This window comes from Protopterus annectens, chromosome 15.part0 (genome assembly GCF_019279795.1).
Source record: "Protopterus annectens isolate FY-2018-M chromosome 15.part0, PAN1.0, whole genome shotgun sequence".
Classification (NCBI taxonomy): Eukaryota; Metazoa; Chordata; order Ceratodontiformes; family Protopteridae; genus Protopterus; species Protopterus annectens.
In genome coordinates, this window is record NC_056749.1 from 311,007,488 (window position 1) to 311,079,576 (window position 72,089).

The window sequence follows — 72,089 nt, forward strand, 5'->3', positions numbered from 1 at the left end:
ACATGGTCAGTTGCTTATCAGGGGCTAGGATCTGCCACATTATGCAAACAATCAGGTCATTGGACAACAGGTAGCAGTATGACTTAGTCATAGTCAATGTGAGTGTAAATCACCTAAGCTGTACTTCACTAAACTATATAAAGAGTGAAATCATTGGGGTCTCAGAATGTGTGACCCAGGCTGGTATGAGCCTAACATTTTACCTCTGCAAGGATGATGCCACAATATGAAAAGAAGAGGACTGACTTGAATAATTGGCTTAATTCCTGGTGTCATTCTAAGTGGTTACAATATTTGTCAGCATGGAAGGAGATGGCCAATAGACCACTCTGCTTTGCCAGGGATGGTCTATACCTCTGCCCTCTACGTTTCTGAATATTAGCTAAAACAATGTCTTCCCCCATAGTGCCTTTTTTAGGCAATGCCAAACTGAAAGTACAGTAGACTTTCATTTAAACTGGACTGAAGCAACAAGCACAAAAAATCTAAGAAATACAGTACAATTTTCATGTGTTGCCCTTTCTGTTTCCCCACCCGCAGAAATATATCTTACATTATTAGAGTTTTAAAGTTTCAGAAAATAATACATTTCCTCTCTCCCCAACATGAGAACAAGTTAAACCAAACAAATAGTATAGTGTACAGTATTAGTTAGGCCGATTTTTAATAGTAAATCTCAAGCAACCAGAATCCCCATGGGTGCCGGTTAACTGAGAGTTTACTGTACTTCTGACATAGAAAATCAAAACCAAGAAAATCTCAAGGTATTTCTGCTTATTTCTAGGAGTCTAAACAAAACAACTTCACTCCCTAGATGCGCTCTTCACCCTAGAGAATGTTGATATCTATGCAGTCATTTAGACATGGTAAAAAGCAGCATAGAGCACAATAGTGCAAGGATATAATGCCATCCACATATTTAGTCCAGCTACTACACAGACAAAGACTAAAGGTGGAGGTGTCTTGATTTACATCAAAAATAAAAATACCACAAAGCTAGTCAAACAGGACAACATACTTGAGCTTCTCCATGTTCAAATCACCATGGGAGAAATCCAATACCACTTCCTGTAAGTTATAGTTCCCTCTCTGTGACCCAGGAAACCCATGCCATGTATTTAAACTTATTGGAAACACATCATCCAACCCAATACCATATTCACTTTAATTACCTATTAACTGTGAATCCTACACTACACCAAATGTACAGGCACAGAGATTCCTGGATTTTGTAAACACAAACTCCTTTAACCAGATTGCCAGTACTCCAACCAGGGATGCAACCATACTGGATCTGGCCCTAATTAATATGGTTGAGTGCAGCACATCCCCTAGTGTAATGTCTTCCCTGGTAAGGTCAAACCACAAAATGATTTACTTTGAAGTAAAAATAAAACCCTGGAATATTTAGAAACTACTCTAAGCCTAATTTCCTGCTGTTAAGTGAAACACTGGCAACATTTCAAGCCCCGCAAACACTGCTACATATAAAAAAAACTGTTCACAGAAACCCCCTATAAGTATGTTAATAGCTGCATAGAGACAGCTGTACACACAAGGAAGAAGTACAGAATTAACTCAAAAAAGAAGCCACTATGGTGGAATCACAACATCTGTAGGCTAACAGAAAGAACAAAATCATGAAAAAATTAGGAGGTGTAGCACCCACCAGGATAAAAACACTCTCATCAATCTAAACAAAACAACTCAGAATACAAATAAACTCTACCAAAGCCAAATCTGAGGTAAATTTAGCCTCCCAAGCCAAGGACATCCACAAAACATTCTTTAGGTATAGCCTCACCTTCAAAGGTAATACACAATTGTGTGCAGAGCTCATTGTAAATGGAGCTACCTATACTGATCCAGAAAATATAGCAAACCTACCAGCTGACAATTCCTGCTCCAACTTTATCCTTCTCCCCCTCCCTCAACCTTCTCTCAGGAAATACCATCAAATGTAACTCCCCTGCTATCACTAGGGAACAGGTCCTTAATGCTCTCGCTAAGGCCAGGAACATTGCATCAGTTGGCCCAGACAGTATCCCAGGATGCCTTCTAAATAGCATAAAACATGACCTATCAGGCTATTGCTATTTAACTGCAGCCTCCAAAAAGGCTTCATGCCTCATGAATGGAGAAAAGCAACAGTCATCCCTCTGCACAAAGGTGTGCCATCTACAGACCCTAGAAACTACCAAACCATAAGTCTCACTATTCTCATATGCAAATCCATGGAAAGAATTATCAAGGCATTGATCAATAAAGATATATTTAACCTCCAGACATGGGACCTAATGCAATTTGATTTCATCAAGGGCAGGTCATGCCTACTCAACATGGTGGACTTCTTTGAGCAAGTCACCAAAGTAGTGGATGAGGGCAAGATGGTTCCTTGACCTGGCCAAGGCATTTGACATAATACCCCACTCGGGCATTACTGACAAACTCAGCAGGTTAGGTACAAACCCTTATGTCACCTGGAAGATACCCAACTAGCTCACAGACAGGATCCTGGACGTCAGAACTGGGGACTCTGCCTCTACCAAGAGGCAGGTCATAAACGGAGTCCCACAGGCAACAGTCCTAGAACTGCATCTTTTTGGAATTTACTTCTCTGAAGTCATGGCCAATGTCAGTGTCCTTGGTTGACTAAATTTGCAGAAGATTGCAAATTAGGAGCAGTCATTGAATCCCACACCAGTATGAAATTTCTCCAGGAAGGGCTGACACAGATATACAACTGTTTTCAGAGCCGTGGACTAAAACTAAATGCCAAGAAATACACAACAGTATCCTTCAGGAAATCATCCACCCCTGGTAACTATCATGCTCTCAACACACCTATTAGAGTTGGCCCAGCAGTTAGGGACTTAGGGACACACACAGACAATAATTTAGCCCTTGACTATCAAGTGTCTACAGACGTCAGGAAATCATTCTATGTCATGCAACTTATAAGCAAAGATATGGCATCTAGGTCTAAGTAAGTTCCACTGTATTTGGCATTCATCAGACCTATCATTGAGTAGAATAACCCCTTTGGTATGTACATAACCAGGCATATCCAACAACTGGAACATCCACAGAGGTTCCTCACTAAAATAATACAGGGCGTAAGTAAAATGTCCTATGCAGACTGCTTTAAGGCCCTAGCCCCGTATTCTCTCTCTTACAAGCTGTTGAGGGGAGATCTTTGCCTGGCAAACAGGCATCTCTCAAACCCCACTCTGATGGACCTCCTTCATATCCACAATACAAAGAGTACCAGAATTACCCATTCTAAAGACTTAAACCTTGCCTGTGATACAAATAGCGCCTGCTGGAGAGACAGATATGTATCCCAGAGACTACCCCATCTCTGGAACAGGTTCCCTATCCATGTGAAGCAGAGATAATCCCCTAACTCAATTCAAGTATAACTGGACAATTGGATTAGAATCAGGAAATTCATCCCTGGTTTGGTACAGCTTGTAAATGGTTTATGTACCAGGTTTCTGCTTGTAAATGATTCATCTCCTAAGACACTGCTAACACTTATCAAGGGTACCAAAAGTTGCCAGAAATTTGTGATACGTTGCTCAACTTAAAACACACACACACACACACACACACACACACACACACACACACACATATATATAAACATATATGTTTATTTGTGTCTTTCGGCTTTTCCCGGTTAGGGGTCACCACAGCAGAACTCCGGTCCGCTAATGATTGGCAGTAGATTTTTACGTGCTGGCTTGCCAGGCCTAATACACAACCTTCAACAAAGGAATGCCCATTCATGCATGTCGCCACACAGAAGATGCTCTGAGAATCAAACGAGCAATGTCTAACTGTGAGGCGACACCGCTACAGCATATATATATATATATATATATATATATATATATATATATATATATATATATATATATATATATATATATATATATATATATATATATATATACACACACACACACGTGCTAAACTGTAAACTCCAAGCATTTGACAATAGCTCACTTCTTACTCCACCACCACTTGCAGTAATATTTGTACAATATCTACTGCACTTTATTTTAATTTTTCAAAGAAGCAAAGGGTATTTATGAATTCTTCCTCCAAACAGAAAAAAAGAAATGTTCCTTGCATTGCACGTATTTAATAACAACTGTTGAGGCCTCTACTGTCCACTGACAGGAGGGTAACATAAGAAATTTAATTTGCACTGAAAACAGATGATTAAGCTTCTAAGAACAGTTATATTTAATACTGTGCTGTTTGATTTCATTTTATATGCTGAGGGCTGCTTATCCTCCTATAAATTCCATTTTGCTTACTATCACGCACCTGCACCTTGTTTACCATTGAAATGAATGGGAGTTTGAGCAGCGTTCATTATGGTTGTCTGGTAAAATACAATGTAGCAACAAGGAAAGATAAATATACTAAGATTGGCAACATGTATGAATGAAATATCTAGTTAAAGCAGTGGACAGATTAATTTTCTGTACTTTTTGAATTATTGACATTATGAAGGAAAGCAGCATTTAATTTTCAATCAGTGAATCAGGTTATTAGCAAAACAGCTTAATAATATTGTGGGACTAAATGATCATTTATTGATTTTTGGAGGGACTGATGAGCAAACTCTTCTTTTGTTGTACTCAAGTAATGCAAGAAATGTAGAATTTAAGGATACATGAAATCTACAGTTATAAAAATACCTGCACAAACTTTTGCATTATTAATCTGTAATGTATTCATTAAGAGAAATAATGTATTTGGATGATTAAAAAGAGAACCTTAATAGCATTTATAATACCTTGCACAAGTGAGAATTGTCATTTGACGGACATAATGTACTACTTTCATTTTTAACAATTATTGCAGTTTGTCTCACTTCATATGCAAGAAGTTACTAGAAATGTCAGACAAGACAACCCCCACAATATATGAGTCATGCTTTATAGTTTGTAGTAATCATAGAAGTCTATCCTCAAAAGAGGTAACAAATTATTTTGGGTGCATTGAGGAAAATATATTTCTGCCAGTTGTTATTCATAATTTTTCTTAACTCACATTTTTTTTTCAAAATGCAATACTATTTCTGGATAATGGAAATGGAGTAACAAAATAAACATATCTAGAAGATGACCATCTCAAACTGAGTAATCATTTAACAAAAGAATGAAAGTAAACTGAACAGCAATAGGCATGTGTGTTTTTTTTTTTAAGAAAAACACGCAGCATTCAATGCAAAACATTACAACACCCAACATTTTACATACATATACTAACAGTGCCATGAATAACAGAGCTCTTCCAGAAATACCATGTGTGTGAATAAATAGCACAATAATACCAAGAAAAAAATCCCCCCAAATAGCATTTCTTTCATTTTATCTGGGTTATTTTTTTTAAGATTTCATTCACTAAGATGCTTATGTTTCAGTCAGGACCAGCTTTGCAGAAATGAACTAGATGTCTGTTTTTTAAAAATGTAATAATCTAGTTTATGCCATCTACTTCTCAGCAACTTATTTTAGCACAGATTTCAGTAATATCTCTACCAACCCATCGGTGTACAAATGGTACAAAATTATCTTCAACTGGCTCTGTTTTTTAACTTTAAAGCTGTGCCATAAACATAACACACTACCATTGCTACAAAGAGTATGTCTTGATCACTTTATATCTTTATACGGATGTCAGTTCTGGAAATTACCACCACCAGTTTTATCTTAGAAGTCTTAGCATTAGTTTTACATAATAGTACTGCTTCTAGAAATTTGGTGCAATAGCCTATTACTGTTACCTTTCTGTTACTTTAAATCCACTACCATTTAGGCTGATTTACTGTAACCAGGAACAACTGAATTGGCCATCTTACTGTCTCATCAATAACTTACTACCCTACACCTATTTCTTCCAATCCCATTTTTAACTACTTTGTTCTCTTATTCCTGCTCATCATCATTTTTTTGTGTCTCTTCCTTTTCTTCTAATCCTTCTCTTTCTTTCTTTCATAGTAAAAATGTTTTTTTATGTTTTGTTAGCACTGGAATGTAATCATCTCATAATATTCTTGTAATTAATGTTTTAATGTACTGTATCTGTTAGGTGCCTCTACTGAAAATGGACATATATCCAGCTAGACTAGCCCGGTCAACAAATGTAAAATAAAATAAATAAGGCTGCTTTCGGTTGGTGGTGGTGTTGAGGGGTGGGGTACTACATACTCCTTGGCAGCATTATGACACTGAAACAGTGACATTAATCTCTTCACCAGCTCCAAACCTGGATAGGTTGTTGTACTGGATTGCCTACTAGGCCATCACATCTTCAAACTTTTTAAACCTCACTCATTCCTATTGCTAGCTGCTAACAGTTATGCTAAACACACACGTATTAAAACCTTGGATGCTTCTCCCAAACACTCTGCATTACAGCCCCCGCAAGCCATACTACACTGCACCAGGCACTATTTTTCCATCCTTGCTCCTAAAACATAGTAATCCCTCTCCAACCATCTAAAGGAACTACAATTCCACTTTCTTCACTTTTAGAGCTGAACTTCTAAAAATCCTCCACACCAAATTAAATTGTACTTACTACAGCAGGCCATATCATAAAATAGTAGCTCAAACTCTAGAATTATTCTCTTCAACTACTAACACCTCTTAACTTCTCCGACCACCCACTGTCCTGACCCTCATCACTACATTTCCTCCATGATGCAAACCTGAAATATATTCACGTGAATTGTAACATTTGCATTAATCTCATAATTGTTAAATCTAGTAAATGCTAATTTACAGCTTTTTTTATATATTGTTACATTTCTTTTGTTTTTTATATGTATAGATTGTTTTTTTTTCTCTTTGTAAATTATGTCACCCGAGCAGTACATGCAAGTGGTCAGCTGTGATCAGAGTGCCACCTCAGTATTCAAATGTAAAACAATAAACGATTAAGCATTCTGAAAAAGTAACCAATTTCTTAGAATTCTTGGAATCACTATGAAATAGTAATTTCTTATTTTACTAGGCTAAGCTCTTAGAAATTGGTTTACTGCTAAGATTTGTAGCGTAATCAATTTACTTTTGCCATCAGCTTCAAGCACCATGTTGAAAACATGCTTCAAAAGGAATGCATCTGTGCACTTACCATTTTATACACATTAAAATGCCAGTTATAACACCTGCTGTATAAACCACAACACATTTCTACCATTCCTGAACATTTTTTTGAGTCACTTTATTGTAGTGCAGGTAATTAGTTCCTTCCATGACCATGTATCTTTCAGTGTCTCTCCTTTCACCTGGAAAGGAAAGCTTTTTTGCTGAGCCTAGGCTTGATCCATGACACAGTTGGATAAAGCCTTGTCTGTTTACAGTTGACCTGTGTTTGACTATTTATTTTCATTAATGTATTTATTTACTGTTTGGTTATGGGGTAGATAGGCTGGTCTAAAGACCCTTTTCAGCCATGACCAGGCACAGGGACAACAATGACAAGATGTACAGTACAAATATTAAAGATATTTACAGTTTACAGAAGACATTTATGAATATATGCTTCTACAACTGGATAGTTAAATAGGGTTCCACTTTCATAATAATGTAACCAATTTAAAGTACAAAAGTCAGTGAGATACATGCATACATTAGATGCAATGATTACACACAAAGGTATGTAAAATATAAGCAGAGACTACAAGAGAGTATAAGATTTGTGTCACAAGACTGGGAGATGCTTCCTTGCACTTCTGAAGGGAGGGAGGCTGTCTAGTCTAGTGAGCTATAGCAGCAGCATCAGCATAAAAATCCTGGTGATCCTTGCACTACAGGCAGTATACTGCATGGTTGGGCTGGTGAACTTGCACTAAAAATGAACGCACCTCTTGAAGTTACCCAGTGCAGTACTTACAAGGCTGCTGTAGTGTGATGCGAGTTAGGGCACTCTCTAGCAGCAGTATGATGCTGAACCAGCATTCTTGAGATGTAGGTTTGGTTGAGCCTAGTGGAAGAAAAGGCAGGTCCAGTAGACCTGATGAATGAGGAATCTATGGACAAGAAAATGGGCTGCATGCCACTCAAATGTTCCCAACATGTACCAAGGACTACTGCCTCACCAACTAGTGAAAAATGAGCTCAACTAGTGGTCTTTTAAGCTGCAGGAATTATAAGTCAGGATCCTTTCTATCATGGAAAAATTGTGTCCAATATACCCACTGCACCCAGCAACAGAGTATCAAATAAATCAGCAGAGACAACTGCTTCAGAAAACACTGAGATTTTATTAAAATGAAGAAATAATAATAAATAATGCAGACTCTTCTTCAGCAAAGGAAAACAAATACAGTCTCTCATAGTTCTGTGATAGCTCGAAGGTCATTTCAGAGTGCTTTCTTGCATCTGGATTCTAAGTACATCTCCCAGTTCAGTCAGGTTCTTTCAGCTTTGTTATGACATAGCCTAGGAATTACTGTTATAGGCACAAACTCCACCTGCACTAAGTTACATACATTTCTGACTACAAGGACCATAGTCACTTCTTGCAGTACCTTACTCATATATACTAACTGTAACCCTTTCCCTGCCCCTAACTACACTGTTTGTAAAGCTTTTTATAGCTAGTTTCAATGTGTGAAAGGTATTAATGGGAAATTTTCTGTACTTGTTAACCACCTATTTGTTATGATTTCCTGCCAAGGAGTGCATCATATAACTGATTTGTTTGCAGTTAAAAGCATTCTGTAGAGTCTCCTTACTCCTTTATCTGTTTAAAACTCATGTTCTGGATCACTACTGTTCTTCTGCTGTGATAAACATTTCTGTAATGTTTACTGTCTAAAGGAGTGCAGGCTAGTAGCTTTAGTATTGTTCTCCACCCTCCTTTCCTGTTGGTGTCTGGCTGTTACAATTGGTGGATGTGCAGTTGCCCGCCCCTAATGTAAAACTGATCTGGGGCACAACTCCCAGTCTAGTGTCATTAGCTCATTCTACCTAATACAGAGAGAACATTTGAGAAGGCCAACCCACTTAGTTTCCCAACCTTGAATTATCTTCTGCTTCTCCTCTCTCCCTTTCCTTTGCAAAAAACAAAAAAAAACTTTTCTAGAATCTCCCTGTGTTCTGCTTAACTGTAACAAAGCAAATTACGCTTGTTTCCTGCCTTTCCTATAACTAGTCTAGTCCAGATACAGATTTGCTATATCCAGGACTGTTTGCAAGCTTCTGAGCCCCCCAAGCCTGTCTGTGGTAGAGAGAAGTCTGCTAGCTTATCAGTGGGAGTGTTAAGCACTATGCAAACTATCTACCACATAAGGAGTAGTTTATGGCCCAGAAATTGTAGTTATTGGCCTTTTGGGCAGTTTTTCCACCTCTCTCAACTTTTTGATTTAAAAGTCCGCATTTGCACTAGTTTCCCCCTTCCTGTCACTAGTCTAGTCCAGATACAGGTTTGCTGTATCCGGGACTGTTTGTAAGCTCCTGAGGCCCCAAGCCTTTCTGTGTTGGAGAGAAGCCTGCTAGCTTATTAATGGGAGTGGTAAGCACCAGATAACCAATCTACCACATAGGAAGTGGTTTCTGGCCCAGAAATTGTAGTTATGGCCTTTTGAGCAATTTTTCCATCTCTTTCAACTTTCTTATTTAAATGCCCGCATTTGCACTTGTTTCTTTCCTGTAACTAGTCTAGTTCAGATACAGATTCTTAGTTTTAGCACTTGAATTTGTTTATTCGTGCTCAGCACTTGTTCAGAACTTGTTGTAAGCACTAAAGCTACAAAACACTACAGCACTTAACGTTCATCATTACCTAGAGGAAAACAGTTTTTGCACTTACTTTCCTCACTTGCTTAGAGAAAAACAGCTCTTGTACTCACTTTCCTCACTTGTCTAGAGGAAAATAGTTTTTATTCAGGCATGTCCAAGAGTCTGATGAATCTGGGCATCTTGGGGCAATGTAGTAATTGCCTCATGTACATAGACAACCCTCTCCTCCTACCACCCAACACTACCACCTGTGAGAGATACACTTATCTAGACAAACTGGAGGTAAAGCTCTCTCCAACCAAGACTAAACTTGACAGTCAAGAGGAGAAGATAAACACTTGCTCCACAACACACTCATCACATAGTCCCACTAAACCTACACCACCAAAATCCATACACAGAAACACAAAAGCATTCACGGAGGCTCTCAATAATAATCTTCTCAAGCAACAGAGACCACCAAAGAAGAAATACAAGCAATTTCAATCCCCCAACACAACCCGAATGACACATAGCCCACAGATTCAGTGTGCCACTCAACCACAGCCTAAAAGGCAACACAATGTACCCAACACACTAGTCATAGGTGACTATACAAGTCAGCCACATTGATGTCCCACTCACCAGGCTAAACAAGGAGAAGGTTACTTTCAGCTGCCTGTCGGGTGCCAGGATCCACCACATAACTCATGCACTCAGGTCACTCCACAGCAAGTACATATATGACTCTGTCATTGTCCATGTTGGTGTGAATGACCTGAGATGTACCTCCCTAGACTACATGAAAAGAGACATGGAAGAGCTCTCCGATCTTATAGCCCAGGCAGGTATGACCCAAGCCCTGAGTAGCATCCTGCCATTGCCTAGAATGATACCACAGTACAAAGACAAAATGAATGACTTCAACAATTAGCTAAGCTCCTGGTGTCATTCTAAGGGGATCCAGCATCTACCTGGGATGACATGGTCGACAGACCACAATGCTTTGACAGAGATGCACCTGTCAACTGGGATTCCGGATACTGGCCAAGGCTCTTGCCGCACCTATTGTGCCTTTTTTAGGCAAGGTTCAAATGACAAATTCACCACCTTAACAGGAACAGGCAAGCAAAAACTGAGGGTAATGCTATTCAATGCTAGAAGTCTAAATCTCAAAATGCACTCTCTCGAGGTACTCCTTAAAATGGAGAACACTGATATCTGTGCAGTGACTGAGACCTGGTTCAAGGCTCCAGAGAGCACCCCTGCATTACCAGGCTATAACTCATACCACACTTTTCAGCCACCTAACCTGGACAGAAACACCAAAGGCCGAGGTGTGTCCATATTCATTAAGGATATCCACACCTCCAGGCTAGTTGCTCAGCATAATGCATCCGAGGTTATCCAAGTGCAACTCTGGGCAAAACTGCAATCCAAATTGCAGCTTGCTACAGATCCCCCACCATGCCCCAGGATTTCTGCTCCTATTTTCTTGATAAACTGGAAAATATTAGTGTTCAACCAAACACCCAAATAATGGGCAATTTCAACTACCCCACCATTAACTGGGAAAACTACTCTTGTACCATCTTCGCTCAATGCTTTCTGTAATTCAAACATTCCAATGCCCTGGATCAACTTATCCAACCCTCACCAGGGGCAACAATATCCTAGACCTAGTCAATACCAACATGAGTGAACGGTGTTCCACACCTAAAGTCAACTCCTTGTTGGTCAGATCCAACCATAAGCTAACCACCCTGGATATCCACATCCTGACCCCACCCCTCATTAAGGAAACCATGGTAAGAATTTTCTTCAAAGCCAACTTCATGCTTCTTAAGACAGAAGTGGTGAACTTCATGACACCTATGCAGATGGACAATACAGTTATGACTGCTGAATCCTACACAAATGCACTCGATAAGCACTTACACAAGTGCATGGATCGTGCTATCCCAAATAAAACAAAGATGCTATCCTCCAAAAAAAGGAAGCCAATCTGATAGTCCTTTGTCATAAACAAACTCTACAACAGAAGGAAGAAATTGATACAAAAAATAGTAAAATCCCGTGAGTGAAGGAGCTCCCTTGTCAGACTCAGTAAGAAGCTGAGATCCCTTATAAGATCCTCCAAAGCTAGCTATGAAAACAAAATTACCACTGATTCTAGGGACAAACACAAAGCATTCTATTGCAATGTCAAGAATCTCAATGGCAACACTTAGATCTGCTCTGAGTTACAGCACAAAGTCACTAGAATTACAGAACCAACTGATATTACCACCATCCTGGCAGATAGGTTCATTGCTAACTTTATCCCCCTCTCACCACCTAAAGAACCCATAGCTATACAGGAAGGATGCAGAGTCCCTGTAATGACAACTAGACAGGTAAAAGCTGCACTCTCTAAAGCCAAAAACACAGCATCCATGGGAATGGACAACATGAACTTCAGAATGAACTGGCTTCCCACCTAAGCACCATGTTCAATCATAGCCTCACATCAAGCTTTGTGCCCACTGAATGTCACACAGCAACAGTTATCCTACTCCACAAAGGGGGAGCCACCACTGTTCCTGGGGACTATTGCTCTATTAGCCTGATGAGCCTGGTCTGTAAGGCCATAGAACATATTATCATGGAACTCATAAACAAAGACATTGGTAACCTCCAAACTCTGAACCCCACCCAGTTTGGGTTTGGGAAAGGCAGATCATGCCTCCTGAACCTGATCAATGTCTTTGCAGCAGTCACCAAAGCCATAGACGATGGTAAGGTGGTTCACATAGCCTATTTTGACCTCACCTAGGCTTTTGGCACCATCCCCCATTCTGGAATTATAGCTAAACTCACTAAGCTAGGTATAAATCCCTACGTCACAAGATGGATTGCCAACTGGCTCACTGACAGAACCCACACTGTAAAAGTTGCAGATTCCAAATCTGACTTCAAACCAGTGACAAGTGGAGTACCACAGAGTTCAGTCTTGGGACCTCTCCTGTTTGGTATCTACTTCTTTGAAGTACAGGCTAACACAGAAGGCCTTTGGCTAACAAAGTTCACAGATGACTGCAAACTAGGAGCCCTAGTCGAGTCCCCAAATGATGTGGACATCCTACAGAAGGGCCTCACTGAGACAGATGCCTGGTGTCAGAGCCATGGCCTCAAGCTCAATGCCAAAAAGTGTATTACCATCCCTGTTGGTAAAAACTCTGTAACCATGAACTACCACATAGGCGGCAGTCTACTTAATGCTGAATGTGATATAACAGACCTGGGGACCCAGGTGGACAGCAGTCTCTCCTTTGATAATCAGATCGCCACAGTAGTCCGGACATCTTTCTACATGGCACACCTCATCACAAAAGGGTTCTCATCCAGGAACAAAGAGGTCATTGTTCCCCTCTACCCGACACTCATTAGACCCATTATAGAGTACAATGCCCCTTTTGGAATGTACCTCACAAGACATCTGCAGCAGCTGGAAAGGCCACAGAAGTACCTCACAAAGAGGATTACTGGCCCCAAATAGATGACCTACACTGGCCATCTCAAAAAACTCCAGCTTTACTCCATAGCATATTGCCTAGTCCGAGGTGATCTCTGCCTAACATATAAAGCTATGTCAAACCCAGAGCTATTGGACATGCTACACCTAAAGAAATCCCAATCCCTCCAAGCTACACTGTCTAGGGACATAAATCTTGCCACCACAATAATCAGGACATGCTGGAGGGATAGATTCCTGTCCTAGAGACTTCCCATACTCTGGAACAAGCTACTCATCTATGTCAAGCAAAGTTCCTCATTAGTACTCTTCAAGAAAAATCTTGATGAGTGGATGGGAAATAGGAAATACACCCCGGGGATCACTTCATTGGCGCTGCTCGACAGGGGCACAGGAAAATAACTTTCTTGGATGGCATCAGCCAGGGAACCTTGTTGGCTAGGCTTACTTAGGCCCTTGGGCCGGTTGCCTAGTTCCTAACTATGAACCTATAAATTACCTCATAAAAACTTTCCATAAAACTACCACTTCAGTAAACACCAAAACATACACCATAAGTAGAACATGCAGGACTAAACTGATCTTCTTACTTAGTGCCTGCTCAACCCCAGCCTCCAGAAACTTACATACACACTCCTCTCCTAAATGCCAAAACTTTTGGAATGTAAAAAAGTTTCATCATTAGCACACATGTGCAAACACAAAAAAAAGACATACTCATACACAAACATACACACTTACCATAAAACAAATCACATTTCCTAAGCAAATCTACCCTTCGGCATCATTTTATAAACTAAACTGCTATCACGCACACAAACACAATAGCACACATTTATAATGAACCATCACAGGTGAATTTGAAACACAAATCACAGAATAAACACATTGGGGATTACCAATAATCCCAACTAAAATCACGAAAATAGTAACTGCAAATGTAAACCAATAGGTTATATTTGTGGTTACAAAATATAAAAATGAAAAACAAATTTTATAGGGGCTTGCTTCACCCCCTCCCCCAAAACTGAGATATGAGGGCTCTGTCCTCACAACTCCAGAAATTAAATATACAAATACCAGGGTTGTATAAGCATGAAGAAAATAGAATGGCCCAGAAATTATGTAACACTCAATATAATGAACGTTGACTGTTACAAATAATTTGACCAAATGTACCAACAAAGAAAAATACCAGCATTTCAGCATGTGATAAAATGCATGCAGCAACAACACACACACACACACACACACACACACACACACACACACACACATACACATACACACACACCTTGTGACCTGGGGATCTGTTTATGGCTGAAGGAAGAAATACCATGTTAAACAAACAGATGTAACAGAATCATATAAGTCACTGCTGAAAAGCATCACATCTGTTACTTGGTTAATAAATAATTTTAAAAATCTCGACATGTATACCTTTTGTTTTGTATTCATAAGACATCTTTTTTTATTTATTTATTAAAAAGTGTCCATTCTATCATTCATATTCTACTCCTCATTATCACTTACCTTCTGGCTTTGAAGTGTATAAGCACTAATTTTCTAATCGAGCCAGTCTTAGTTTTTTTCTTTTACTCACTATTTTATGTATTTTCTTCAAAGCTATTCTATGCTGTGCAGGTATTTCCATGTTTTAATGTACAGAGCTTGATTTTCAGCTGTAGTATAGTGGCCCTGTGGACGAATGGCCCTATGATAGGAGTTACATGTATAACTGAAATTCTATTTTCTTTTCCATTTCTGTTATAATGGTTTTATGTTTAAAATGGATCTAGCTGCTACACAGAATTTATATCACACGTGACCTCACTTTATTAATGTATTCATTTCACTTTCCTTTATAGCTTGTCCCAATTGACACCTGGAACTCTTATAAATAAAAAGTGAGGTTCACAGATAGTACCCCATTTAAGGAGTAGTAACTACATGAATGCAGCCTACTAGTGAGATTATTAAAATGGCCCAAAATCTCATCTGAACAAAACCAAGCTGACATATTTTCCTTATTTTTAAGCTAGTATGCATACAAAAATAAAGCTTTTGGGATACAATCATTCAACTTTCATTTATCTGCTGGCTTTAGTCCCTCAAACTACAATATTCACTTTGTATATAAAATATGTATATACTGCATTTTGTCATTCACTGTCATGTCATGTAACTATTGTATTTTTCCCAGGTTGAGACCATAATGGGTGCCAACGGGATCAGTGTGTCTATAACAGAACATCTCAGTTTTAAAACTTCAAATGTTCTAATATCGACCCCTATTCAGCGAAGCTGCAGAACACCAAATTTTTTTCCCAGGGAAAGAATTCGGTTGGCCGGTTCTATGACTTCGCTATTTTCAGGAAAGGTATGGGTCAGGTTCAGGTAAGTGTGTGATTATGTGGACGTTAGGGTTAGGGGCAGGTTAAGTGAGTTAGGGTTAGGGCACAGGTTAGGTGAGTGTAACATAGTGATGGACCTTAGAGTTAGGGTTTGGGTTAAGGTAAGTGGATAGATAGTAGTTTATGTACAGTTTAGTGTAGTGTTAGATGTAGGATTTTAAGTGTATGTGTGTGGATTGCTGTTTTTTTGGTGTGCTTGTGTTGTGTGTATGCGTTTCGGAATAGCAAATTTTTTCCATAAGAAAAAATTTGCTGTTCTGAATGTTCGATATTTTGTGGTTTAGAAATTTTAGGTTCGATATAATACCATTCGCTAGTTTCATCTTTTGATAGCGTGATATAAATGCGGATCAGTACTCTAGCCCCTTTAAATTCAAAATTAAAAAGAAAAAAAGGTAATGCTTTTTCTCTGCACATCTTCTAAGAATTCTCCTTTGTAAAACTAGACTGTTTCCTGCTGAACTCACCTTTGTAAGCCCAGCAATCTTGTTTTAACTTCTCTATCATTTTTACCAAGTCCAAGGTTTAAAATCTTTCCATGCTTTTTAAAGGGATGAGACAGTTGCTAACATGATTAGGTTTATCATAGCTTGCCTTGGGAACTGGCCTAGTGACAGCAATATTCCCAGATTCACACATAAGTCTTTCATTTCTTGAGTTATTATACTATTTTATTCAGATGTTAGATAATGCTTTTTTTTCCCCCACTGCCTTTATAAATTGCCCTCCAGTACCCTTCCCACCTCTGAATTTACACAGTGAATTTGGGACCTTGTCCAATATTATCTCCTTATCAAGCACATCATTTCACTCCTCCATAAGAAACACTTCCTTGCATACCTTTTTTTTTCCTGCTTGTCCTTTTAGCATACTATGGTGGTTCTTGCTTGTCCTTTTAGCCTACTATGGTGGTTCCTGCCTGTCCTTTTAGCCTACTATGGTGGTTCCTGCCTGTCCTTTTAGCCTACTATGGTGGTTCCTGCCTGTCCTTTTAGCCTACTATGTTGGTTCCTGCCTGTCCTTTTAGCCTACTATGGTGGTTCCTGCCTGTCCTTTTAGCCTACTATGATGGTTCCTGCCTGTCCTTTTAGTCTACTATGGTTGTTCTTGCTTGTCCTTTTAGCCTAGTGTGGTGGTTCCTGCTTGTCCTTTTAGCCTACTATGGTGGTTCCTGCCTGTCCTTTTAGCCTACTATGGTGGTTCCTGCCTGTCCTTTTAGCCTACTATGGTTGTTCTTGCTTGTCCTTTTAGCCTAGTATGGTGGTTCCTGCTTGTCCTTTTAGCCTACTATGGTTGTTTCTGCTTGTCCTTTTAGCCTAGTATGGTGGTTCCTGCTTGTCCTTTTAGACTGCGATGGTGGTTCCTCCTAGTCCTTTTAGCCTAGTATTGTGGTATGTTTCACTGGACTTGCATATTGAGAAGTCACAAACAGTAGTCAGTTCATCCTCAGATGTAGTAATGATAGGCTGACATAACTGGCCACAAAAGACCACCCACCCAGATGTCAAATGGAGCCAGTTAGATTTTGCTTGTTAACTTCAGCTTCATTCATTATTGCTTTTCCCTCTGTGTTTTTTTCACTGAAATGTCAACCTCCCCACCCAAAATCGGTTGATGAGCTGAGTCAATGGCTAACACAGCTTCCTTGCCTTATATTTATTTACCATCTCTGCCCTTGAAACCTTTACTTGCTTACAATCATAACAAAGCAGTGATACAGAATTCTGCAACTTAGAGAATTTCTGGCTCCACTGTCCAGTACAGTCCTTAGCAGCTGAGTGGATGTCTCTTATCTTAAGTTTGCATAATTCCCAACGCACTTCACTTGGCATAGAGTCCACCTTGTTTTGTTAGCCCCAAAAGCCAGTATTCTTTTACAATTAGTCAAATGACTGTTGATATCTATGTTGCTTACCTATATCATACAGATTTGCATCAAGGGACACTGACCAGTAGTCAGATAATAACCAAGGGTGGAAAACCACCAGCTCTTTCATCTTCCTTCTGGAGACTATCCTACAGTGCATGGAGCTGTGGGATATACCACCGACTCTCTTCTGGCAGATTCTAAAAGTATCAAATTTGAAAGGTAGTAATATAGCCTTGTAGTACAGTCTGAGCCTCTAGAGGTCTGTCCCCATGGGGAAATAAATTATTTTGCAGATGGCTGATGGTGACAAAATCTCTGTCATCACTAACTGAGGTATCCTTTACATACATTGGTAAAAAAGATTTGAAGAAATCTGCAAAAAATGTGCGGCATCATCCTTGCACCTCTATATTGTACTAACAACCAATAGTCATTTGTCATGTCCACTTCCACTAATATCCTCCTACCTTCTGTATAACCCCTTTATTGTCTTAACTTCATAAAAAGCACTACTACATCCCTCCCCACTTTATCTGTGAGTTTATTTCCACCTAGTGTCATTCATATTGAAGAAGTGTACCTCCACAGTCTGTGAGTTATTTTCACTTGTTGATCTAATATGAAAACTGCTACCATTAATACCAAATAATTGCTAATGTAATACTTCTTTACTTTAGCTTACAAGTCCTAGCATTTAAATTAATAAACATAAAAATGCAGATGGAAAGAAGAAAAAAAGTTCTAGTAAGTGACCAACAATGCCGCGGTGGTGCAGCGGTAGCATTGTCACCTCACAGCAAGAGGTGCTCCTTTTCGATTCTTGGCTGGAGCGCCTTCTGTGTGGTGTCTGCATGTCCTCCCTGCAGTTGATTGGCATTCGAAAGACATGTGTGAATGGGCGTGCCTTCGTTGAAGGTTGAGCGTTGGGCTGGCACCTCAGCACTGTAAAAATCGACTGCCAATCTTTAGCAGACCGGAGTTTCACTGTGGCGACCCCTAACTGGGAAAAGCTGAAAGAAAAACAACAATGCCCTCAGTATAGCACTAAAGATGCAAACATTAACACTGGAGAATTCTACACCAACAGACAACTGAATTATAACTGGTGTTAGCTCATTTAGTCTTGAGATCCTGGACTAATCACCTCTAGCGTGTACTGATGTAAGCCACTGCGTGCTTCATATAGGTGACTGGAAGTTGTAGCTACAACTTTGGGTATTGAAGTGATATGTAATAGGACATCATTTAGGTCTGTTCCTGCATTTCACTCAGTCTTTGTATTTGTAAATGCTGGTTATGGGGATGCAGCAGTAGTTGTGATATTAACAAGTGCTTGTGAAACAGAAATTGTACCAATATTTGTCTCACTCCTCAGAAGGCATAGCTCTTAGCACTTTAAATGCATTCTTTGTAGGGACTACAAAAAATTATCTAAAATATCTCTTATATAGCATCTCCAGGCTGTTTAACCCCCTCCCTCTTAAATATAAATAAAGAAGATGATGTAGACCTCCCACCATCCTACTGTCCAGTAGTACTACACACGTTTCCATTCACGATCTGCATTTTAACTGTGCCCTCTGGAAGCTGCACAAACAGAATATCCATTTTTTGAGACGACTGACTTATTGCCAGGTGTGGTACTGTCTCAGGTTGGAGATGATATAGCAACAATAGCTTGACCATAACAAGGAATGAAAGAAGAAGCTATGCTCAGTCTGCCATTTCATTTTAAATAAGACAGTGTTCTTGCATCTGTGAAGGCCATGTATTTCCACCTCCGTTGACTAATCTTTGTAATCTTAACTTGGAGCCAAATAACAGGAATTACTTGCCTTCCTTGGTCACTTCTTATACCAGACTAGTATCACTGGAGTGGAAACATTTCAAAGTAACTTGAACAGGAGATCAGTTCAGTGTAGAGTTTAGGAGTTACTGACTTACTTCCACACACTGTTTCCATTGTTGTAGGAAGGTTTGTAAAATACATGAGCATGTCTGAAAACATGTGGCTGGATTGTCCAGTTCTGATTCCTCTTTTAAACCCAATTACTGAAGGTTTTTGTGCTTCTGCCCATTTGCAAAATCTTGCCCACTGGTTTAGTAAGCAGATATATGCAGTGTGAACTATTCCCATATCTTGGAAAGTGAGATGCCATCATAGTGGCTGCAGATTCTAAAATGGCATCCTTTAAAGTCCAGTACTATAATGTCCTCCTCTTGTCTTGTTGCTCTTGCTTTCAGGACTGTTGTGTCATTGTAGTCATCCAATCTAATTTTTCATCTACAAATGAGATGGATGGTTTGGCCTTATGACTTCTTTGTGACAGAAGGTGCAGCACATTGTCCATGTCACCAGAAAGAGAAAAACTTTCAACTGCCAATTGGAATTGAACCCAAGCAAAAGAACAAGTGGACACAACTGTTATGAGGGAGTTAATTTTGTTGTTTGCTTACAGTTGATGTCAAAGCAAGGAGTAGTGGGCTACAGAAATAAGCAGCCATTAGATATTTATTTATTTCAGTTTGATGACCGGGGAGGTCCATTGGGCTCAGGGAGACCATTTTCAGTGGAGGCCCGGGGAGAAAAGCTCCACATTACATAGTGATTATACACAGTTATTCACATAAAAATCTGCATTACATAGTCATTATACACAGTTATTCACATAAAAATCTGCATTACATAGTGATTATACACAGTTATTCACATAAAAATGAAATTAAGTGATGTGAAAATAGATATGCAGTTATACACAGTTGTTCACATAAAAATCCAAATTAAATAAAGAAGAGTACATTTAAATAAAATTGTGTTACACAGTGTGTTCACAGTTACAGTAAAAGTAAAGAGAAATAGAAATCAAACATGATTAAGAGTCAGTGAACATCATAATTTATATGGTTTCAAGGTGTCAAGTATTTATAAAGGTATGATATAGAGTAGGAACAGGGGATTTATTGAGAAGAAGTTGAGGGTGCAGAATTTAATTTTATGCTAAAGCACAGGAATACGTCGTTGCAGGTTATATTTTTAGCTAAAGAAGTTAGCTGAGGAACGGGAATATGTTCCCAGGTTAGAAGGTATTTGACGTGTATGGAGGAAAAGGCAACTGGGAAAGAGGGGGAAAGAGAAGTGAAAGAGAGCAGAGGTGGTAGAGGTAGAAGAGGGTTGTACAGGTGATTACTTTTACTGTTATGTCAGGTTAGGTTTAGGCTCAGAGGTAGAGAAAGGTTTATGGGGAGAGTGAGGCATAAGGCTATGTTTGGAGAGAGAAGTTGCATTTCCATTTGGAAGAAAGGGAGGAGTGTAGAAGAGTTTTACACTCCTTAGGGAGGATGGCAAGGAATTCCATTTTTTAGCTAAAGAAAAGGATAGCAGATACGGCCCAGCAGGATGATTGGGTTTACGGACAGTGATTAGGTTTTGTGGGATTATTTGAGAGATCTTGGAGGGGAGTATGGTTGGAGGATATTGGACAGGGCTGGGCACTTAGTAGGTTGAAAAATTAGTTTATGGGCTGTAGTAATTTGGAGATAATCTAGATGGTTGGGGAGTTCAAGCCAGTTTAACAAATGAAGGGCAGTACAGTGATGGGAGGAGAATTTGGCTTTGATGGCAAATTTAGAAATTTTATTATAGCAGATTTCCAGTTTGGAGGAGAGAGATGAAGATAGGTTAGATAGGAGAGGCGCACCATATAAAAGTGAGGGAAGCAGATAGGTAGTGGCAAGGGTTTGTCTGGTGGGAGGGAAAAGGAAGTGGATGTTTCTGTATAGCATACCAAGTTTAATATGCGTTTTCTTAATGTTTGGCTGGATGTGGGTGTCAAATTTTAGGTGTTCATCAATAGTTACCCCAAGAAGTTTAGCAAAGGGCAGGGGTGGCTCGTACTATCGGACTGCAGGACTGCAGCCCTCCCACCTAGAAATAAAATAAATAACGTGAAACAAACTTAAAAAAAAAATTCTTTTTTAACGAGTACCAGAACTGCTGCGCATGCACAGACACACTCAGACTACCCCGCAGATGCCCAGGAATCTGTGTGAACTCTGACTGCCTGAGTCAGCAGTCCAGATGCAGAGACGGTATTTTCTGCCCTGCAGATGTCCAGGAATCTATGCGGTAGATGACCACACAGAACAGAGGAGCTCTGGACTGCTTGATCCGCAGACAGGACCAATCATGAGAGAGGTGAGCAGGGATTTGAGCACAGGACCAATCAGGAGTGAGGTAAGTTGATTTCTAAGCTCTTGCAGGGAAGACTTAGGTCGTGCGCGGGTTTGCTGCTTTGAGACAATGGAGTTGGACCTTGTGTGTGAAGGTTTACTGCTTCCGGACCCATTTACAAGTGTGTGTGTGTGTGTGTGTGTGTGTGTGTGTGTGTGTGTGAAATGCCCTTGTTAACACACAGTGGTGGGTAGAAATACTCAAGCTTGAACCCTATACCTTGGATGCAGGTGGCAAGTACCTGAATTCCCTACCCACCACTATTTGTAAAAAAATGCAAATTTTTGCCTCATATTTGTTCTGTTCCTCATAAAATCTGTGGTTTCTGTATCTTCATATTTCCTTGCAAAGGTTTGTAGTGTAGTGGTGCACTGGTAGAATTGTTGCCTGACAGCTACAGGTTCTCTGGTTTGATTCTTGGCCGGGGTGCCTTCTGTGTGGAGTCTGCATGTCCTCCCATCCCTTACAAAGATGTGTCTGGAGTGTTTCTCCCTGCTCTGCTGAAAATTGGCTTTGATTTGTTCCAAGTCAGACTAGTTTCCTGGTTGACAAATGTTTAAAAATAACAGTCATTTGAATTTCAGACTTCATATTCTTCAGAAAGTACATGGTAAAACAAAACCTTTAATTCTAGCAATTGTTTATAACATGGAAATTTGAAATTTGCCCATATTTTCGGGACTGTATTCCTCCATTATTGGCCTCATCTAGGTATTTTGTGCTAAGGTTGAGAGCTATGGTGAGAACTGAATTCACTGAATATGTTTGGCAGCTGTATTCCCACATTATTGGCTTTTTTCACATGTTTTTTGCTAAGAGGTTGTCAGCTCTGGTGAGAACTGAATTCACTAAATAGTAGCCATTTAAGTTTGTCTTCCTCTGTTTCAGCTGATTTGGCATAGTGGTATGTTTCTCTGACTGTTTTGCAAAGAGTCCCCTGGGTTCAAGACGTGGCAGTGAAATGTATGGTGGTAACACAGCATTTTATTCTAGCAACTTTCCAACATTATACAAGCAATGTTTAAAATGTGTCCCTGGTTTTTGGCCTTTTGTCCCCCCCAGATAAATTTTGGCTTTTTCCAGATTTCTTGTGCTGCAAAGTTCAGAGATACAGCTGAGTGTCGAGTAGATTTTACAAGGAGCTGAGAACTGCAGGGGAACAAAAGTTTAGTGCTGCTTATGCTAAGTCTGCTTGCATTGATAACAGCACAACAGGTAGTGTACTGGCTTTGATGCAGAAGGCTGTGGGTTCTACTCCCACAGTAGATAGATGCATTGCTGATACTGTACTGTGTTGTAAAGGGGGTGGATGCTGCAGTCCTTTTTGGCAAAGATACCTAGTAACTATGAGCCTGTTATCAGTTTGCTATCCATTCCCTATTGCGGTATTACTAGCTTATCATTTTTTTAATGCATGCAGCATAGGCAATTTATTCTTAAAGGGCAACAGGAACTTTATTTGTAGATGAAACGATGACATATAAAGTTGTTTGCTAGCAGCAACCTCTTTATTAGTTACATATTTATTTAATGTGGATTTTACTACTTCAGAGATTATGCATATTTACTGATACTGGTGGACTATAGAAGGTTGAGTAGACGTTTTATGATGGAAATGTACTGTATTGGGCAGTTTTGTCATTGGTGCATGCATTTTCTTTCATTGCTTACTGGAAAAATGTTCAAAACAATAAATTTAAAATGCCCTCTAACAACTGTACTGTATCATACAAGGAATATAATGTAATACAGTCAGGAAAGTGTATCAAAAAGCATGTGTATGTTTCATGTTCAAAGGGTCTATGATTTTGAAAACAGCCCAGAGTTAATCTTTATCTGCCACTGGCAAAATGCATTTTCTTTGAATGTGGGTTTCAATGCTGTTTCAATGCATGTGAGTTTCAAGGGCAGAGAAGTTTTAATGCTAAGTCTATTTTCAGTGTGAGACTGCATTGCTTTGTTAAACAGATATCTATTAGGGTTTGTGCTGTAAAATGCAAAATAAAACTTTCAAATGAAATCTAAATCATCGCAGAAGTAAAACAGTATGCACATTACAGTGTTTCTGGTAAATGGGGCAAAATAACCAAGGAATGAGACATTGGAATGGCTGCAGGGGGAGGCTCCATTCGACCATGATTTTGTGAAGGGGGAAGGGTAGCAAACTCAGACAGCCCCGGTTGACCTATACCTCTCAGTTGTCCATATTTTTGCAGAATGAATAGATATTTGATTCTTATTTTTGGTTTGTTCCTCATAAAATTTGTGGTTTTCTAGCAAATCATTTAGGAATGAAGTCACTAAATGACAGACATTGAGTTTCAGACATCATAACCTTCAGAAAAATGCATGCTAATGCAAGACCTGTTATTCTATCAACTGTCTTAAGTTTATACAAGAGCAATTTTTTAGTAGTGTTTGTATGTTCCCCCAATATATTTGGCCTTGTCCAGATTTCTGGCATTAAGAGGTTGAGAGGTACGTGCAAATCGCTTAGAATTAGGAATATCCAAACCTCTCTATTGTCCCCAATTTTGGATCAAAATGTTGCTCTCCCCTAATAATCCCTCCTCAAAATGGCAATTTTGGAAGAAAACGTGGAGGGTTTACAATCATATATAACTGTAATGATCAGAGTTATAGATTACTTTTATTTCAGAAATGCATGTAGATGCTCTTATTTTGTTAGCTGCTCAAGTTAACAGTGTTAATATTAAAAAGGTGTCCCTTTTTTGACAGGTTCCCAGCTGTATTGTGTGGCAACTTTATATTTTTGCTTCACATTTTTGGTCTGTTTTTCATAAAATTGTGGTTTTCTGGCAAATTAGTGGCAAGTCATTAATGATTGAAGTTAGAAAATAATGGCAGACATTTGAGTTTCAGATTTTATACCCTTCAGAAAATTCGTACTAATGCAAGACCTACTACTGTTCTATTATCTAAGTTAATAAGAGCAATATTTAAAAATTGTCCTTATTTTTGGGCCTGTGTCCCACTTCTAGTTCTATGTATGGCTTTGTCCAGATTTCTTGCTCTGAAGTTGAGAGGTATGAGTGTCAGAGCCATCACTGTCAGCCAGAGACATTTCAAATTGTGACATACTTGTTGCACCCCACTCCCCATTGTAGTGGTTCTGGATGTGTCCAAGGAGCAGTTATGCAGTGTAAGTGTGCAGAGTATTCCTCCATCCGAGGAAGACCACAAGTACGACCATGGCTTTTCATCTGTCCTTGATTTTGCAGAATGTTTTGGTTTTCTGTCAGATTTTTATACACTTGATTTATGCTTCTTATTATTCAGGAAATGCATGCTGTCACAGTGCCCTATTGCTCTGTTTAAGTAGCAATGATTTAATGACCATCAGGTAAGCTTGTCAAAGATTATAAGATGCAAGTAAGCTTTAATAAGCATACTGTTAAAGAATTATCAGCATTGAAAGCCTTTTCGTTGTTGCCATGCAGAGAATATTTACATAACTAGATTATGTATAAGCCTTGGGTACTGAAATGCATATGACAGTATTTGTAATAAAAGGAAAGGATTACAGTATTTTCAGAAGCTCATTACATTTATTGGAGACTTGCAGTCATCTTTGCAGGCTTACCCATAAACTAAATAGAATGCCAATCTATCATGTGTGATCCATAACTTGTGCAGGAATCCTTTAAGCAATTTATCTTGAGCTTGTTTCTTGTTTGCTGTTCATTTTTTACTTTGATCATGTCTTCCCCATGAAACAAGTAGATAGTTGTGTCAGGCAGCAGGTCTTTTTTGGAGAAGAAACATTTTTACAAGTGGGGGTATCACAGAGATTGCTACTTTCAGCATGTTACTTGGTAATTTTTTAAAGTTGAATATAAATTATAATTAAAACTGCAGTGCAAGGAGTAGTGGTTTGAGTTGAGTGCTGCTTGTTTTTTTATGCTTGATTTTGACTGGCATTCCAGCAATGTATTTAAAAAGTAATTTATTTTTTCATGCCTCACAACCTGTTTCCATCTGGATATTAAGTAAGTTGTCATGTAGCCAATGCATTGAAGTTATTTTTTTCTTCTACACTTCATTTTGTCTTGATTGGACTCTTGTAATGACTGTTTGGCACCCAGGGCAGCGTATCTAATTAAAGTTCTAGTTGTTGTGGTTTTGAGCATAGCTCCACCCTGTTCTAGTTGGCCCTACCCCTTCCCATTGGCCCCAACCCATTCAGCTGTCTCCTGCAGCCCTCCTTTAATTTGAAGTCACCAGCTGCCACTGGCAATGGGAGAGACCTCTAAGGCAGTATTGTTGTGGCTTACAATTTGGAAAGAATGTTTATTAAGAGGGGAGGCTTTTGATAGAGAGAATAACAGAATTTTGGATTTGTTGGCACTTAGTGAGAGGTGGTTTTGGAGCATCCATTGTTCAGTGGAGGAGAAGGCAGTTTGGGTTGTTATTTGTAGTTGAGGGAGGTGGGGGCGCAGCAGATTAAAGTGGAATCATCTGCATATTGTACAATTTAGGTATTGGGTATGGCTTTGTGGAAGTCATTAATAAAGATGTTGAAAAGCATTGGACCAAGTATAGATCCCTGAGGTACCCCAGTGGGGGTTGGAAGGAAGGAGGAGGTGCCCTTCTCCCATTTTGCGGCTTGAGACCTACCAGATAGGTAGTTTGAGAACCAAGATAAAGAATTATTTGAGAGATGGGGGATAGAGAGGTGGTTGTGGGAAATGGTATTGAATGCTTGAGGTCTAGAAGAACTGTATAGACAATATTACCAGAGTCATGGGCTAGATTTACTGTGTCTAAGAATGAGAGCAGGGCAGTGGTAGTACTATGGCCAGGTCAGACTCTGTGTTGGGTTGGAGTAATTAGTTGATGTAAGGCTAGGAATGGCATAGGCTGTAGGTGGATACATTTCTTTAGGATTTTAGAGATATGGGAGAGGATAGCTATAGGGCAGAAATTAGAGATGCTCTTGTTTTTTTTTTTTTTTTTGGTTTTTGGCTATTTGGTTACCTCTGCCCCTTCCTTGCAATATACACCTGCATTCTCCACTTTATAGTCTTTGTAAGAGTTAATGGACATTAGTAAACAGAATCATCAGACTTTTTCCTTTTCTTTACCATTATGCTTCTCCAAGCAGCCATAGCTTACATCCCATCATATCTCAAGAGAGCTCACGTTCTGCCATTTTGACATTAGCATACCAATTGCAAGATGTGAGAGACATTTTTCCCATTAATCATTCTCACAAAATCCAGTGGTATATGTCTCCCCACTAAAACCTTACTTACTCGCTTGGAACCTATCATTCCTGAAAACTAGACAGTATCTGAATTGGATAATAGCTTCTAAATCTATTTACTAATCCATCTTCTTTTGCTGGCCTGAATTGTCATTTATGGCTTTCCTTGGTGGTTCTTTTTCCAAAATTTATGATCTTATTCGTACTTTGTAATGATGTTGAAGCCAATGGCAATCCCCTCATTATCTGCAGAGCATGCAATTGCCAACATTCATGAAATTGTGAAAAAGGATCATTAAAATCAGGACTATAAATACATCCCAACTTCCAATACTTCTCACCTATGTTTACTCCAACAATTAGCAATCTTCCTGCTTTGTCCTCTGTAGTAAAATCTTCCATCACATTAGGATCTTCTGAGCAATTACAAAAACAGCCAGAACCCTACCTACTATTTAGTTTCTACCTCTGTTTTAATAATGTCTGATTTTTAGCCTCACCTCCTAAATTAAAATTACAGGTCCTGTATATTTTTCTAATTTTCTTCATATCATCCCACCTCCTGCATTCTTTGTCACAGTAAACCAAAAAGCACAAGAAACTAAGGCAAACAATATCTTGAAAATCATACTACACCAAAATAACTCTTAGGCCCCGACTCCAGGAAGGAAGTCTGTACCATAAAACAACTAAGAATTAGTTAAAACCACAGGATTTATTTACCTTAATATTCAGTTGAGCAGAACTTTTAAGCACAGAAAGTTCAAATTCAGTGTGCTTTTTATTCCAAGCCAAGCAGGACATTATCAGAAAGAATCAGAGCACTTCTTAGCTTCAGCTGTACATAATACATTTAAGTAATACATGATTCTCTGTCTCAAGGTAATAAGACATACTGAGCTTCTTGTTTATTTACTGACATTTTATTACTGGGGAAGTTTAACCAGGCAGGAGCCCAGTTGTTATGAAGTACCAGGAAGGAAAGTTCCAAAATTTACCAAACATTTTAAGACTTTCTTAATATAACACATACACACATACACACACACACACACACACACACACACACACACACACATATATATATATATATATATATATATATATATATATAGAGAGAGAGTGTGTATTTAAATGTTATCACTTTTTTGGAATTTTGTTTCACTCCATTATTTTTGTCTTGGTCCAAAAATCCTGAGCAAAGAAACTTAGAATTATTTTCTTCTGTTACATGTAGAATGTTTTGCCTTGCTAGTAATTCCTTGCTGATTGTAGTCACTAAATATTGGCACTCATAGGAGTTTCAGATTTTGTATCCATAAGGAAATGCTTGATAATGTAAAACGTTAGTTTGTCAATATTCTAAGTATACAGGAGAAACAGTTAAGAGCTGTTCTATGAAGCTGAGGGCAGATGGAATTGCACTGTGTTGTCCTGACATCAGAAAACTGAGATATATTTCTTGGTCATTATTTATGAATATATTCCTTCACTTATCTCTATCCAAGGTGCACGTTTTTTTTTTTTTTTTTTTTTTTTTTTTTTTGGAGGGGGTAACTTGGCTTGCCCATCTGGGAAGTTAGGCTTTTGCAACATAATATATATGTTTCTCCCAAGTGTTACAGATGTTTAGCGAAATAGGTATGTAGTAAAACCAGTGCAAAATAACATTTTAACAATGCTTGGAGCTCCCTCCCTATCAGTTAGTAAATTAACCATTTGTTCCATCTCATGAGAGATAGTATAGTGCTCCATAGTTTGACAATAAAAAGTTGCCTATGGTTACAGTTTCTTTTATTATTTTGTTAGTGTTAGCTATGTTAATTTCAACTGTTTGAAAATGTAGAAGCCTCAGCTGAAAAATTTAAGGAAATGTAGTTTTAATCATCATAGTCATTACAACTGTAAATTCTTCAAGTTTTTTGCTAAGAGTTGCCCATAGACAGTTATAATAGCATTCAGAAAATCCTAACTGAATCATTAAAATCACACACGTCCAAAAATGAATCCTGGAATGAATTATTATCACTGAACTTTCCCTTTTGAGTGCTATCCATATATCTTAACTGTCCCTGTTTTTTCAGAATGCCACTAGTTTTGCTTTACATGTTTGTCCTGTATGTCATATTTTTGACTTTCTGGTAAATCACTTATAAATGCAGTCAGTCAATAATATCAGTCATTAAAGTTTTAAACTACTTATTGTTCAAAAATGCATATTAATGCAACACTTGCGCTATTAATTTTTTAAGGGAATTGGTGTAATATTTAAATTGTTCCCAAGTTCATCTCCACCCCTTTATTTTTGGCTTCACCTAGAATTTTTCAAAAAATAAGGTGAGAAGGTATAGTGCTTCACAAAACATTCAGATCAGAATTATTTCTATTGGTGATATTTCAGCAAATCAGAAGCAGATTCCTACACTGTTGGTGTTGCTGCATTTGCTTGGTAACGTTTTTTTGTTTTTCAGTGTTTTCCTTGCAGGGTGCTGGAAAGCTAAGGTGTTTGTTTGCAGTCTCAGTAGCTCAACAGGTAGCACTTTAACCTTTGGTGCAGAAGGCTGTGGATTTTATTCATAAGACAGGTACTTGTATTGATGCTTGCAATACTGATGCTGCACATTGTGTGATGTCCTTCAGATGAAATGTTAAACTGAGGCCCCGTCTGCTTGGATTGGGGCTAGCTCAGCTGGATGTCAAAGATTCCATGACACTTATCTAAAAGAGCAAGACAAGCACTCTGATGTCCTGGCTAAATTTCCCTTAGTCTGTAGGAACATCTCAGGTTTCTCATGAAAATAGGCGGTTGGCCTAGTTATGCCAATCAAGTCAAAAAGTATGTATGATTTAATAAAGAATGAATTGTGGATCCTACCACACCTCAGTTACTTCATTATAACCTTTGTCCTCTGACTATTTTAATGCATCAGTATCTTTAAGCAGTTTTGGTTAATATGCTCAATGGACTTGCTACTTACTGTAAAGTGATCTTGAAACGTTTTTTTTTTCTTCTTCTCCCAGAATCCACTTAAAGCCACCTTTATATGAGTCTTTTTAGAAATATTTTTATTTTATTTATTTAACATTTGTTAATCGGGAAAGTCTGACTTGGAACAAAGCCAATTTTCAGGGGAGGCTCAGGGAGAAATGCTCTAGACACATGTCTTTGAATGTGGGAGGAAACCCACACAAATGCAGGGAGGACATGCAGACTCCACACAGAAGGCACTCCAGCTGAGAATCGAACTGTGAGGCAACAATGCTACTGCTGCACCACTGCGCCATTTTCCAGTACTCAAGCCACCAATCAAACTCTGAACCTCTGGGTTCTTTGTTGTAACACCGCCATGTTGTAACAAATTGGTTATGGATGAAACAACTGAAAATAACTTCCTTGTTTCTTTGTATATTTTCTTCTCCACTTTTTTTCTGATAAACATTAGGATATCGGCTATCTAAACATGTGTTTTTTTTTCAGGGTCATGTGTCTGATCGGTATTCAGTGTCAGCCTCAGTACCGGCATTCAGTCCATCAAAGGCTTCAGAACATTTATGTGGTATATTTTTTCAGGTACTCTGCTCTCAGGCTGGTTTAACTTATAATTTCCACCTCCTTCTCTTTCAGTTACTTCATAGGGCTCCTGCTATTTTACAATAAATTTGTTTTGTGCAGTAGGTACTAGACTCAGAACCATTCCTAAAGAATGGACGTTCTTTATGCTAACATTTTTATTAGAGCAACATATTTGTCTCCCCCAAGCTAGTTATATGTACACCCTTAGAAAAGGTAGGCCAGTGACCATTGTTTATTATGTCTCAGACACATGTTTAACAAAATTCCTAAAAAGGGTACTCTCCTGAATCCATATTTCTTTAGCTATATCTGGCGTACCTTTAGGGTGTCTCCCATACAGAATATCAAAAACTCTAAACTGCCTCTATGACAGCAATTAGTAAATAGGGCAGTGGGGTGTCCAAATCATTCTCTTCTTTCTGATTACATGTCTTAACATTGGTTTTAGGGATTTACTGATGCATTCTACCAGACCATCTGGTAGACAATAGTATGCAGACATAGTTTTTTTGTAGTAGTTGCACAAAACATATTTTGTATCTGAAACACCTTATGTAAGTGAAGTGAAATTCATGTCTTTCCTCTAATTGCCACTATGTCCTACAAAATAAATCTCACATTTCTATAGAAATTTATCCTACTTTGAAAAGGTTCTAATCCATGCTTCAATCTATGTGAGAATGAGTGCTGACTCTAACAATGGCTTTTGCTGAAGTCCTGCAGATTTGATCAGCTTCTGGTGTCTTTATCCAAAGGTCCAAACAAATCCATTACTCATCTTTCAAGTGGTACATCAGTTATGAGCAATTGATTCAGGTATACCTCTTAAATTCTTAACACAAAAAATCAGGACAAAGGCCAAAAAATTGGGGCAGATTTCATATATTGTTGGCAGATTTCATATATTGTTGTCATGAACTTAGAAAGTTTATAGAATGAAAGGTTTTGTGTTAACATGCATTTCCTGAAGGATATGAAGTCTGACATTAAAATGCTTGCTATTATTTAATGACTTCAGTCCTTAATTATTAAGACAGAAAACAAAAGTTTTATGAGGAACAAACTACAAAGAAGAAACAAAAATATGGACATTTAGTGAAAATTTGGACAGTTGAGAGTTATGTCACCAAAAAATAAAAACAAAAAACAAAACTTTGAATCTTTAAATGGGGTTTTCTTCTTCATAGGTTCATAGGTTCATACTAGGCTATCTGCCCGAGGGCATTTACAAGCCTAGCCCATAGTTTTGTGGCTTACGCCACCCCTTTAGTATGGGGAACTATACCCATTATTTTGCTGTGCCTCTGTTGAGCAGTGACACTGAGGTAATCCCTGGGGTATATCTGAGGAATGGATATGAAATTGTTCAATAGCCTCAAGCAACCTGATGGGAACAGCCTTCCAACAATCCTTTCCCTCTTTTTTTTTCTAGACAAAGACTGCCCGCTGTTCCACAGTGTATGCTTTCCCCTGGATGATCCAATATAATGTTTAGGAAAGAAAAGATTGTAAAAAGCTGATCCATAACAACTGAACAAATGATCCTCAGAGTGATTATTTTTTTGTATACATAATCCATGAGACAGTCATCTGTCACACTGCTGTAGGCCTACCTCTGAATTTGTTTGACCTCAATGATAGTTTGTGGTCTGGATACCACTAACGACTCCATCATGAGCAACATCTGAATCTTCAACTTATAGCTGTTTGATTATACCAGCTCTGCGGCAAAGGCATTCTGTAACTACACTTATAAAAAATGTAGCTCACAAGAATGTATCCAGGGAATCCAACAATAAAACAACCAACCATCGAAAAAACAGCTCCCCTGAATGAAACACCATGATCCACAGTATCCAAATCCTTTATTGAGCGAAGTACATAAGCAATAGGTTAAGCGCTTTCATCTACTCAACGGAGATTTCTTCAGAACAACTTACATACTCAATACTACACTTTAAATACTTTCTAAAAGCCCACCAAAAAAAAATAATTATCTAATTACCTAACCAATCAAGCATTCATTAAAATTTAAAAGCACAAAACAACAATCTCATTTTTATCATATGAACTGATGAATAATTATATAATTAAATAAAATTCATTAATATAATACTAAAACCTTCATAAATTTAAATGTAATAAAAATCCTTACTAATAAATATAATATATTCCTATATATTAAAATGATAAAATGTATACATAAAGGACTAACGAACAACATAAATTCATTCATATACCATAGTTTAATTTCTTAATAAAGGTTTGGTGGGTATATATATTCATGGATGCCTGGTGGACTGGCTGCATTCAGTCTAATCTGCCATTGAATCTCTTTCTCCCCTAGGATAGATTTGATATCACACCCCCTAGGGTTGTTCCTAACCACTTCTAGAATGGCAAATTTGAATGAATTACAGCCCTCACTCTCTATCAGGTGCCTATATAATGCATTATTCTTGTCCTTCTTCTTAATGCAGTATGTATGGTTATATATTCTATTGCGTAACCATCTGTCAGTTTTCCCAACATAAAAACTAGGACACGACATACATTTTTCCAGATATACTATATGTTGGGTCTGACAGTTTCCTTTTTTGAAAAATATTTTACTTTTGATGTTATTATCCAGATGCAGACTGTCAGTCTGTAAAATAATTGAGCGTTGATTACAGTGTCCACATGGCTTGGTCCCTGTCACACTTTTATTCCCATCATTATAACGATTATTAGTTTTAACCTCGATCATTCTCTTTAAATTCATCCCTGTTTTGTAGACGAAGGTAGGTTTATCTCCTATTTTATCACTAATTTCTTCATCACAGGTTAGTATATTCCAGTTGGTCTCCAGAATATTCCTGATTTCTCCCACATGTTGTCCATACTGTAGTATATAGGCCTTATGATAATTATCTCCTATTTGTTTTTTGTTAACGTGATTGTGTGGTGAAAATTCCCTCTCCAACAAGGGTGGATATTTATTTCCCCATTCATTAGTCACATATTCAGTGACATCCTTAACCATTGATGATGGATCGCCCCTTTGACTAAACAATTGGCCAATAAATTTAATATCTTCAATCATGTCATCCTTTCTGGAAGTCATTCTAGCTGCCCTAATACATTGCCCTTTCAGTATACTTTTTTTCTGCTTATATGGATGATTACTTGAATATTGCAGATAGGCATTACAGGAAGTGTCTTTCCTGTATATCTTGGACTGGAAAGTAGTTCCATCACTAAAAATGTATGTATCTAAGTAACTGATACCTATCTTACTAGTATTATGTGTAAATTCTAAATAGGAAGTAGTTCCATTAATATATTCTATAAATCATATCGGATTCTTCTCATTTCCTGTCCATAAAATGAATAAATCATCCAAATACCTGACATAACAAGCCATTTGCTCCATCCATGGTGTATAAAGGATGTATTCCTCCTCCCAATCTAAGAGAACCATATTTGCATAAATGGGGGCACATGCTGCCCCCATAGCGACCCCTGATATTTGTTTGTAGTACTCTCCTTCAAAAAAAATATAGTTGTTGTCAAGAACCAGGTTCATAAATTCAGATAGGAGGTCTATCTTATCCCATTCTAATCCACTATGCTTGTTCAGACTGTTAATAAACCTATTCGTACCTTCCGTCCTAGGTATACATGAAAATAAATATTTTATATCAATTGTAACAAAAAGTAAATCCATATTCCATAATTCATGTTTGAACTTCCCAAGAAATTCCCAAGAATCTTTGATTAAATGTGATATCTTCGGATAAATATGTTTTAACCATTGATCAACTACCTTGCCAAAAGGGAAGGTTTTGCTACGACTTCCAGAAATAATAGGTCTAAATGGGGGGTCCTGAATGTTTTGTGTACTTTGGGTATCCCTGTGATAGTTGCTAAAGTGGGGTATTCAACCTTTAAAAAGTTGTATAAATCCTGAGTAATACGTTCATCCAATAAAAACTCTTCCAGATATAAGTCAATCCTTCTATGGGCTATATTAATCTGATTTAGCAAGGAAACCTCGTATTGGTCTGATGTATTCAAAATATCAAATAGTCTTTGTATATGTGTCCATATCAAACAAGACTACACCTCCACCTTTGTTAGGTGTCATGATTCTGATATTGTAAATATCTCAAAGTGTAGTTAAGATAGCCACGTCAGTAGAACTCCAATTACATCTACATCTATCTTTCTGTACATGTTTATATAATTCATAAATTTTCTTACTGACTACTTTTTCAAAATTGATAAGAGTATTGTACATGGGGGGGGGGGGTAAACGTACTTTTCCTCCTCAGACCACTCATATTCGTGATTCCAGGGTTGGACTCCCGAAAAATTTTACCCAAATTGAGCTTCCTCATATATTTTTTAAACTCAACCAGTGTGTCCACTATGTCAAACTTTCTCCTGGGTATATATTTCATACCTTTAGAAAAAGTAGAAAACATTTCAATATCTACTGGATGTTCTGTATAGTTGTAAATTTTGAAATCCCCTACACTATACACGACCCCATCAGTGACCATAATTCCAGTATTGGTCATTGTTTTCTGTACGGCTTCCAATTATTCCATTCCCTCTGTCCCTGGTACCGAATTTCCCGTGGGCGATTCCCCCTCCCATACTGTTCCTGCTCTAAAAAATCAGTATTATAAAAATCCACTCTATGTTGTTCATGATTGTCTGCCTCCCCACCCCTAGCATTGCTACTGTACTCAGTTCTTACATATCCCTTTTTGTTCCATTTGTACGCAGTTGCATTCTGATATTGTTTGGTATCTCTAAAAAACTTTTTACATTTTCTATCGAACATCTTTTTACAATTGGTTTCAGCATAGTGGAACTGTTTAACATGTAACTTTTCCCACTGTGGATACAAGTCACTTGTTATACACGTATTAAATTCTTCCACCTCCTTCAATAACAAACTTAACTTGCTGTCGTTACAAGATATAATAAATTCCATAAACTGTATGCCAAAACCATCAAACATTTTGTTACATATACGTATATTGGCCTCATTAAGTTCCACACCCATGGGTTGTTTGAAAAAACGTAACCCCATGGGTATGATACCACAATCTATGCATTTTCTAAGATACATATTGTCCATCTGTATGGCTTTAATGTTATTGAGTTTTTTTCCAAAGTTATAAACCATGTCCTTTAATGTGCTGTTAGTATTATTAACTTGGAAATGTTCCTTATTGTAGTCGTCAGTATGGAATTCATAAGGCATTTTTAAAAAATTGTCCAAGTTGAAAACATTATAATTAGACATACCATTGTCTGTATCCAATAACTGATGTCTACCTTGCTGTCTCGTATCTTTTTGTACCACTGATTTTGAACCAACTGCTGTGGAATATGTCCTAGAGAGTTGTATGTGCTTAGGTTTAGCTCCAGGAAAAAAGATAAACATCCTCCGAAACATCGCCAGACATAGTAGACAAGTTGAGCTGTCCCATCTTTTGGCTGGAGGTGAAGTTCTCATAAGAGGCGGCGTTTATCTGCGTAGGCTTACTCTCTGGAGCTCTCTGTCCATTAGGTATGTCTTCGGAGCTTCTACTTCCAGTATCAGAGCGCGGTGATGTAATCCCCTCTGGCACAAGGTTATCTGATGCTGTATTAGACTTAGTTGTAGGCGGCGTCATAAGTTCCAATAATCGGGTGATTTTCCCTTTCAGAATTACAAGTTCAGAGTGTATTTTGTCACTTCATCCCTGCTTACTGGCAAAAAATTGGGAGAGATATCCCCGATGGAATCCATGGTAAAACAACTAGCTCACAAGAATGTATCCAGGGAATCCAACAATAAAACAACCAACGATCGAAGAAAACAGCTCCCCTGAATGAAACACCATGATCCACAGTATCCAAATCCTTTATTGAGCGAAGTACATAAGCAATAGGTTAAGCGCTTTCATCTACTCAATGTAGATTTCTTCAGAACAACTTACATACTCAATACTACACTTTAAATACTTTCTAAAAGCCCGCCAAAAAAAACGAATTATCTAATTACCCAACCAATCAAGCTTTCATTAAAATTTAAAAGCACAAAACAACAATCTCATTTTTATCATATGAACTGATGAATAATTATATAATTAAATAAAATTCATTAATATAATACTAAAACCTTCATAAATTTAAATGTAATAAACATCCTTACTAATAAATATAATATATTCCTATATATTAAATTGATAAATTGTATACATAAAGGACTAATGAACAACATAAATTCATTCATATACCATAGTTTAATTTCTTAATAAAGGTTTGGTGGGTATATATATTCATGGATGCCTGGTGGACTGGCTGCATTCAGTCTAATCTGCCATTGAATCTCTTTCTCCCCTAGGATAGATTTGATATCACACCCCCTAGGGGTGTTCCTAACCACTTCTAGAATGGCAAATTTGAATGAGTTACAGCCCTCACTCTCTATCAGGTGCCTATATAATGCATTATTCTTGTCCTTCTTCTTAATGCAGTATGTATGGTCATATATTCTATTGCGTAACCGTCTGTCAGTTTTCCCAACATAAAAACTAGAACATGACATACATTTTCCCAGATATACTATATGTTGGGTCTGACAGTTTCCATTTTTGAAAAATATTTTACTTTTGATGTTATTGTCCAGATGCAGACTGTCAGTCTGTAAAATAAATGAGCAATGATTACAGTGTCCACATGGCTTGGTCCCTGTCACACTTTTATTCCCATCATTATAACGATTATTAGTTTTAACCTCGATCATTTTCTTTAAATTCATCCCTGTTTTGTAGACGAAGGTAGGTTTATCTCCTATTTTATCACTAATCCCTTCGTCACAGGTTAGTATATTCCAGTTGGTCTCCAGAATATTCCTGATTTCTCCCACATGTTGTCCATACTGTAGTATATAGGCCTTATGATTATTATCTCCTATTTGTTTTTTGTTAACCTGATTGTGTGGTGAAAATTCCCTCCCCAACAAGGGTGGATATTTATTTCCCCATTCATTAGTCACATATTCAGTGACATCCTGGACAATCCTGGCATCTGGACAATAATTAATTCATACTGAATCACTCTAGAGAGAAGATAGAATTTCTTGACTTGTATATAGAAAAGTTAGCATGTGGTTTGATTAATACAGGTGTCTATAGCAAACCTTGCTATTTTAATACTCTATTACAGCGTGATAGTATGCACCCACAGCATATTTTTAAGAATATCATTAGAGGCCAGGGGATGAGAACCTCTAGGCTAAATGCCACAGAAGAAGGCTTCCTAAATGAAGTGAGTGACCTCAAGATAAGGCTAGAAGAACGGGGCTATAGCTCACAAGAGATTGAGTCCAACCTCTTAGATGTCAATAAACTTAGACTGAACAGAGCAGCCCCTTATTTTGGACCAGTTATTACTGGTGAATCCGTTACAACAGACAATGGTACAGGTGATAGATCAACTCATGTAAGGGTTTCTTTACCATATAGTACTGATTGTCCAGCAATCAAGAATATTATTACGAAACACTGGCCTATTCTCTGTACTGATGATACCATCGGTAAACTTGTGGGGACTAAACCCTCTTTTTTGTATAGGAACAAATTAAATTTAAGGAGAATGTTATGTTATTCAAAAAGGGATGAATGGTCAATGCCTCTTGAACACACAAAACCATGTGGACGCTGTAATTATTGTAATTCTCTTGACCCCAGTCCATTTTTTGAACATCCTGACATGCACACTAACTTTAGCATACGTGCTGTAGCTACCTGTGATACTACTCATATAGTTTATTTGGCAGTGTGCCAAATATGTGATGCATTTTATGTTGGCAAAACCAATCGTCGTTTTAAAGACAGGATAAGAGAACATCTTTACCACATTAGGAAGGCTTCACCTCACAGTGCCTTAACTAAGCACGTAGCCCAAGCAGGTCCTGAACATTATTTCCTATTTAGAGCTCTTGAGAATATTAAACCCAGTATACGAGGAGGTGACATCAGGAACCATACTGAGAGTAAGGAGAGTATGTGGATAGTTAGACTGAGAGCAGACAGGGGTTTAGGTCTCAATGAGAGAGCCTCCATTAAACCTATGTTAAACAAACGGAGGAATGTTTGTAGATTTTATAATAAATGATGGAACATATATGTTTTTACCCCTTGAAATAGATTTCTTTTGATATATATATTTATATATACATATTTATTAGAGCATCTTGAGTGTTCATGGAGAGTTTTTATATGTTTTTTATATGTTTTTTATATTCACTTTGTCATTTTATACATCTTAGCATGTTTATATGTGCATATATCTTTAAGCTTAGATTAACTCATGAATATGTAACAAGAAGCAGCCAATAGGAGATGTTTTAACTGTATAAATGTAGCCTATGTACTTGAAGGTCTTTGTTACATGATCTGATGAAGCTCAAATGAATGAGTGAAAGCGCTTATCTGACCTACAGTGGAATTAAAGTTGGATTTTAACCTGAGGATTTTGCCTTTCATTTGGATTTTAACCTGAGGATTTTGCCTTTCATTTCTACTTGTGACTCTGCATCAGCCTAGTTGCTCCTTTTGGTTTCATTAATATAAGTTTAGTTTTAGTTGCTTTGGTGAGAAAGTTTTTTTGGCTCTGTAAAACATCCTTAGTTTCTGGTGATTTTTTTATGCACTTTTGAAATTTAAGATCATCATCTCTAATAATTTTCTATGAGAAGTGGTTGTATTATTCAAAGACAGAATTTTAAATTCTGTTTTTTTCATGAGTGAGGGATTTGGGGGAAAAAAGCAGTTTGTTATATATATCATTTTTTGGATTGAGCATGAGTTGTGAGTTATAAAGCCATATTTCGGTGGCTGTTAAAGCTTCCAGAGTAATTTCTCAAAGATGTGCCAGGTTGTCAGATGTGTATATGAGTCTAGTGTCATCTACCTATTGTATTAGAGAGGTCTGTTGTGTGGAGGGTGTTAGCGAGAATTCTAAAGATTATGGGGCCAAGGACAGAACCTTGTGGTACACTGGAGGTAATTAGGAGGTATGGAGAGAGGGTGGAGTGTTATTTTTCTGACTGCTACCTATTGGACAGGCAGCTTTTATAGGTTCATAGGTGTTAACTAGGCTAATGACCACAGGGTCCTTTTTAAGCCTAGCCTTGCATCCCAAATCTCTGACAAGTTCTGATACCCTTGATAAGTGTAACCATGGGCCTGGGAGATTAACCATTTACAGGTTGCCTCTTTGCATTAGAGACATAGGTGCCAAATCAGGGATCAGTTTTCATTTTCCCATCCAACTGTCCAATTTGCACTTGAATTTGGTTAGGGAAAACTCTGCTTCACATGGAAGGGGAGCCTGCTCCATAGATGGGGTAGTCTCTGGGATACATACCTATCTCTCCAGCAGGTTCTAGTTATATCACAGGCAAGGTTTAAGTCTTTAGACTGGGTAATTCTGGAACTGTTTGGTTTGTGGATATGCAGGAGGTCCATCAGAGTGGAGGCTGACAATGCCCTGTATGCCAGACATAGGTCTCCACTCAAAAGCCAGTAGGAGGCAAAATACAGGGATAGACCTTGAGGCAGTCTGCACAGGGCATATCACTTACACCTTGTATTCTTTTAGTGAGGAACCTCTGTGGACGTTCCATTTGTTTGATATGCCTGGTTAGGTATGTACCAAGGATGAACTGCACTGAATGATAGGTATGATGAATGCTGAATACAGTGGAACAATGATTTCCTTGGACTTAGATGTAATACCTTTGATTATAAGTTGAGCAACATAGAATGACTTCCTCACTATTGTAGACATGTGATGATCAAAGGGTAGATTACTATCTGTGTGTCCCTAAGTCCCTGACTACTGGGTCATCTCTAAGGGGTGCATTGTCAATATGATAGTTACCAGGGATGGATGATTTCCCAAAGGATACTATTATGCATTTCTTGGCATTTAATTTTAGTCCATGGCTCTGAAACCAGTTATTTGTCTGTGTCAGCCCCTCATGGATAACATTTGCGTCAGTGTGAGATTCAATGACAGCAGCTAATTTGCAATCAGCTGCAAATTTGGTCAGCCAGAGACCACTGACACTGGCATTGACTTCTGAGAGGTAAATGCCAAAAAGGAGTGGTCCAAGGACTGATCCCTGAATAACTCCACTTGTAAATGGCCTCTTTGTAGAGGTGAATTCCCCATTTCTAACTTCCTGGGTCCTGTCTATGAGCCAGTTGGCTATCCAGTGAGAGACATATGGGTTTGTATCTAACCTCTTGAGTTTTTCAACAATGCCCAATTGAGGTACTGTACAAAATGCCTTGGCCAGGTCAAGGTAGGCAGTGTGAACGATTTTGCCCTCATCCATTGCTTTGCTGACTTCTTGAAGTCTACCAGGTTGAGGAGGCATGATGTGCCCTTGACAAAACCAATCTGGGTTGGGTCCAGTGTCTGGAGGTTTACTATATCTCTATTGATCATTTCTATGATAATTCTTTCCATGGCTTCACATATAAGACTAGTAAGACTTATGGGTCTGTAGTTTCCAGGGTCTGTAGTTGGTACACCTTTGTGCAGAGGGACGACTGTTGCCCCTCTTCATTCATGAGGCATGAAGCTTATTTGGAGGCTACAGTTAAATAGTAATTCCAGAGCACCTGATAAGTTATGCTTCATGCTATTTAGAAGGCATCCTGAGATATTGTCTGGGCTGACTGATGCAGTGTTTTTGGTCTTAGAGAGTGGATTAAGGATCTGTTCCCTAGTGATAGTAAGAGGAGTTATATTTGATGATATTTCCTGAGGGAAGATTGAGAGGGATAGAGTATTTTTTGGACCATAGAAGGGTGGGGCTGACCTAGTGAGGACATTTGATATAGAAGTCTCCTGTGACAAACTGTGTCAAAGGCTTTAGACAAGTCTAGTAATAAAGAGGAGACTAGTTCCTTAGACCATTAGAGAAAATGTCCAGTGAAATATTTTTCTGACAGCTTAGGCTGCTGTGTTCAAAGTTGTTAGATTCAGAATTCTGTCACTCCTGATGTGATGCCATATTTATAACACATGGATAGTACTAATTCAGGATAAACACATAATAGTATATAAGAATAAATGTATTATGTAATGTAAAGTCCTAGGGATAAGGAAGCCCATCTGTATTTCACTATACGACAGAAATGAAATACAGTAAATAGTTATACCTAATCTCAAAATACAATTATAATCAATGGTAAAATAGTAATCACACAATATAAACAGAACATTCTTTGAGTGTTAGCCTAAATAAGAGAAGTATTAAAAGAATAAATCTGTGTTGTTAAAAACAAATTTGAAGGACATGTTCAATGGACCAGTTCTTGCAGCTATGCAAAGTCTGAGATTCCCAAAGACAATGTGGTAATAAGATTCACATGTGGGACTAGTAGTAATACACTGTCACTTTTGCATATGGTCAAGGAAAATTTTTGTGTTTATGAAAAATACATTTCATTTGTATCTCTTCATACAGGCAGGTCTTTTAATTGTTCATGTTTTTCCTTGAAATGCAGCACTTTATCTTAGAATTTGCTGGCATGGTTCACTCTATTATCTGAAAAACAGAAAATAAACTTAAAAAGTGACTAAGGAAACATCTACAGAACAGCAAGAGTGGGGTGAAAGGAGCAACAACCCCAGGCACAAAGTGTTAGGGGGTGCAATCAGCCAATCTGATTGCCCTTTCATGTAATACTGGCTTTTAATCAAGCAATAATGCAAGACAGGATGTGGGTTACAATGCAAATAATGCCCAACCATGGGTGTTCTAAAGCCTGACTCCACAGACGGAGGGCCTCTATACCCCTGGAAGGACATTATTTTCACATTAACACACACCTTAGAGGGCGTTATGGTGCTTAGAAAATGGGCTGTTAAAATTTAGTTTTGTGTGTGTGTGTGTGTTGCATATATATATATATATATATATATTTTTTTTTTTTTTTTTTTTTTTGTAAATAGTTCTACCCTCTGATATTGCAAACTTATAATATATTAACTGCTGCTACAGGAAGTACTTTACATCCAAAATATAAGTCTGGTAAATATTTAATATCTACCCACACACTTTCTCTCTCACTCTGTGATACACACACACACACACACACACACACACACACACACACACACCAGAGGTCCCTCTAAAAAAGCATACCATTCCTTCTAGATCTGTTCTCCAAGTCTTCTACTTTTCCCTGGAAAAAGTTGTTTTGTTGCAGAAGAAATTCTGTTCTATTCTCATTTTCTTGTGATCTTCCATCAAAATCTGACATTGCCCCTTCTATACGTGAGATTTGTGATGATTCCTGATTCAGAGATTCAGTCAGCACTTCAACTTATTTATTTATCTATTTAATTTATTTATTTATTGACATTTGGTGACCAGGAAAGTCTGGCTGGGTCAGAAACCCATTTGCAGTGGAATCCTGGGGAGAGAAACACCAGTAATATATAATAATAATAATGTTTAACATAGTAAAAGTATTACATTGTGAAATATCACACACACATTATATATATATATATATATATATATATATATATATATATATATATATATAGGATAAGGAAAACATATGCAGAATTTCATAAATTGTTACAATCATTTGTAAATATGTTACAATGAGGGTGCTGAAATAGCCCTTACAGTAAGAGTTGTGGTTTAACAAAATATAAATGAAAGGCATTTGTAAAAGAAAAACTGCATTAGCTGGTGGATTTTCAGTAGATTCAGGAATAAGTAATGTAGTGTTGACTGCTAGTAACTGGAAAAAGAAAGGTGGTTTATACTGAAGGACATGATTAATGGTTATGAGGTGGGGAAGAAAGGAAGGATAAGATGCTGGCTGTTTGAGTGATGGGTTAAGGAAATAGAAGAGAAGTAGGAGAAATGGGGCTAGAGGGAGCTCTAAGATATGAGGTAATGAAGGATAACAAGTATGTAGGCGGTAATTAGAGGTGAGTGAGTAAAAGGTAAGAAAGGGGCATAGGTGGACGATGGGATAAAAGACTGAAGGAACGATGACTATGAGCGGTTAAGAGGGAGAGGTGTGGCTATATATATTTTTTAGAGCATGGGCAGGTACATGAGTTAAGATGGTGTTTTTTTAAGTGTAATCTTGAATTTCTTGGCATTATTTATACTTCTAATATGTTCAGGTAAAGTGTTCCATAGTTTTGCTATAGCACAGGAATAAAGACACTGGCTGGCTCTTCTGTTAGCTATGTGTACACTTATTAGTTGTTTGTCTAATGACAGAAGAGTTCTGGTAGGACTAACTGTGCGGGATAGGGGGTCTATCATGTATATAATTTTATGTGCAATAGATAGTTGCAGAGAGTCAAAATGGTGTGGGAATTCTAGCCAGTTTAGCTCTGCAAGAGCTTTGCAGTGGTGGAAGCGGTATGCTATTTGATGATCTTGTAGTAGCAGGATTGATTTTTAGTTTTTACAGATAAGTGTAGTTTAGTGAAAATATAAGCTCTGTATAGTAGGGAAGGGATCAAGTAAGTATTGGCTAGCATTCTTTTAGTAAAGGGATCCATGAAGGTTTTGTGTGCAGTGTCCCAGGTTTGTAGAGGGTTTTTAAAATAGTGTTGTGTATGTAAATATAAGTTTGTCTATGGTGACACCTAGTAACTTAGCATGTGTGTCTACTTCTATTTCTGTTTTGTTTTTGGAGAAAATTTTAAATTCAGATGAGAATATTTTGGGAGTTAAAAGTAGTCATCTTGTTTTGTTGGGGTGACATTCCTCTTTAAAAGTGTCCATTTTGCTTTCTAATTTATCTATCTTTATAGATAACTCTTTGATGTTATGTAGTATAGCCAGGGTGTCTGTTTTCATTTCACTGTCCTGTACACTGAGTGGCTCATTCTGAGGCAATTAGTTCTTTTTAATTTTCCTGACAGAAAAAAAGCAATTAAAAGAGTTTCAAACATGGTATTTTTTGTACTAAATCGTTCAACACATCTTCAACTGTAATTCCATCAAGTTTTGAAATGTTCTGTTTGAGTTTTTTTTTTTTCGTACAAATCCTGTCAGAGATGATAAAATAAAGAAGAGGTAAACAACAGCGCTGTTAACTGCTCACCATTCTGGTCATGCCCCCTTTCATTGCATTTTTCTGAGGGAATGAGAAACCTCAGTGCTCTCCCACTGAAAACACTAACCTGAATGCTATGGTACATAGTTGTGGACTAGATGCCACCTCTTTACCTGCTCACCCTTATACAGCGCATGATCCTGTCACTGGGGTTCCTTACTATTCCTACTGACTGGAAATCAACACCATCAAGTGTGACAGGACTGAGTGGGAGCTACAGTGGCATCATGGGGTAGTTCACTATCAGACTGGTTAATGATAATATTGTACAGAATGGAACTCAAAGTAAATGTCCTGCATGCAGTCGCTAGGTCATACTGAATGGCACCCCAGACTCATTCAGGCAATAGAAATTGACTTTCTCCAAGTAAAACATTCTTCTGATTATTATGCAAGTCTTGGACAGAGCAGTGTTATGCCTTTCTTCAGCAGCTCCTACCTGCTTTCTCACAGGTGTCATAAGCCCATCTCCAGTAGATACCTGCATTACCTAGAAAACACAAGAAAAGAACAGAAAAGTAGGCCACAGCAAAGGAAAGGTGGCGTAGTAACAAGCAATATATTTTACAAATAACTATTAAAATGATAATTACAATTTCCACTTATCAAGAAGGTCTCCATGAGGTATCTTACCATGCTGAAAAAGGAGGTGGAGTGAGCTTGTGTACCAAATATGGGAATCATGGACACTGCCATGGTACTGGGCTGGCACTTTGTTGATATACCTACTTGCAGCACACTCTTTCTGGAAGTTAATGGAAAGATAGCCCTTCTTTTGGGACCATTCACCCTCTAGACCTGATGGAGCCCTAATAGCAACATGGGTGCAATCTGTCACACCATGCTCCTTAGGGAAATGTGCCATCCTGTAAAAGGCAAACATGGTTCAGGCTCAGTCCTGGGGTGACAGCAGGAAATAGATGTAGTGATCCATAAATGCCAAGTGTATATAGAGGAACTGCAAAATATCCATGAGGCAGAAACTTGGGAAACAGGCAATGTGTACCCAGTCTGTCTCTAGAAGGTCCCCATCTGAGGGCTATACACACCTTTGTAGCTGCAGGTATAAGACTGCCACTCCTCTCAGTTTCGGAATATGTGCATTCCATACTCAGTAAAGATGTACAAATGCCCTTGACACTCAAACAATTTTCCTGATTGTCAAAGTTACAGATTTATTTTTTGGCCGTACCTTTGATTCTTGGCCAGTGAGTGCTGCTGGGCACCTGCAATTTCGGCTTGGCCCAGACAAGCATCTCACATGGAGAAACAACTAGATTCGCAGCAACAGCATGCATCTTTACCAAATGTAAACTAGATAGAGAAGAAGTGATTGTATAGTTTATAAAACATCTGTAGAGTGTGTGAAAATTCATCAGAAAATTACTAGTAATCACAAAGAGACAGGAAAAGGGGTTATTAGCACAAGAGGTTCTACATTAATTCACATTAGAATCTCATTACTCCCTCAGCTACATAACTTTATTTGAGGCTACCACATGTGAGAGCAAATGGCCTCTATGAATAGTGCCTTGACTGTGATCACATGTGGACAAATAGCCAGTATGCAAATGCATAACCACTACGAATTCCATCCTATATCTTTAGCTATTGACTACTATAAATACTTGTTACAGACACTTGCTTTGGTAGCTTTTTCTTCTTCTATTTCCTAAGTCTTATCTCACTGTACATTTAATTTTCGCTATGTTTTAGCTATGTTGTTGAAAATACTTGTGAAAATAAATATTTCAGTATCAAACATGTCAGATATATGACCATAACAGCATGCCAGCAAAGACCAAACTGAATAATTCCTGAATACTGACAGGATACTTATATATGTATATGGATCCCATTCAGAAGCTTGACTTTTCAAAAAAAAATTGAATTTCTTATGGTCAAGACAATATGATAAACTTTTCAGAAAGTCGAACTACAGAAAACAACAAAAATGTACATTTTTTGCAGGGTCAAGCCCCCCACACTCCCTGCATATTATATATACAAACTCTGAGATTGTACTACAGTGGGAAAAAGGATAAATTCCCTGATCCCCAAAATACTGTGATTTCCATTCAAAAGCTTTGACTTTCCAAAACATCGATCATATGGTCTCAACCGTATGAGGATTGACTTTCTGAAGAGGTGAGCTTCTGTACAGAACCCATACAGATATATACAAGTGTAGGGCAGTTGATTAAATGGACAGTACACAGACACCCTCTAGACTGACGTCATAGTGTCAGAGTCACAAATACCGACACATTCTCCAAATGCTCCAGGGATTGCTCCAGAACAGACTAAATGAACAGCAAGCTCATCTACACCCATATATATATATATATATATATATATATATATATATATATATATATATATATAAACTAACTCAGAGAAATCGGACACTCCCTGGAAGAAGGAGATAGCCACTACCAGAAGACTGTTGATATGGCATACCTGTCGACCATTAGTTCATGTTTTGCCAGCAGCAAAAGTACACTGAGTCATTGTTTATTTATGATTTGAACAAAATACTAAGATTCTGAAATATATATATATATATATATATATATATATATATATACACACATATATATGTGTGTGTGTGTATGTATGTATATATATATTTTTTTTCAGAAATAGGTCTGTTCATCCCAGCAGTTATTTAACCTAGCAAAATACCAATAACATTGTGCATCTTGAATCAAGCTACTACATTCATAGTTTCCATTGGGATTGTGTCAACAGGCTTTGTGAAAGAGGGTCAAAGGACACCACAAAGAAGAAGCGATAAATCCACTTTATTTATACAGCAGTAAAAGGTTAGCGCTTTTGTCCCTGAAACAAACTAGAAACTTCATCAGACAAATAAAAAATGTTCCAACAGCTTTATAAATCTTGTAACCTAAAGTGCATGTGTAGTGACATCACAAACCACACCTCTAAACTCAACTAAACAACACCCCAGGTTCATAACATATATACAGCCTTCCTTAAGAGAAAATACCTGAATGAATATCTTGAGTACGTAATGTAATGTTTAAGATAACATGTAAAACATTTTAAAATTGTAAACAGATATAAATACTAAATAGACACTGTTAAAATGTATGTCTAATAGACATAAGTAAGTAAAAAAGCATGTTACTTACTTACGTCTATTAGACATGCATTTTAACAGTGTGTATTCTTTGTGGAGTCTTTTGTCCTGCATTTGCTTTTCTGTGGAATATTGGTTTGTTGCTCCTTGTTTGGGTTTGTTTGTGAAAGAGGGTATTGTGGCAGATTAACCACCCATTACTGGCATTTTTCAAATGTAGATCCAATCAGCAAAAAAAAAAAAACAATAGCAAGTGATACTTGCAGAAGACTAAACATATTTTGACTTCTGCCTCCTCACCAGAGTTCCCACTTTGTAATGCATCGCAGCAGTAAAAAATCAATCCTAGTGAGGATATTCAAAAATAACCCCTATACATTATTTGCTACTTTCCCCTGCCACAACTGTAAAGTTCAGTATTGCTGAATCACCTTTTTATTTTAAAATTATAACATACATGTCAAAGTTTTCTCCACATTAGAGTGTCAGTCAAACTTTGTGCATACTCTCTGTGCACGTGTTCTAGGATAAAATACTCCATGCTACAGTAAGGAGGCGGCTTCTGATTTTGAAATAATGCATTGCCCTTTTATAACTGCCACACTATGGGACTATTTACATCCCACACTGCCTGTATTATTGCTACTTACACAGCCTGCATACAGGGTTAAGGTTGTACATTGTACTTCCAGTAGTACCTCATTTACTCACTGTTTGAACTTGAGCAAGTAATTTAACAAGACATTGCTCCTGGATCGCACCTGAACAGGGACTCTTGTCCAGTGCACTTACCTAGTTAACCAATAAGTGTTATTCACTATTTTGCACTTTTCCACAATTATTATGGAATAGCCTACAAAAATACATTTAGTATAAAATAACAAGTCAAAAACCCATTTGAGGAAATTTACTCTAGAATTAAACAATGACGCCATGAAAACAGCTAAGTATACTATCAGTAAGATGAATGTGTTATATATATTATATCATTATAAAGTTGTTTGTCTTTTGGCTTTTCCTGGTTAGGGGTTGCCACAGCGGAACTCCGGTCCACTAATGATTGTCAGTTGTTTTTTTTTGGTGTTGAATTTCCAGCCCAATACCCAACCTTCAACGAAGGCATGCCCATTCAACGCATGTCTTTTGAATGCCCACTCGACCATGGGGAGGACATGCAGACTTGCTGTGAGTATATCATTATAAAGTCACTAGCTTATTTACAAATTAGATGAAGATGTTTTTTCTTCCCCAGAATAATACAAGTTTCCCATAAAAGTTAATTAAGTTGCTCTTTGTATAAATTAATGAAGTTGCTACATAGTCTGAACTTATTATTTTGTTGGTACTTGCCAAGAATGCAACTAAACAGAAACAGCTTATCTACTCAGTAGAAATCTGCTTATCAGTTAAGGCACATCTTTTTATGTATAGCGAAGGTTACAACACTTTTAATTTATGTAAATAGTTTTAATGAAACTATTATATATATAAATTACAGTATTATGGAAATTTTACAGCTATCACTGTTAGAATTGACTGAAAGCAGTTCTTATTCTTTGGTGTTCAGATGTTGATTCCCACATTCTTTCTACATCTTGAGTGTGGACTCCTGTTTCAGGGTCCACAAAGTTGTACTTGTGATTTACTGTTAAATGTTTAAATCCACCTTCTTCTAAGTCACCACTTTGGTATGTTCGCCAACAGTCAGTGTAAATTGTAGTGCCCTATTCAATGTTTTCCATGATTTTCATCAGTAGAGTTGATGCATTATCAGGAACAGTAACTAAGAATGTTTTTAGTTTCATTCCCAAAAATCCATTGTTGTGGTAAAACACGTCCAGCATTGCTTTTTCTTTTGGTAAACAAACTTTCATCCACTTCCACAATGTGTCCGGGACCATCAATTTTCTTTTTAGATTCACCCGCCATTTCAAGTAAACAAACTTCTCTTAAATAACTGTCCCAGTCTATTACAGTTTTGTCAGACACATACAATTGCTCTTCACAAAAACTAACTGAAGTAAGATCGATGGACCAGCAATAGATAAATCTTATGGCAGTAGTAAATGAAATCCTATTATCTTTGAACCAATTCCCACTTCTAACTCCTACATGTTGATTACACTCACAGATATTACATGTCCAAAATATTTGCTTGCCATAACACAGTTTCATTGGATGTAAATTAAAACAAACCTGACTATAAGGTAAAATGTTATAGTGCTGTAATAGCTTGATGGCTTTTTTTTTCATTTTTTGGTAAATCCCAATGACATATATTGTTATATTATTATGGAAACAGAAACACTGAAATGAACTACACTTGAAAAAGACAGTTAAATATATTACTTTCACGTGCATGTTGAATCTCAAGAATAATAACTGAAATACTTTAGAATATATACTTTAACATTTTTTGGTACCGATTTCACTGATCTTGTTTGTACTGATGGAATTCTCAGGGTTTCATAGGTGGGTACAACACTTAATATATGTATAGCAATACAAGTTATGTTTTTGAACTTTTTTTATTTGTTACCTTTCTATTCATTTTGTACTTAATGCGATTAACTTTTAAATCTGACAGAATTTGCGGCATTCTCGGCAACGTTCCATTATCACTAAACTAACTTGCTGCCAAGACTGCCGTGAATTCTGTGGTTGCGATATTATGCAAGTACCATTTTTTTAAATAATAGTTACATCTTGGAATCTTTGATGGAATTCACAGATACTTAGTGCATAGAATGCATTGGGTTTCAGAAACAAAGTATGCTGCACATCTTAAAACCCGTGACTTGCCTTACAAAGGGTACTCCCAACACAAACCAGCGATTATAAGACAAATGTTGGGCAGCTAAAAAGATTCATCACCAAGCAAAATAAGAGTCTCCGATACATTTGGAAAAATCTGACTACAATTTACTATATAGCTCTTCCATTGAAATTAGCTATAGTTAAAAAGAGTAAATCAGAGATGTGAATCCTTCCCTGTCAAAATAATATTCACAGGAAATAAGACAATTAATGCAAACCTGTTCAGTTGTTCGACACTGACTGGGTCCCACTTGATGTATGTCCTACTGGTAAGTCCTAATAACTGAACTGCACCATATCAAGATTTAGACACATAAATGTGGATTGTGCAATCACAGAGGATGGAAAATTCTGCTTAATATATTGGTATTGAAAGTATTAACTGTTTTATTTTCTTCATGTCTATGCAATCTCAGATTTAGTATAAGCTACATACAGTGTGGGGACTGCACTCCTACATGGAAGGGTGCATTGGGTCTTTTATGTAGTAAGTTCCATATCCAAACATTTTGTGCTGTACTGTATCAGATAATTACAAACTTCATAGTATAGTGTTACTTCTTACTGTTGTGATCAATGGAGATAATTTCAGTATATGTGGTCCTTCAATAACTGCACTGCAAATACATGATTACCTGGATCTCAGTAAGGTGGTTAAAAGTCAGTCATATAACTGGCCAACATATGAAGAAACAAACAGCATGCCCTGTAACCTTTCCATAACTACAATGCAGGTGTAAGTTGTTCTTCTTCTTTCGGCTTTTCCTGGTTAAGGGTCGCCACAGCAGAACTCTGGTCCGCTAATGATTGGCAGTAAATTTTTACAGTACCGAGGTGCCAGACTGACACCCAACCTTCAACGAAGGCACGCCCATTCACACATGTCTTTCGAATGGCACTCGACCTCGGGGAGGACATGCAGACACACAGAAGGCACTCCAGCCGAGAACCGAACGGGAGAACCTCTTGCTGTGAAGAGACAATGCTACAGCTGCACCACTGTGGCTTTGCAACAGAAAACATTATTGCTACATAGTATTCACTATTACAATGTAAAAAATATTTAAATAGGGCCATGTCTATTTTTCCCAACAAATTAATTTCTAATTTCCTGATATATAATAATGTCACATATCCTAAATGTGCTTCCAGTTATTATTCAAAACATAAAGCAGTTGAGACCATGCCTCCAAAATCTTTTGTAAATTTGACTATACTGCTGCATGGAGTATACAATTTTTTGATGCTCAGATTGGTTTTAAGATTAAAACTCAACACTCATTAGCATATGGTGTCATGATACAAACATACAAAGTCAGCACTGGGATCCAGACATCTTAAGTTTGTAAGAATTGGATCATAGGCTCATAAATTAGTACAAGGTTTGGTGCCTTTGTAGGACATTTTATGCTAGCCAATTTCTCTCAAAGGGGAAGAGTCCAACCCTGCATCTTGTGTCTATAAGGTAAATACATTAACCATTATGCCAAATCCCTTGGCTTAAATATAGGAGAATCCATCCAGGAAGGATGCTTACTTTCTTGTTTGGTTATGAGGTCTATTTGGGTGTGGTGTTGCCAACACAGAGAAAAGAGAGTGGTATAGTTCTAAGATGACAATGCACGTAAGGTGGCACATATACAAAATTGTTTTCATGACATTTTTGGTATTGCATAAGTACGGTGCATGTTAAGTGTAGTCTATGCTGTGCTGTTCTGTAAGTTTGAATGACAATGCCTTCCTATGCAACTTCATGTTACTGCTTTTTTCCAGTTTAATTAAATTAGGGATGCATGGTCTATCACTAAGTTTAATTTCAACAAGTCTTTTTGGTTTCTAATACCAAGATGGAAATGGACCCCTTTCCTAAGTCAAAGTATGATTAAAGTGTGTGAAATTAGTATTGTTTCAGTCTTTGATGTAGCCAAAAGTGTTCTTCGTAGCACCTGCAATGTGCCCAGAACTTACTCCTACTGAAATTCATATGACGTTACATGTATCATTAGCATATCTAAACAACTGTAAATTATTTTTTATGAGAAACATTGCTCCTACTACTTTTTGAATTGTCTGGGTATCCTTCTTCCACAATGCCATGATTTCTGCCTGTAAATCCTGGTATTTTATGACTTTGTATCTCTCTGTAAAGAAGACACTGTGACAACTGGGTGCAGCAATTTCATTGATCAGTGCTACTTTTTTCTTTTTTTCATGGACTACTATATTTGATTTTCTTGCATCTATTTTTTTTGCACTGCTGGTAATGGATGATCCCATGAGATATAAACTTCATCATTCTCCCCAATGCTTTATGGCTCAAGTTTCCAATGCTTCTCAGCTATTTCAACATTGCAAGTTTGCACAATTCGCAGTCTTGGCCCATTTTTATGCCTTTCAATATACAGATCCTCTGCCATTAGTGTAAAACACCCAGCAACAAGATGTGTGACCGTTTCCAATTCTGTTTTCCAGAACATGCATTTGTCTTTCCCCCACATGCTCAATGGACTTTGTAAACTGATGTGTATTTAGTTCACTGTCCTGGGCCACGAATATTAACCTTTCATCTTCAGATTTAGATTCCCTCTCCTTAACCATAGCAGATATGCAGTACTACAATTACAGATCTATACATGTAATCAGTTTTGAGGAAGCCCATACCTTCTTCAGAACAAGGAATATATAAACTTAGCATACACTGATTTTTTTTATATACAACTTGATAAGCATGAAGCATTTTTCTTGTTTTTCTGTCCAAATAATCCAAGACCTTTTGGGGTCAATCACCCCAAAACTGTAAGTTAGAACAGGAAGAGTAAATTGGTTTATAGCTTGGACTTTGTCCCTAGATGTCAGAGCTGTTTTCAGTATTCATTTTAATCTTCTAAAATATTCCTTAGTGAGTTTTGTCCACATGTTCATGTTCTACTGTTAATCCTTTACCAGTTCCGGAATATTTATACAAGTCTTCCTGCTCAATTTCCTTTATATCACATTCCTGTTCCAGACTGCTATTTTCTTTGTGCTGAAAGTTTCCTGCTTTAAATGTTACTTTTGCACAATTATCAAGACCAAATGACATTCTTATATCCTCTGAGAATGCTTTGACTGCTTCCATTTGTGCTTTCACCTCCTAGTCTGATGAGCTATATTGTTTTAAATCATCCATAAAATAAAATGAGGAGTCTTTATACTTGTTTTCTGGGAGCCAAATTGTAGCCATGACCTAATTTGATAATTAAACAGCTTAATGGGTTAAAGGCAAGACAAAAGAGCAACAGTGTCAAAGAGTCACCCTAGAATATCCCACTTTGGATTTTTATCCCTGGGATAATAATTTGTCCTTTATCATGGCTTAGCTGCAAAGTGGTTTGCCACTCGCTCATGGTCACTGTAAGGTAATGATCAATGTAGGGTGGATTTTATACATCTATAAGCACTCCTTTATCCATGAATGTGGGATGTTATCAAATAATTTTTTGTAATCTATTAATGCTATATTTAGATTCCTCTCCTTATTACAATTCCCCATTATGACTAACAAGACATGATCCTTTGTTCCATACAACTTTCTTTTGTTACCCTTCTTCTCAATTGCCATGGTTGCATTTTCTCCTAAATGACTATAAACTCTGTCAACATCATTTCCAGTGTATAGTTTATATTTTGTCAAAAAGCAAGTTATTGGTCTATAGTTTTTAGGATGGCTTGCAGGTTCTTAAGGAGGAGTATAATTTTCCCCGTTTTTAACCAGATGAGTCACTAGCTGGGGTGTGTATATAAGTTGCACTTACTCAGGGCTAAATCTTCATTCAAAGATGTTAAAGGTATTAACTAGAAGTTAAATACTGCATCTGGGCCTGGGGGATTCCAATTAGGAGTTTTTCTTTATTTTGTTTCAATTTCTGTGGGCGTTACTTCTTCCCATGTCATATCATGTACATTAGAATTTCTGACTGTTTCTATGACTCCTTCTATCCATTCAACATCTTTGTTATGCTTCACAGGGTCTTTATAAATATTTCTCCAAAATGTGTGTATTTCTTTTTTCTTGGCAGTGTTTCTACTCCTTTTGTTTTGTTTCCCAACTCTATAAAACTTTTGTGGGTCATCAGTGAATTGCTTATTTTGTATTTTCCTTTATATTTATCTGCATATCTTCTAAGCTTTTCTGCCTGTGCTGATATCTTTAGTTTATTATTTGCAGAAGTGTACAATACAACCTGGACTGTTCTAATGCTGGACATTGCGTTTATCACGTCTTTTTAATTATTTTTGTTAATCTTTTCCCCCATCCATACTCATCTAACAGTGACACTTTTTGTCTTAATTCCTTTATATTTTTTCTCTATTCGATAATTCCATGATGGCATTTGATTTATTTCCTTTCTTTCTCTTACTGCCCTATACTTCTGAGGTATGTCTTTATTATCAATTTAACTGTACTATGATATATCCTATTTACTACTATTATGTTACATGAATTCTTGTTAATAGTCTTTTTTTTTTTTACTGTGTTCATTTGTTTTATCAGAATTCTAACATGTTATGTCTTAGTGACTTTCTGTAATATCTCTCTTTCATCTATGTTAATATATTTACACATGTCTATTAAATCAAGAAACTCTTCCTTTAGATAATTTCTTATAAACTGAGGGCATATTCTTTGTTCTCCATGTCCTGTGGGCAATCTACAGAAAGTTCCAGAACATCTTCCTGTGACATATTCTATTCAGCTGCATCCTGTATCATCCATTAGTTTTTCGTTTGGGAACTCACTGGCATATCACTCAGCAAAATAGATTGCATCAGAATTGCCTTTGTTCCCTGTTCATTTTCTTGCTGTGAAACTCCAGCTGGACTTTTGTACTGGTTTCCTACCGAAAGCTCCATAGTATCGTGTGACAACTGATCAGATGCTTCCCATTCCACCTGTTTTTCCTAAAGTTGGGGACTTGCTGTTCTATCGTGCTGTGACAATACCAGAGTTGGATTTTCTATAATAAATCCTTCACTCCATAGTTAATCCATAGCTTCAATTTCCATTTTTTTAACTTCTTCATTACGTTCCTACTTTTCCGTTTTGGTTTTCTTAGTTTTTGTATTGTAAAATTTTCCATATCTGAATGCCTTTGACTGTATTTCTCTTTAAATATCTTTGGTGTTTATTTATTTATTTATTTATATTTATTTATTTATATTTGTTGACCGGGAGTATCCGACTGGACGTAGGTTCATTTTCAGCGGAGGCCCGGGGAGAAAAGCTCCACAGTTAAAATAAACAGACAGAAGTTACATTGGATTACATAGCGATTAACAATTTACATAACAATTACTTACAACATATTTACAGATGAAGAACATAGTACATTAGTAGACAACTAGAATCTTTATCTGTGAAGTACATAACAGACATTAACAAATGTTACAATAAGAAGTTCCTGCTGTATAATAAGTACTAGGTTTATGAGCATCTGAGCTTGCTATAATCAAGGTAGTTAGTGGAGTGGAAAGAAAGGTAGTGGTTGGATGGGGTGGGTGATTAGAGTGGGAGTTGCAAGGGCATAGCCAGCATGTTTTTAGGTGCTCTTTTATTAAAGTTTTGAAGTGGTTGCATGATGGTATGGAGGTAATTGTGGTGTTGCTTTTTTGTATCGATTAGTTTTGCTCTCTCCTTTATACAAATATTGCTACATATTACATCAAGACGAGGAAGTAATATTTTATTAATTAGAGTGTGCACTTGATCACCAAACAGTAGCACTCAAAACTGAAATACCTAATGCTTACCTTACTAAACTGCTGACTCGGGATATTTTGCAGGGACCATAATATTTATGGACAGCAGGCTTGATTTTAAGCTCTGTGGTTCTAAACTATAGCCAATCAATCCACTAGGTCAAACATGCATGTGTACATCTAATGTGATCTGGTTTTACTGGCATGAATTTACACAGAAAGTCTTGCAGAGTAAGAAGTCATGTCCATTCAGAAGTCATATAGCTGAAACGCTGGAGTGTCCTTAAGTGGTCATTTGTATTTATCTCATCGGCCTCTATGATAGAAGGTTTAAGGCACTGCACAGAGAAGACACTACTTAAGCTGAGTCTTTCTTCCAGTTCTGTAAGATTTGTAGGAAAGCATACAAATGTTGTAAAATGGAGTGCATACTTTCAATAGCACGCAGCTAAATATGTGAATGCCATCTGTTGCCTCTTAGTGTCATAAGCTGGTTAATTTCAACTGTTTCAGTTTTTTCTTTCTGTGCCTAATGAATTTAATTCATATACCAGACATTTTACTTATGCCACATAAAACTTACTCTCCACATATTAACAGATAGCCTGGTTTGTCTCAGGGAGTCTAGTACAGCATTTATCCTAGGTAGATGGAATTCACAATCCTGAGAGTAGATTATGATATTATCTAGGCAAATCAGAGCATCATCAGTGTGAGACATTAAAGCAGAAACATAGCCAGGTCATCTGGAGTCCTAGGCAGTTACTTATACTGGTGTCCCCCATCCCAAATTTTAGGAAGAAGAAGAAAAAAACTACCATCAATTCTACCTGCTACAACTATAACAAGCTTCCTTCTAGGGTTAATAGCACAATTAACTTCTAACTGCAGCTAAGTATTGTTGTTATTCATTCATGAAGCCATTCTATTGTCACAGCTTCATTAATGAATACGTGTATTGCACTCATGATCTATTGGCGATTGTGCCATATAAGAGGTTTGGGAGGGTGGCCTAATGGTTAAGGTGTTTGCCTTACAAACACAAGGTGCAGGGTTTGAGTCTCACAAGGGGTAACTGTCTAGGCTTAAAATGGCTCGCAAGGGCAATTAGCTTAGTACTAACCTATGAACCTATAAACCTATACCATTACACACAGCATGGCACTGCTTGAAGAATTTTTGAAATAATCCAAGTATCTTGAATCAATAGGAATACTACTATTGCTGTGGTCAGGGTTATGTTTTCTCTTAGTATGTGCTACACTTTTCTTTTTTTCCATTTACAATGCTTTCCCTTTCTATTGGAGTTAGTGAACACCACCGTTAAAGTTTCATTTACAGGTCTAGGATACTCTCTATTTACTAACGGTATCTTAGAACAAGATATATCTTTAGTTTTACTTTATTCATTGCTTTCAGATACTTGTTGCCTGCAGTCTTCATTTATTTGAATTTTCTGTCTAGAGGTGCTGTGTGGATTATGTAAAGATACAAGAAAGTTACTGTTTGAAGGAACTTCCAGACACACAGCTGTGTTTTGAAGTCAAGAAGTTATGCTGTTTTGTGATAGTTTGTGGTATTTGTTTATCAAATTTCATACTGTGCTCTATGATTACTCCTAGACGTTTAGTATGGGTCAATGGGAGTATTGTTAGAGGTAATTTTAAACAATGAAATTGGGTCAGCAGCCCTAGAGGGATGGATATTTGTTGATTTTTCTTTTGGGTTAAGTATTAGTTGTGAGTCAGAAAGCCATTTTCTATTGCTGAAAAGGATTTTTGGGTGATTTGCCGTAATTGCTGGATTGTTGGGGCAGAGCATATTAGGATAGAATCTTCAGCATATTGGATCAGGTAGGTATGGTGAGTAGCTTTGTGTAGGGTGTTGGTAAATATGGAGAAGAGAAGGGGTCCAAGGATTGATCCCCGAGGGACTCCCAAGTTCACTGGGAGAAGACTGTAAAGGGTGTTTTCCCATTTTATGCCTTGTTGACAGGTTGAGAGATAATCTTAGAACCATGATAGTGTTGAGCAGTGAAAAGTGAGATCTGGTAGTGCAATTAGTAGTTTGGAATGGAAAACTATGTCAAAGGCTTTGGATAGTTCTAAGAATATGGAAGAGACAAGATTACCTCTATTTCACTGTTGATTTATGTTTTTTGAGAAACTAATAAGGGTGATAGTGGTTCTGTGGTTTGGGTGGAACCCTTGCTATATTTCAGTTTATTAGTAAGTAAGTAGTTTTGGGAGTAAACGCATTTCTCATGGATTTTGGAGAGGGGGGATAGTATGGCAATAGGATGATAGTTAGTTAAGTCAGTCAGGTTGCCACCTTTGAAATGGAATGATATGAGAGGTTTTCCAGAGGGGTGGTATATGTTGTTCAGCTATAGACCTGTTTATTTTTATAGATACTGGATAACAGATTGCTTTGGCAGCGATTATAAGGAATTCACCTTGGAGTCTATCAGCTGATAGAGCAGTGGGTTTTAGTTTAGTCAGATATTTATATATTGTGTTAGTTTGGACTGATTGTAGGGACAAACTATTTTGATCAAAAGCTGGCATTTGGGAGTTAGCTTGATTTGAAGGAGAGGTGGTATTAAGCAGTTTTTTAATGGTGTTGGTAAAGTACTCAAACTGTGCTGTGATGTTGGTAGTGGAGGTATCAATATTAGGAGGAGGGGTGGTAGCTTTCCCAGACTGTAGTATTTTATTTATGACTGCCCAAAATTTTTGAGGGTTAGTTTTCTACTTGGCTCGTATATCAGAGTAATGTCTTCATTTGTCAATTCTTATTTGTTTTTTTAGATTTGTTTCTTAGTTCCTGAAAGTTTTGCCTATTCAGACTGGCTTTGTCGCCAAGATTCCCAAGCCTTGTCTCTCTGTTTTAGGAGTTTCTGGGTAGTTTTGGTAAGCCAGGGGGCATAGCTGGACTTTGTTCTTATAGTTCTAGTAGGGGCAAGCTGGGTGAGTATGTTTATGAAAGGAGAGTTAAAGTAATCCACTGCTCTGTCTGTCTGGTTTAAGAGGGGTGACCAGTTACAGTGATTTAAAGGAGTTATGAGGATATGAGATTTGAAGTTTTTTGTATGTATAGCATATTTGTTGCAGTGTGGAGGTTTTTATGCATTTCAAGTGGTGCCTTAGAATGAAAGTTGGTTGATTGTCACTGAGACTGTCAGGTACTGTCCCAGATTTGTAGGGTTGAGAAGGCTGATTGGCAGTGGTGGCTTGTGCCATCAGACTGCATGACTGCAGCCCCCCCAGCTGAGAAGAAAAGAACATTTTAAAATAAAATATATTTATAAATTAATTATATAATTATCTGGCTGGCTGTAGCACTCTAACAGATTCCGACTGACTTGCAAAGTCCCAAAAGACAAACTGTCAGAGCTCGGCGAGTTCCGGGTTCTTTTTTTTTAAAAATGAGTTTATGTAAATCTAGACTGCTGTAAAAGCAATCCAGATTAAGGAGAAAAGGCATCAGTGCCCAGAAGTCTATGCTGTTTAACTGCACAGTAAAGTGGAATGGGATTGGACTGCCATGTCTGCAGTCACGTATATGACGTGGACAGCTGGATGACTACTGATTGTTTCTTGCTTTCTTTTTTGGGAAGAGATCGAGAACCAATCTGTAGTAGCTCAGTACTTGCTATCGTTGCTGAGCCTGAAACAACTTGTTTGCTTTTCCTTTTTTTTTTTTTTGCTAGCTCATTAGGGAGAGTTCTCAGACTGACAGAACACTGATTAGGATACTTATCCTACAGATTCCCACCTAACTTTAGTTCATGTTTAATTTTTTTTTTAACTTTAAATTGAGGTAGGTGCCTGACTCAAATTCCTTGTAAAAAAAAATAATGTATAGATTCATTCATTGGAAGGACGTTCGTTAGGCTTTGAATTGTTCCATGGTTAGCACTTAGCAGGCAGGTAATCAGAGTCTGTTGCTGTTTGCATGTTTTTAGTTTGAGGGTGCACTGTTCCATGTTGAAGATGGACCAATGTTTGTACCTATTTAGAGCCAACAGATAAATTACTCAGACAGCGTATGTGAGCACTTGTTTTATGTTGAGCTGTGGTCTTGCTGCTAGTGTAGATTTTTTAACATACAATACATCATGCTCACTGTTCCAAAAGTGTTTTGTTAGTTTTTAAACAATTTTGTTAACTTAAATGTTTGATCAGATTAATCTAGTGAAGCCAGTTTGTAGCAGACAGAAATAGAAGTAATCCAAGTGCTTTTCAGGCATGATGCACAATATCCAGGGTTACACGAGGGACTTGTATGAAATGTTGTAGCAGTTAAGTGATTAATCTTTAGCTCATAATTAGTAAATGATTAGGATCCCATATTGGCATTCATTATGAAGAGAAAGGAAAACAAACTCAATGAACTGCTATATGTATTATGTATCTACATATTAATTTGGATTTTGCAACCATATTTGTTTTTTGCGTGTGCGTATTATTGCTGCAAACTGTTCAGCACCCCGATCTCTTGTTACTTAGCTGATCACCATTATCCTTGGCACTGTTTTCATGGCTCAGTTGTTTAACATTAATTAGTAGTACCAAGGTGAATTAGATGCAGGTGTGGGATATGCAGTATTCACCTGCATTTTCACACATCTCTTTCTGGAACTGAACATCTCTTTTGCAGTAGCCAGCTTCAGATGAAATGTATAACTGAAACATTTTACGTCATTGTTAACTCTTGCTTCATTTGATGCACAGGGCAGTTGGTGGCTGCTTGTTTTAGGGAACATGCAATAGCTTTGGTCAACTGCAGTGTCTATCTTAGAGTTTTATTGCCTTGAGTTTTATCCAAAAGCATTACAGGTGAGCAGAGTGTTCTGAATACTTACAGTACAATGTAAGATTTTGTGGAATGCAATCTTCTCCACTAATTACTACTTTGCATTTTTTCATTAAAGTCCTGCACTCAGGGAAATCAGAGTACCTGTCTACAGTTACATGACATGCTGGTTACATAAGCATGCTGACGTGTGCAGCCCACCAGTTCACCACTAAGTATGAGCACTCACTCCTACACAAATCAAAATAAATAAATAATGCCTTGATTTGGCACCCCATTATCATAACATGTGATTTAAGTTAAGTATATGCAGCTCCCTGACTCACAGGTAAGTGGTAACTCCAACAGAGACTAGAGGTGCACTGCTCCCTCATTCAAATCCATCAGGTTGTACTCTGGGTTTTCTCCCTCTTTCCCAGTGGAGATGGGTGAAATGACTAATGATTTAAGTTAGACTGACCCACACTGGCATAGCAGTTTCTCTTGTAATTACATTTTAAGTTAAACTGTTATATGATAATTATTTTTAGGTAAGTAATAATGCTTTAATATGTTGTCTTAGGATTTGTTTTTGGTAGCATACACTTTAAAAAACACTTGCCTCTCTGGAACGCACGGCATCCTGAAACTTTTAATGTTTAGTTTATTGCCCATGACTGACTGTTTAGAAAGGCATATATTCCTATATCTACTATGTCTATTTTGTGTGCATGTGTGTTTGTGTACAGATTTTTCGCATATTTATCCATTCTTTATAAAATTGTGTTTTTCTGGCAGATTAGTGGCAAATCATTAAAGATTGAAGTTAGAAAATAATGACAGTTTCAGATTTCATACCCTTCAGAAAATTCATACTAATGCAAGACCTACTATTTTATTAACTTTCTATGTTTGTAAGAACAATATTTAAAATTGTCCTTATTTTTGGGGCCTTTGTCACACTTTTATTTATGGGGTAGTCCAGATTTCTTGTTCTGAGGTTGAGAGTATGACAAATGTGTCAGGGCCATCACCATCAGCAAGATACATTTCAGACTGTGCCATATTTGTGGTACCCCACTCCCCTATGTAGTGCCTTTGGATGTGTCCAAGCAAGTCAAGGAGCAGTTATGCAGTGCAAATGTGCAGAGTATCCACCCCCCCAATCCAAGGTAGGCACAAGTACAGTGACTTTTCATCTGCCCTCCATTTTGCAGAATGTTCTAGTTTTCTGTCATATTTTATACTGTTGATTTATGCTTCTTATTATTCAGAAAATGCATGTTGTTGGCTGCATGTTACATGGTACTTTTATAAAGCTGAATATAAATTATAATTAAAGGAGAGAGAAGTGGAGTGGTTTGAGTTGACTTGAGTGCTGCTTGTTGTTTTATACTTTATTTTGACTGGCATTCCAGTAATGTATTTAAAAAGTAATTTATTTTTTCATGCCTCACAACCTTTTTGTTTCCATCTAGATATTAAGCTGTCATGATGTAGCCAATGCATTGAAATATTTTTTCTTCGCCAGTGAACCATGAAATTGACGATGTAAGATCAGGTATCAACGACATTGCAGAACAGTATCCACAGACAGAGAACATCCTGTCAAGACATAAACGAGGACCATCAGCTTCCAGACCACTGCATGAGACATTGTGGATTGCTGCAAACGAAATGTGTGATGTCATAAAGTTCTAGGCAGCATCATGATTTCAACAAATTGGCCATCTTCAAGCTTCTCAACTACTACTGCCTGAAAAGTTTTCAACATGCATAAGAGAGTTTCCAGAAAATCTATTCACAGCAACAATAGACAACTATCCATTCCTGTTGAGGAGACAACTTAGAATTGAACTTGGAGTGGTGTATCACCGTGAAGACATTGCAGCAAGTGGCAGTGCAGTCCAGCTGTTAAAATTTTTGGTGGAAAACTCATTAAGCAATGTGTTTTCAGAGATTTATAATGTGTTGTTGATTATAGCCACCACACCAATGTCAACTGCTGAGGCAGAAAGGTGCTTCTCAACAGTGAAAAGAATTAAAATGTTTCTTCGTAGTACAATGGGGCAAGAAAGAATGAATGCATTGGCTATGATTTCCATAGGAAAGGAGTTAACACAGAGTATAACTAACTTCAACCAAAGAGTTACTGATTCGTTTGCATAAAATAAAGACAGGCAAATGAACTTTATCTATAAGTAACAAAACTGAGAAATACCAAGAGAAACACAATAGAGGCTGTAACTATACAACAAGCACTTATTTGGAACCAGGTGGGGTCACATGAATAGTGTTTGCTTGAGAAACTTTAAACTGTCCCTTTTGAGTCTCCCTGAAAAAGTGGAGAAAAAAAAAATCCAGTATGACCTGATGTGTTCCAGATCAGACCACAGCTTCCCTTCAGGTGCAGAAACCCAGTGTGACCAGATGTGTTCCAGAACAGACTACGATTTCTCATCAGGTGCAGAAATAGAGTATGAAGTACTGTTTGTAGCATACTGCAGAGGTAAGTCTTTAAACCAACTGGTATATACAGGTAACAATATGCACTGTGTAGAGTATTCAGCATGCACCATAGTGGCTGAACATTTATTTCATGTAAATTGGTAAATATGGCCAGCATTGATACCACTGTATAATGGCTCCACCTCTTTCTAGTTGGCCACATTCCTTCCCATTGGCCCCACCCATTCAGCTGTCTCCTGCAGCCTCCCTTTGATTTGAAGTCACCAGCCACCACTGTCAATTGGTGAGAAACCAGTCAAGAATGGATTCTTTCTTGGAAGATTCATCAATTCTGGTTGGGGCTTGGATTAGTTGAGTAAAGCCATGTAGGTTAATGTGAGTGGTGGGGAGGAGGAGATACACATGAACAAGTCGATATTAAAGTCTCCTAGTAAAACTGTTTCATGGGGAAGAGTGTGGGAAGACCAGTGAAGAATTGCTTCCAATGTGTCAGTGTTGTTGCCAGGGGGAATATATGTCCCAATTATAATTAGTTGCTTTTGAGGTTTGAGTTTTACTTTATTAAAAATTATCTCTGTATTACTGAATATACTGTAGGGGGATTTAAGCATATAATGTCAAGTCTAAAGTTGCTTTTGTATGGGATGGCAATCCCACCACCCCGTTTGGTTATCCTGTGTATCCGCAGTAGATTATACTCTTGGGGAAGTAACTCATGGTCATTAATATGTGGATTGAGCCAGGTTTCTTTAAGGAGTACAAGAGGACAGAGGAGTATATGGACAAAGTTGCATGCAGTTACTCAATTTTGTTTACTATCCTTCTAATGTTGAGATTAAGAGGTCTATATTATCTTGTGAAAAGACGTATTCAGCAAAAATGTCTTCATCGACACAAACATCGAACCCAGTAATCGCCAAATGGCCACTTCAGCAGTTTTTTTTTTCCCCAGGGGAACAACACATGGCCATCATCGTGGAATTACCCTTTTCCCCACTGTAATGCAATTTTGGAGTTGGTATAGTTAGTTGGGTGGCCAAATTGAGGGTGTGTGGACCCCACCATGTAGGGCTTGAATGTTTGTTTACTGTTTCTTTGGACAAGTGCTTTTTTCCCCTGGGAAAAATGTCACTGATGTGGCCATTTGGCAATTACTGGGTTCGATATTTATGCACCAATGAAGACATGTTCACTGAACATGTGTTTCGACAATGTTAGACTCAATATTAAGTACTAGTAGGTCTGTTGTAGCCTCTGGGAGCTTAATGTAGATGTGAGTTGAAATGGGTTTACTTGCAGGACCAGGATTAGGGTGAATGTCCCCGCTGATTAGTAGCTGAGATGCAATGTGTAGAATGGTTCTTAAGTATTTAGATACACATGGGGAAAATTGTAGAGAGAAATGGTGTTTGGATCTATAGTGGAATAGGTTGAATTGGGCTAAATGGCTGAATAGTGATTTGGTGGTTCTAGGTGGAAGAGATAAGATGGTAGAGTCTTATTTTGGGGCAGTAGGGTTGGTGGGTGATTGATTTATTAAGTTGAAGCCAGTGTTGTTATGATATGAAGTGATGCAGGCAGTAATAGTGAATCCTATCATTATTAATGGATGTAATACTGTTGCACTATACATTATTCTATAGCAGACCTGCTTCTGTTAGATCTGAGTATATTATTTTAAGGTGGTTCTTGTTAAAAAATACATGGTTGAAAATGTGGAGGGTTTGTTGTACTAGGTTTTATGTTATATATTATTTGGATTAAACGGACGTGTGGGTAGGGGAATAGGTAGATACAGTGATAAAAGTTGGGTTAGGGAATAGTTAGGGGATGTACTGGTTACTCTAAATGTAATAAAATAAAGGTGGAAGTGGAGACAAAGGAATGTGAGTTGACTGGAGAGGAGTTGGAAGGGATGTGGCTTATGTAGTTATAAATGTAATGAAAGAGGGGATGGGTGGGAATGTGGGCAGGGTAGGGGAGCAAAGCGATCCCAAGCGTAGCATGTCTTAATTTTTTTCCATTTTTCAAAAGACTTTGCTTTGGAAGAATATTGTTATTTGCATTGGCATTGTCCACATTTTGTCAACAGATTGAACTAATACTGCCTCTAATATATGCAACACTAATGTAACTAATACTGCCTCCAATAAATGTAGCATTAATGTAACTCATACTGCCTCTAAAATATGTAGCACTAATGTAACTAATACTGCCTCTAATATATGTAGCACTGATGTAACTAATACTGCCTCTAATAAATGTAGCATTAATGTAACTCATACTGCCTCTAAAATATGTAGCACTAATGTAACTAATACTGCCTCTAATATATGTAGTACTGATGTAACTAATACTGCCTGCAATATGCTGTACGTAGCATTAATGTTCACAGACTGTGAATTCTTTTCCTTTCTTTTTATCTTTCAACATGCCGTTTTCACTCCAAAGCACAAAGAACTTTTTCCTTGTAGTCTTTGACTGTAGTACTAATGTCCCTTGTAATATAGAAAAGACAAAGAAGTTCTATAGCACCACATTTCACTCACAGTGCCTTTGTCCTAATTCTTCTTGAACTACTGTGCTACAATATTAATATTTTCAACTCACTGAGGATGTGTAATAGACAAATATTTGATAGTTGACATAGCTTTGTGTAACACATATATTTTGTTTCATGTATAGCCTGCAAATACAATTTTTTTTTTATTTAGCTAAATATGTTATTGCAGCCTTTCATGCACAGCTACTAATGTATCAGGTGAATGCTGAAGAGTGTACTGTATCTGGTGAGCATTGTTTACATTCATACATAGTAGCAGAGTTTTTAATAATTTGTACTTTTGTTTAATGCACATGTATATATGTAAATGTTGCCAACCAGCATTTCCATTCTGGCCCAAAATTATATATATTTAAGTCACCTCGCTTATTAAAAAGTCACTTTTAATTTAATAAACAGTAATTCATTACTCACTACCAAATAAGAACACTACTACAAGAAAGATCACGCAGCACAATAATGAAAACATGCTTTGCAGGTCGACAAGCCCCATGTCCCATCATGTGACAACATTACTGCCCATGTTCTCTAAACATAATTATACAAATTTTAATGACATGCAACTACTAGAAAGTCGAAGTACTCTGAACAAGCAAACGCATTAAATACACTTACTGAGATTATAATGACTAAGCCAGTTCATCTCAAACAGTCAGAAAAAGGTAAGTGTGAAATCAGGACTGAGACATGAAAAAAAATAATGCAACTTCAGCCACACGAACAGAAAGGAATGTGGTCACAATCAGAAATGGATACATTTGAAAACATTAGAGAGATGTTTCTTTTTACCGTACTTATGTCTTGAAAATGGATGGATACAGTTTCTTGTACTCATTCAGCCATGAAGTAGATTTTGCATCTCTCACTTCTTTTGCTTTGCTTTCTGCTTAGTTGAATTTCATTACTGTGGCTGTGGGTATCAGAATCAAGTAAGTAAAAGGACATTACATATAAAGCTAGTTTGCAAGGCTTTGTATTATCTAAAATATCCTTAAAATGTAGTTCTCTTTGCCAGTCTTATGCTGCTTTGGATAGTTCTTGTCATGTCATTTAAGGGGTACAAGTACATTAGGCTGTAGTAAAACTTTCCTAGCATCAACAGCCTTAATTACAAGACACCAAGGAACAGAATGCTGGTCACTGCCTTCCAAAGCAAACCTCCACCTATGCAATTTTAAGTGTGTGGGCTGGTAGTGATTCCCTTGTTTTGTGAGTGTTACCCCATCTCTATGTTTGTAATGACCAAGGAGTTTGTATTTCTATGTTTAATAGCGTACCTGTTATATAATCGACCGATTTAAATGTCGAATACTGGAAGTTCGAATGGGGAAGTTAGAAAAATAGAAATGTCGAAGCCGTGGAAATTCTAATTCTTTCCCAGGAAAAAATTTAGTTGGCTGTTTCCGTGGCTTTGACATTTTCTGAACTGAGGTGGGAAAGTTACGGATCGGGTTAAGGTAAGAATGTGACAGACATTGGGGTTAGGGTTCGGGTAAGTGTGCGAAAGTGACAGACTTTAGGGTTAGGGCGCGGGTAAGGTAAGTGTGCGATAGTGATGGACTTTAGGGTTAGGGCGTGTGTAAGGTAAGTATGCGATAGTGACATTCTTTAGGGTTAGGGCACGGGTAAGGTAAGTATACGATAGTGACAGACTTTAGGGTTAGGGTGCTGGTAAGGTGACTGTGCCATAGTGACGGACTTTAGGGTTAGGTTATTAGTAAATTCCATTAAAATGTATCTTAGTGCTGCACAGTACACAGAATCTGGAATAACTAAGAACATAAATTACGCACTGGGCAAGATTACACTGCAACTTGTTTCTGGATTCAAAAGAAAACAGCTAAGGTTGCACTGTAAATAAAAAGTTATAATTTATTCAAAAATATATATCTCACATCTAAATAACTAATAAATCTAAAACTTCCAGTTGTCAAGAATATAGAGTCTTTTTTTTTCAAAATGTAAGCTAAATTTTACAATAATCTGCTATTACAAAAATAAATATAAAAATAAACACAAATAGAAATAAAAATAAAATAGACTGGGATTCTCTGTTTTAACATTTGTTATGAACAACATCCTCTATCACTTGCTCAACAGGTAGAACAACTGTCTCTACTACTAGGAGATCAGAAGTTTGTTGCATCTATTCTTACACCAGAAGACAAGATTTATTTGCAATTACTGAAGCTGCTGTGTATCATTAGAGGGTCCACACCGAAGAATCCTGAGTAGACCTGTATCAAACACCAGCTGAGTCCAACTAGATCCACAAAAGCAGTATTTATTAAGCTCAAAAATGATAAGACACTTGTCGTTAATCCACAATAGTTTAACTTCCTCAGATACACACTTCCTTAGAAGCAAGAGTTTAAATAACACACTTGTCACACCACATGGTCTACAACCAAAGATTGTTGGGTATGGCAGCTAACACTCCTAAAAGGAACCCTTCCCTCTGAAGCACAAAAGCTAATTTTGTAACACAAAAAAATATCCAGTTTGATAAAAACGTGTCGATGTATGCATATAAATGCATACAAGTGAAAGATTCACTGAATGCAACACACTACAGTTCAAAAATACAGAAATATAAAAAAACATATTTAAAATACCAATAAAATACTTAAAACAAGTACTGTTTTTCAAACAACCAAGCAACCATGTTACTGTTGCACTAAAATTTGATATAACAAGTGTTTACAGATACAAACATTTTAAACAAGTCTAAAAAACAAATTTTTAGTGTGATTCAATGCCTTTAAATAATACCAAAGACAGTACCACTATAACAGCCCTACGCAGTTACTGACAGTAGTACCCACTGTTTGTCTATTCAAACGTTTCAGTTTTAAAACGCACGATGGAACTCATTTCACTGATTTTGTTTTTTAGACTTGGTTAAAACGTGTGAATCTCTCACTTGTATGCGTTTATATGCAGATCGTTTTGTCATGGAGACTTTTATCCTTATCTGTGTTTGCCGATCCTCAGACAGCACCAGGGTATTTAGAGTTTGAGACCTCTGCTTTAACAATCTTTTCATTTTTCATTTCCCCACTTTATTAAAAACCGTTTGAGTTATTTTCTGTTTTTTGCTACTCGTCAAAATTTAATTCTGAAACAGATTTTATAGCATTCCACTCAATTACACCCCGCTACATGTCAGATTGAGTGATGACACATTTCTCATACATTCACATTGTCTACTACAGAATTTTTTAAGCTATTGACTAAAAAATATTCATTGTTTCCACATATTGTACATTATTTATAACATTTAGCACTTCTATAACCATACTGCACAGACTCTATGGAGAATACATCAGGACAGCTGCATCTAAGATATCCCAGTTTTGTATAGCAATATTTAGGTTACCCAGCATATTGAGCAACACTATTGTTTTTGATATAAACATGTTTTTATCATGTTTTAAATGTTTGTTAACCACTAATAAGTCCACAATACCTTCCCAACCCACATTCTACAGGCCAATGCATCCTTAAGTTTTCATAAACTTTTGAGAACTTCTCAATGGCAACTTATTTCCTTTCATTCATCTTCCAAAAAAAAGTGCCTCTGGACCTAATATATATTTTCTTCTCTTACTTAGATACAAAGTCATAAAGCTGTAACTGTGGCCAACAAGTAGTGCTTAATCACTTTTCAAACTGAAGTAACAAGTGCCGGATAACATATTCAGTTTCTAAGTGTAAGTCTTAAACAGATTCCCCAGTAAAATGTAACAAAACTCCTACCTGTCACTGTGGTATATACATTCCTAGCAGATCAATGCATTTTCTCCAAAAATGACATTGCTCCATGGAGGATCTTTCTGATAAAAGGAAAAAAAATGAAATAAGACACGTCATTGTTCTTAAGTGTCTATAACTTTCCCAGAATTCATTACAGTCTGTTGTGAACGACTTCAGCAAAAGATCTACTTCCTGTGTCTGCTGGCTTTCTCTTTCCATTGCTGAGAATAGCTAAATAAATGTGTCTGTGCTGGTATATCTAGATTTATTTTTAATATTCTTAATATTATCAAGCATGGAAGTAGTAGTAGTAGTAACACAGATGAATTCTTAACAGTACCTTCAATCTATTCAGCAATTTCTGATGACTGTTTCTCACTGTTTTCAGTATCTGCAGTTTCTGAGTACTTAATCCCCATAACTTAAGCACTGATAATACAGTCTCCAGCTCTCACTCCATTAGTTCCACCACCTTTCTCTGCATGTGGGATGATTCCACACAATACTATCTACACACTAGGAAAGTTCCCTGGTACCCTTCCCAAATTTTCATGAGTTAACATAAATACCAGATCAGGTCTTCTTGATTATTGGCTACTGTCTAGTGGAAATAGCCCATTCAAAAGAGGATAAACAAATTTTAATAATGCCTTGGGTATCTTACATGCATTTTATCTCCTGCAATAGTCACCTCATTGTCATTCCTTAAATCATTTGTTCGACAAATGCGGGGGGATGTTTTACTTTGATGTACAGCTAGCTGAGTGGTACATATGTCATAGTTATCTTTTGTCACAACAGGTGGGGGTGAGAGTGTTTGCTCATGTGGTTGTGAGTTATGGTTGTGGTCCAGGATACATTAGGAATGGGTGTTGTATGTTTATGTGTGACTGTGTGTAGTTTAGGTTTCAGGTCAGAGTTAGGTAAGGGCATAGATGCACTAATCTTAATGTGTGTTTTCAAGTGTGTCCTGTATAGTGCAAGTGCTATGGTTTGTTTTTTATTAAGGTTAAGTACAGGGCTAAGGTTGTGAGAAGGAGCAGTATTAGGATTATGGTTAGCTCCCATTACTAAGGTTGTATGGGGGGGCTAGCCATAAACACCTACCACTTTCTTCACTCAACATACTTGTTTACCTCTATCATTATAAACACACAGCATCATTAAATGGGTTTAATTTAAAATTTTAATTATCAACAGGACTATTCTCATTTCAGCCACTAATGTATACCAAATTATCTAAGCTGAGATTCAAAGTTTAGAAAAAATATGATATTGTTATATATTTTAAATATAATACTGAAGGTGCTTGTTGGAATTTTGAGTAAGTCAACAACATAAGTATATCAATATGTGTTTACTGCTTGATGGAGGCCGCTGCACTGAAAGGAATGGGAGATTTTCAACAGCAGTTGCCCAAGATGTGGAAAGTGCAGTTCTAAGACATGCCTCTCATTAACTAATCACATATTCCAGACCCAGAGCTCAAAGTAAGTCTTGCTCTGCTACACAACAAAGCAAAAATTAAAGAAGAAGGGCAGGTACAAGAAGTAATGTAAAAGAGGCAAACTGTTCTTGGCTTTGTTCCATTAATCATGCTTAAGTATCTTCAAGGTTACTTTTAAAACAAACAATGTACAATATTAGCAATATTCTTATGTTTAGTCTCTGCTGTGATGGCATTGAAGGATAAAGGCCTTAGTATGACCAAGGTGTCTTGGTTTCAATTAGTTTCTACGGTGATGGACAGAATGGCAGGGAGAGATGGGCATGCCCATATGGGATGGTGGGCAGCTCTAGATGATAATCCATGGTGGAGGCCAGGGATGTTGCCAGAAGATGAGTGGTCAGCAATGGTTGTGGGGTTGGCTGAGATGCTGCGGAGGTGGGGTTATATGCCATAGATGCTCTCACTGCATGCCACTCAAAGGCCATACCACACTGCCTCAAGGGGAAGGGGAATAAGGTTAGTAAAGTAAGTCCCGTCAAGACAGAAGCTGAGATGTGTCGAGCCCTGTAGCCTGATTCCATAACTGGAACTACTCGGGGGGGGGGGTGGAGGAGTTGATACACCTTGCACAGGGGGCATAAAGGATGGGTG